Below are 72089 nucleotides of genomic sequence, written 5' to 3'. Positions count from 1 at the left end.
TAGAATCCAATGCATAAACAATTAACAACTTTGCATTTATCAGTAATAATATGTATCTGGATTAAATATAAGGTCACATAGAGAACAATTATTTTATTATTTTCTTAACTTTCGCAAATATCCAGCTAAGGAAGCTCTCGAATTGACACAACTTTCCAGCGCTGTGTATTATTCCGTACATTTCTTGTCATGTATTTTATTGCTATATGAGTGTTGAAATGTGTTTTATCAGCGGATATATATCTAAACAAGTAATGGCTGTTTAATACTAAACTCCTCATTTATTTGCTGGTACTTAACAGCATTATTGTTGTTCTGCTGTTAAACTACTAATTGCTGTACTAATACCACTCTATTGCTTTGATACTAAACAACTCATTAGTAATCTGATACTTAACACCTTTTTGTTATGTATCTTCTCAACACGTGTTTATGCTTTGCTCATCAACAACTCGTTTCTTGTTGGCTTTTTAACATCTCGTTGTTGTTATGCGGCTAAAAACTTCGATATTGTTCTGAAAACACCTTTTGGATGTTGTGCAACTAAAAACCGGGTTGATGTTATTCTTCATCGTTGTTTTTGTGCTACAAAACACTTCTTGTCGTTGTGCTACTGAACACCTCACTGTTGTTGTGATTTTAACCACCCCGTTGTTGTGCGTCTGAACATCTATTTGTGGTTGGGCTACTAAAAAAGTCGTTGCCCAGTGGGCATCAAACGTTTTACGAACGTTGCTGAAACGTAATATTTAGGTCACAACCTCGGCAATCATTACCGAACGTTGCCATAACGTTGCATACAAAACATTACCCGGACGTTTCATCATAACGTTGCAATGACGTTTCAGAAACGTTTCATTCTGGTAACCACTTCCGAACGTTTCTGCAACGTTGCACGCGAAACGTCGATCGAACGTTTGAGAAGGATGTTGCAACAACGTTGCTTCTAGATAATTGTGCACTCTTTAGCAGTTTGCTCTGCAGTTTTCTTCTTTGAATTCAGTATCGCCGCTATTTTTTCCCTTGAATTCAGTATCGCCGCAAGGTGGAATGTATACTTTATTTTTTTTCCTAATAATTATTTTGCTTGTAGGATAACATAAACATTTATTTACTATTGATATGTGAACTTTTAACGACAGAATATTAAAATGAAAAGAAAAATTGCCTATTTTGTGTTATTGTAACATATTTTTATCAATATATTACAATTTAACACATATAAAAATCGTATAATCTCGCTTCAAACTTAATGATGCTCAAGATGAACTTTAATCAAAATCGCTGGATAAAATAAATTGTTTAGGTTTAAGTTAACAATATTTGCTGAAAATTGCAATTGTCGCGTAGGTGTAGTGGATGAGGTGTCCGCCTTGTGATCGGGAGTTTGTGGGTTCCATTCCCACTCGGGAAGCAATTCATTATATTCATTGACACCAAGTACTCAGTTAATAATTGAAAGAGCGGTTGGCAGTAAATTGTGATAGATAAACAAATGTGTTTTTGTAAAACATAATTGATAGTAAATATATTATTTAAATTAATTAAAAATACTGCATTTTAAATGCAACCTAAACACAATGTTGCAGCAACGTTGGGAAAAAACGTCAAACAAACTTTCATATACACCATTGTAACAAGCAAACTGCAACGTTTGAATGCAACCTAAATACAACGTTGAAGCAACGTTGGGTGCCCACTGGGTGTTGATGGGCTACTTAATACCACGTTATTGATGGACTTATTAAAACCTCTTTGTTTTTCTCCTACTGAACACCTCGTTATCTTTGGGCTACTAAACAACTCGCTGTTGTTATATTTTGTATCACTTCGGTGCTGTTCTGCAACTAAACATCCCGTTGTAGTTATGCAAGTAGATACCCCGTTGATGTTTTGCAAATAAACTCTTTATTGCTCCTGTGCTTCTTAACATTTTGATGGTGTTATGCTACTAACAAATATTTGTTTTTCGTCAACAACACACCACATTATTATTTTTCTACTAGTACACCACGTTGTTGTTCTGCTTGCTTAGTGATCATCATACCGGACACAGTTGGTTTCTTCCGGTTTCCCTAACTGAACAGGATCGCATAAAAAGACAGTATTTTTGTTTAAATTAAATAGCTTATCAGTTATGATTCAAGGATCGTTCCGACTTATGTGCTCAAGCTCTATAAACTTTAATTGAGTAAGAGATAAGCCGTAGGGATGCACACGTAACGCAGACATCGGGCGCTGAATTATCTCATAAATCACACATACAAACACATCGAGATGTACAGACAAATTATTTCGCATTAAGCACATGCGTTTCCAATGAGAATTAGATTTAACAAAGCTACGAATCTTCTTACTCGAACGTTTGAAAGCGCAAAAGAGCTTTTGTTGTTAAATAAGGTGAAACTTATCGATTATTGCGACATTCGTTTATATTTGACAGTTAAACAACAAGTTCCTAAGACCTAAAATAACTAATTCGGTGTTGATTGTTTTGAGTTTTGATTAGTCGTGAACGATATTATTCGCTGAAGGTTACACAGTTATGTGTCCTCTCCTGATATAATGATTCTCGAAGTTAATTCTCAGGGAATATTTGCCATCAAGACAGAAGCAGGAATGATGCTGGGAGTCTTAATTAGCCTTTCCAGGAAGAGGGTGATTTGTGACAATCTGTGTCCTGCATAACTCACGAAAACCTGGACGAGGTCAATTTACTGTCAGTGGCAACACTCGAGGATGTGTTGTTGACAACATACTGAAAATTACATGGCAATTAATGTATCCCAGATTGAACAAGCCTTTCGAAAAATCCACGAATAATCTTGAAAAAACGAAGGTGACCGTTATAATATTAAAAATGGAACATAACATCTAAACCATTATTATACGAAATAATGATATGGTAAAATAAATGGCAAAACGTTGTTGGAACTGAGTGATTATTTTTAAATATTTTTCCAAAATTCTAGCGCAATTCAAAATAGGTATAATCCACACCATTGAGTTGAGTTGAGTAATCATCTTCAATTCGACCTCCGTAACGTCCCGCTGCTCCATTTTGTAACTAGTGATCGTTATCATTCTATTAAGATAATCATGGGAAGCATATCAGAGTCACTGTGTGGAAATTTAATTATTGCTGTAGATTTATCAGAAAACCTCTATGTGTTTCGTTCATCAACGATTAAATCAAAGTCTTATGGAAAAAAAGGATCATAAACCCTTGAGAAAATACGCGACAGGTTATGTAATAAACATGCATTATGTTTTCTGTTTTTTTTTTGTATCATGTAATATTACATTCAGTTTATAATCTCAATTACGAACTCATGCCCCCAATGCACTGTTTATGGATGCATGCCCTACTCTTAAAGATAAATAAGCTCCAGGAAATAAAAACAGACAAAAATCTCGTTCTAAAACTTTCTTTCATGATATTTAGGTACGTGGCCATTTTCATTAACAATTAACTCCACTTTTAAGGAAAAATACAGCCGGACATTACGATAAAGGCATTTTGGCCAAGCCTTAGGCACCAGAGATGTTCGTTCGGTCGACTAACCGTCAGCTGTCTGGGATTGTTATTAAAGTAAACAACTGAATTCAATTACATTTTGGAACAAATGTATTTTGTTTACAACTAAAGTGAGCAATTGCAATACAGTTTTGTTGCAATTATTCAAAGAACATGCCACAATTATATTTTCACTGAAGTCTGTCTGTCTTCGTTGTGCGTGTAATTATAGTCAATGATATAGTTCAATATTTTTTTCATTTCATTTAGACATCAATGTGCTATAGCAATTATTAGCAATTTGTATTTGGGTTCATGTTTTCCCACGACCGTAGGAGACAAAAATTTCATAGATTCCCGGACCAACATCACTCTTGTTCGCCTGATGGGTGATTCACAATCACCCGACTGTGCTTTTACCGAGAATGACGTAAGTCATACCAGTGACGACTTTTGTGACGTCTTACAAATCAAGAACTGGACGCAAATAACAGACGTGAACAATTTCCGTATCTAAAACTACTACAAAACATCAAAACGGTATGTTCCTTATGAAAATCGTGTCGTCAATAATTAATGTTCTTTTTGTAGTTTGATTTATTAATTTGTAGTACAACTTATATTGTAATATGAATGTGTGCACAGAAAGTGTATGTGAAAAACGAGTTCGACCTCTTTAAATAAAACAAAATAATATTCATGGTGGTTGATTTATTTAAAAAAGACATCTGAGTAAAACGTTAAAATGTTCCGTTTAACAAATCTAATTGCAAACATATTTGCATCCCAAGTGTATTATAATAAAGCATTATGACTAAATGTCAAGTCTAAATTAGTTTCATCTATGTTAACATGCTTATATGATGGTGATCATAGCGTTGCTATTCGCTCACTAGGCAATCAACATAACAAGGTTGTTCATTTCATGTAGTAATTCTTATGTGCACTGTTATGGCCATAGTGTAATTTCCTATATATACTGTAACAAAATTACATTCAAGTTGTATGATAAACTTTTATTTGCAAGATTTTTTCGCCTTCACGCCACACAATGGTAATGCGGAAACTTCGATAAAGGATGGCAAAACGATACCAGAGAAATACAAGTCATTCTCGAGATGTAAATTTCTTACATTATTTTTAATTCATAATACTTAATATTATATTTTGAGACATTGTACATGGCGTAGTTGATAAATGGTATTTCAAGGAATAATGGAAGATATTTTCAAAAAGAAAATGAGAAAATCCCATCGGGAAAAAGCATACACTGGATGATCAGTAAACATTTCAACAAAATACACATACTTAGAATTATTGCAATACAAAGTTTGCTGTTCCAGCATGTAGAGTAGTAACTGTGTCTCAAATACTGAAATTTTGATAGTACTAAATGAAATAGTGTATTTTATGTGCTTAAAATACTGAAATTTGTATTCAATGAAATATGAACGAAGATAGAGCATGTTTTAATAAGTGTTTAAATGTCTGTCTGTCTGTCTGTCTGTCTGTCCGTCCGTCCGTCCGTCCGTCTGTCTGTCTGTCTGCAGCCATACTCACACATCCGCGAAAGCAATCATAATCACTAATCAACAAGAGCAACCATAATCACACACCCGTGAATTAACCATGATTACACATCCACGAGAGAAGCCTTAGGCACACAAGCGCAAGAGCATTTAAAATCACACATCCGCGAGTGCAACCATAATCACACATCTGCGAGAGCAGCCATAATCACACATCCACGAGAGCAACTACACTAACACATCCTCGAAAGCAACCATAATATTACATCCGTGAGAGAAACCATAATAAAACATCCAAGAAGGCAACACAAATCACGCATTCACGAGAGCTTCCATAATCACACATCCGCGAGAGCAACCATAATAACACATCCGCGAGTGCAACCATGATCATACATCCGCGAGAGCAGCCATAATAACAAATAAACAAAAGCAAGCCAACCATAATCAAACATCTGCGAGAGCAACCATAATAACACGTCCGCGCCTTTTTTATTCCGCATAGACCACATTAGGAGGTTTTATCGCGAAAGTTAAGCACAGGTGTAAACAACGACATATAAAAAGAATTTTGAAACACAAGCTCGCGTCTAAACTTAAGTTATATGAGCTGGAGTATGTTTAAAATGTGTATTGCGAGGTGTTAATATACAGACAAATACAAAATCTTTAACGGCAGTTACGTATGAGAAAGCTGCTCATTGATACAATTTTAACTCTTGCTGCGTTGAGATAAGATTCGGTACATTAGATTATAAGCAATTGTTAATTGCAAACAATAGATAGCACGTGATAAAACTTCGCGCTATGTATATTTAAAAAATAATATAACTCTCCTTTGTGAAAGAAGCGTGTACGTTCCATTTCTGTATAAGCCCCTCTTTTAGTTTTCTTTGAGTTTTTGCAGTTGTGTTATATAAGTAATATTGAGAAATACTTATTTTTTTATAACGTACAATTGGTGTTGATTTGAAAGTATATGGCGCTTTCTAAAACATGCATGTATTTTATTCTTATTGTTTTTGTTAGGTGTTAATAGACTTCGTTCTTTATTAGGTTGTGCAGATACTTAATCAGCCGTCCGAAATGTTTAAAGGATGCTTCAAAGTATAAGTTCATTACACAAACAAGCTTGTTGCCTTTGTTAAGGTAACGTAGGTTTGTATAAACTATAAAATCAGATTAGGCAATAAAGTTTGAAGGATTCTTATAAATTCGAGTTAACCGAAATAAATCATAACATGTACAACTTTTAAACTTTTTTAAAGTTCACACTTCATCTTAACGTCATCTGCACTACGTATGAATTGTTCTGCTACTGAACACCTTGTTGATGTTGTGCTATTAAACACTTCGATGTTATTCTGCAACTAAACACCTCGCTGTTGTTGTGCTACTAAACATGTCATTGTTGTTTTTCTACTTAACACCTCTGATTTTAAACTCTTCTTTTTAGTACAAGTTTGAAGAAATTAATTCACAACGACGACGTTTCATTGAACAGGCGTCAACTCGACAGATGGTTGCTTATTGGCCTTATAAGAAATAGGCTACACAAATGGCTATCAGGGCTGCGCAGTGATTAGCACACGACTGTCTTACAACATCCACGCGGAATCAAGGTTACTCCCAGTGCAAGCGAGCTTGCTTGGTGGTCACCATACTGGACATGTGGCTATTCCTCGGGGTACTTCGACTTCCTAACACAGCACTAGATTACAAAAATTGACAATATTTGAGCATAAAAGAAATACATGTAGCTTTAATTCAACATTCGTTCCAACTTTCGTTTATATAGTAACTTAATTAGGTAAAAGTGCTGAGAAACACTTATTGCAGCCTACTGCGCGGAATATCTCATACAAACCGCACGCGACTAGGAGTCTATGGAAATTTTTTCCAATTAAGCACATTGGCTTGATCTCAGAATTTCTTGTTACAATATACCGTCTTACTTTGAACTCGAACATTTGAAAGCGCGTTAGAGTATCTGTTGTAAAAGAGGTAATATATAATCAGTTGTATCACGTCATTCGTTTAATTGAAACATGTGTTTTGCGGAACTCGTTTATTTACGTTTGGATTAGATAGTTTAACAGCAGGTTCTTGGATCTTAAGTTGTTATTTCGGTTATGTTGTATTGATATTCTTGGCTGTGTACGTGTCTTGCTATATTAATCGCTAGAGCTTACAGTGTTGTGATTACTGTCCAAATATTTCTCGAAGATAATTTGCACTAAATATTTTCCAGCAATACAGAGGCAGGATTTAGGCTAAGAGTCTTAATGAGCCTTTCTGGGCAAAAGATGGCTTGTTGTAAGATCGTCCTTGTATTTACTCATGAAAAAAACATGACGAGATTAATCAACTGTAAAGCACGCGAGTCTGTGTTTTTGACAACGTAGCAAAGTACCATGACAATGCACGTATACCAGATTGAGAAGCCTTTTTAAAAGTCCTCTGTCATGCTTGACGAAACAAAACTGACCAATTTAATATCACTTTCGAAATCATTTAACATATTAATCGTTAATACAGCAATAAACAATGATTGGCAAATATAATGGTACAGCGTTGTTTGTACCGAATGATATGTGTTGCGACTCCAATAACGTCCCGATTGTCCGTTTAATAACTATTAATTGTTATCTTTTTATTTTGATTATCACAGAAAGCGTATCGGACTCACTGTGTGGAAATCTACATATTGCTGCAGATTAATTAAAACGCTTTAATGTGTTCCATTCCTCAACGATTTAACATGTGTCTTAATAAAAAATAATAAACTCTTTAGAAAATAGGCGACTGTTAATGGCATATTATGTTTTCTGTTTTATTGTAATTACATAAAATAACATTCAGTTTGCCTTGCCATATGTATCTTAAATTCTCGATTACAACCTAATACTGCAAATTCATCGTCTAAGAAAGCAGATGCTAATCGTTCAATTCCAAGAAATTGCAACAGAAAAAAACACAAAGGCCGTCGTATAAATATCCACATATTATTAAATAGGTAAGTGATCGAATATCTAAAATAATAAACAAAGGTAAAACACGCACACTTACAAATCATTTATGTATCCCCGCTCAAATCTGCAGTCACATTAATGTAGAGTCGTTTTGTCAAATAGACGTCAAAGTTCATTTCAAATACATATCTGTCCATATGTAATTATTCTCAACTTTAAAGATCAATTAAAATATGTGTATAAGTTCAAAAAGAATCAAAACATTTAGAAGTTATTCTGGCTTGTTAATGCTTTCAATTTAGCCAACAGTATATTTTTATTTTTTTCATTTCAATACTTATTCATTTTATTAAGACACTGTAATGTAACCGCGCCATTATGAGTACATGTATATCATTTTTGGTCTTATCACACAAAGGCAAGCTTAACGTGCAGTGCTTATTTGATAATTATTAAAATGCATCGAATGACACAATTCAATTCAATTCAATTCAATTCAATGTTTTATTTAAGTCTCATCCATTTCATGAACATCATAATTACATAGCATTAAAACACACATAAAAACATGAAAAGGGCCATTCTATATAAGAATTAAATGAGACTATGAAGAGTTAAATATTGCGTATTTTCCACATACTTGTTCTCTATATACATATTTACGTTAAAAAGTTAGATTAAAAGTTAGGTTGCCATTGCTAATCTATAATTAAAAACTGATTTAAGATAAATTGACGTAAAATACTGACACTAAGAAAAGAGGCACTAACGCATTTAATATAAAATGGTTTAAGATATCAATAATCACCTCTGACCAGGTCGGACATTAAATAATTAGCAATGGTTACCAACGCTTAGATTCAAACTAACAGACACTATTAACAAAGACCATATTTACATAGCTTACAATTTAAAACCATATCAGTTAAAAATTATAACTATGACAACCACACTGAACAGTGACTCCAGAATGATGGAGACATACTTAGCAGAACAGAAATCCAGTTCATACTTCTTCCCCAGGAATCAGTAACCCTACCTAGTTTCCCATAACAATCTGTGTGACTTAATACAGGATTGTGTCTCCTCAGTCTGGGTGCACACCATTTAAGGAAGTTATTTTGCACTACCTAGCATGTTGCAATTATGGATATAACAATGAAAATTATAAAACACATGATTCTGCAAAATAGCTGTTCTATGACAACACATATAGCAGTGAGATTATTAATGTACAACATATATACTCATTTAACTTCAACAGTGTGACAATGGTTTGCATGCGTTAAAAGCTAAAGGTTTACACAAATGGAATTTTGAACTTAATATAAAATTGTATAATATAATTAAGAAAATGACATTGTTTCGTTTTATTAGTTTTGGAACGGCTATTATTTGTCATATTTACATTAATATTTTGCCAACTGTGATGTTGAATGCGTTGATAACTTGATGTTTGATTGTAAACTAGTTCTTGCGTGTAAGTGCTGCAAACTAAGTTAACTATGATAATGTTTTTGCTATTGCTTGTGGAGAAAACCGCTTATGCAGAGTGATTCTTCAGGGTAAGAGGCACTGATCATCATTATCTTCGTACTGTTATAATACCCATATAGATTCTGCATAATAAAACACTTTTACACACGTTAAGATGTAAAAGAAAATAGTGACCGGTGAGTATACTTTTAAATTTCCTCAATCGTATGTTACGAACCAAGACTACTAATTCAGATATAGGACAACGTTTTGTGAGGTACACTAATTTTAGGAACCAGTAGAAAAACAAAACGCCCGTGTAATAGAAAGAAATTCGAAATGAAAAGTGTGAAGGATTTTGCATCGATTTACTGGGGGAGGAGGCTAATATGCTCCAACTCCGATGCAATATTTCAATAGCGCCTGACATGTAATTGGGCAGTCTGAGACCCCCACCGCGGAAATGATCACTTAGCGACTTGTTATTAAATATTGATTATTAAAGTACACTGTTTGTCTCTTATTTATCTCATCCATTCATAGTATCAATGTTTGTATTAGCCTGATCAAACATTACACAATTGGCCAGCAGATAAAGGGCTAGTCCTTTAGAGAATCATTCAAAGCAGACGTGATGGTATCGATGTCACAAAAACGATTATTGATCACAGGTGTCCGTAAACCAACATGAACGAAATCTTCGGCCGTTCAAGTTCCGTTCGCCGATGTCCAAAATCATATGGATCGCATAATATTGTTTCATTTTTTGATTATATATATATATCAAACTTGCATCTATCAATACCGTTCTGCAGAATATTTAGTAGAACAACAAATATAGAACTACGGTACGGTTGAATCTTGACCAATATAATCGTTCCAGAATAAGCCAATATGATCAGATGTTGGCGCTCATTATGGTCAATAGCATATCGTTAATCGATTGGAACAAGTTTCTACAATGTAATTGCTGGAAATTATGCAATTAATTTGGACTTAAAGCAATTGCGACAAGGACATGTTTATTAGGTAATATAGGCCACTGGCCCAAAATACAGCATAAACAGGAAACATGAGACAGCCAATAAACACCATATACTGGACATGGATTCGCTTTAAAAGGTACCAATGGCCGACACATGGTGCTAAAATCCTGTATCGCTGAAAAGGAATGTATGTATATACAGAAGCTTGTAAATTTATTTTGCATTTTCTACAGAAACAACAACGCTCTATTACTCATTTCATTATGAATTAATTTCAACACAAGGTTTGTACAATGATAAATTAGTTGGACAGCAAAGAGCAATCCTGTAATTGTGCTGAAGAATGCCTTACAATTGAATGTTGCAACAATGTAAGTCATAGTTGTACTGAAAAAATAAGCAAATTGCAGATGCCATTTTTGTTTAAAGCATTAAAAAACATACAGGGTGAGTATTAATAAATTAATACATCTAATATAATGGGTTAAGCCTATATAAGCTGGTATATACGATCGTATAACTAAATTCAACACATATAAAACGTTAATGAATCAAAACATACGATTCAAGTTCAGGAAAAATAGAACAATAACATACACGACAGAAAAGATATAGTCTATTGCAAATAGTTGTTTGATATACAGCAGAATACTCCTTCATTTATATAATACATGGATGGCAAAATCTCCAGTAATCTGTTCAATAGTATTCATACGAAACGAAGACAAAATGTTGGTTCTGCAACACATACGCGCGAACATGTAAGTATTGGCCTTAACTTGCTAAATAACACTGAAGTAAACACTATGTTATTGAATAATCTATTTTTCTCGGTAAGTGTTCTATGTTGGTTTAAAAAGAGGAGAATACCATATTGATATTGAAATGTTTTGTTATCGCTAAAGGGCTTTTACCATAATATTATTCCACTGAATTAGATTGTTCTGGTTACATATAATTTCACCTAAGAATAAGATTGCTGACTCTGGCAGTGCTTCCATTAAACTGTACAATCAATCTACAACAATTGCAATAACCACTTACTAACGTTACATTCTAGAATGCAAAGCATATGCAATGAACAGTTGTGTATTCTGCATATCAACCTTAAATAGATTCCTTTGAGTAAAGAGGTAATTGGAATCGAGCGTCGAGTCTCGCCATGCATTTGATTCCAGTCGTATTAAATACAGCAACACACCTGAAGACTATGCTTGATAACTTGTCACGCTCACTACCCACTAGTTCATAAAAAATGAGAAGTTTCTTTATTACTTTCATATAACAAAACGTGTTCTTTCTTGACCTAATGGGGCGACTACATGTACCACACACTGTTGTGTTCAAAGAATAAATGTCTGTGTAGTTAATACATTTGATATACGTTTTTCGCCTACCCTTAAAAGCAACCGTGAAACATTGTTGTTATTGTTATTTGCATCACGTAAAACATGTTTATATATATATAAGTTACACACATTTCATCCACCTAAATACTCTGCTCTTTAATCAGCCGCCAAAAGCAAAGCGATTGTGATCAAATTATCGCCAGGAAGGGTCACAATGCTGCTGGGAAGTATTGCGCTTTAAGTTCATGGTCCAAGTCCAAGTCCACAATTGTCTTGCATAAACATTATACAATGTTACAGCACAATAAATAATAGTGACATGGAGAAGTAAAATGTCAACAGAACATACATCACATAACTAACTATAATGACAAACGTGAAGCATTATACATAAAGTATTCGTAAATGAAAAGTGAGGTTGATCCATACTAGTGAAAAAAGTATATAAATTGTATCTTTATATTAAATCAGTGTCTGTTCTCAATTTCTCGGCATTATATATAAATTTAGCAAAATTGGTTTGGTTTATTTATTCGCATAATCAGCAATACATGCTTTTGGCAAAATAAATCATGGTATAAGTACATATACACAGCGAGATGAAGTTCGGCTAAACAGAGAATTATTGTATGCAATATTGATTATTGTTATTCCACAAGTAAAGGAAAGTAAATTATAACATAAAATAATGTCGATAGATGATATAAATAAAGCCAAAAAGGCTAAAGAAACAGTAAAATGTAGCAAACAAAGAAAAACAACATTGTGACGGAATTTTTAGCAACTAGGAAGCAACAGAAGAATCAATGACTCCTTTTCGTTTTAACATTGCAAAGTAGATAAATTTTGATACGTTACGGATACGTTTTATAGACTTTGTTGACATATTTTTTTTACAAATAATTCAATGTGTTATGTTGTATTTTGACCTAAGATCTCGATTAATTGGACATAAACATAGAAATTGAAATTCAGATTCAATTATACCAGTAGTACACATTTTACACTTACGATCATTGGCGTTAATATTATTAAATCTTCCTCTTTCTATTTCTAAGTGATGCGAACACAATCGGAATCTACTCAATGCAATTCTATGTTTTTCATTATCTACACAATTCAAGTAGGTTTCAAAACAAAATTCTTTTTTATATATGTTATAGTATTTAAGCTTATTTTGAGACTGTATACATTCAAACCAAGTTTCAATGTTTACATCACGGAATCTTTGTTTTAGTATACAAATGTAATCGATTTCAGGATTCTGATCTGCAACCATAAATTACTGAAACCAAGTGAATCAAGTGTAGTTTTAAAAGCATTTGTCAAACACAGTTTGCTATCAATATTCATGCAATATAAAGAAGTGAAACTCCAGCTGCTGGAGCAGTATTGAATTCTTATTATAAACAATTAGTTGGTCCTTTATTGAAGGCAAGTGACCGATTGCCCAAACAGTACAAAACAGCACAAAACAGCACAATACAAAACAACATAAACACATATAAGAATAAAGCTGGGGTCACCGCCTTGGAACGGTCAATGCAAGGCATTGGGGGTTTAAACCGGTTATAGAGCGCTCAACCTCACACTTGGCCCAGCAATATTCATGATACATTTACGTGTAAATAAAATTTAATCTCATAGCATTGTAACTCAAATTAAACAATAATAAAAGGGAATTAAAACGCATTCAATTTAATTACCATTTAATTACTCAATAGTAGGGAAGATACCAGAGCTGCAGAGTTACAACTTTTTGAGGAACGATGAAATAAAACTACGAACAAGTATCAACTACATTCCTTCTGTATAGAAAAAGATTTTAGAATATAGCGTCATGAAGTTAATATTTCATCGCGCACAAACAGGAAGAAGCAGCAATAATGGGTGTAAAAGATCCATATTGCATAGCTTGGTTGTTTATGTGACTGCAAAAAATAAATCAAACAAGAAACGCCTATTAGAGAGAAAATATAATTAAAATTGAACGTTTTAAACTCAATGACCTATGCATGTAGATTATAAAATTAAAGTATGTGATATGAAGCATTATAAAAGCGATGACGTCACAAAAATCAATGTATCCAGGAACAGAGAGAGTATCATATGACGTATTTGACAAGCGAAGACACGATGACGTGAACAAAATCCAGGGGCAGTACTGTAGCATTAAAATAAAAATATTACAGGGGTGGTACTGTAAAATTGAATAACCAATGAAACCAGCTGAGATGATTAAATATTTAAGAATCAAACGTATAAAACGGTAATACCATTAATGATTCCAAATTTTAAGAGAAGAAAGATATAGTGAATCGAAAACTAACAAGCACGTGTTTTTAAGTACGTTAACATCATATCCTTTTGATACAAATGAGTTTATCTTATTGAAAACTTTAATATTAACATTTCCTTTAAGATATTTTAATTTGCGAACACGCTTCAAAACATCTCCAAAAAATGATGGGTATGAAAGTCCATTAGTTAAATGCCGTTTTAAAGAAACATTATATTTAGAAATTAAATCACCATACTTTGAGTGGCATTTAGCGAATTTATTTCTAAGGTTATGATAAGAAAACCTTGCGATTACGATCATTACAATCTTTAATACATGAACATACTCTGGCATATCGTACCAACTGCGAAATGTAAATACCATATGATGGGCCTATAGGGATGTTGCCACCTAGGAACGGAAAATTCACAATTTCAAAGTTAAAGTCGTCCCGTTTGTCGTAGTTTTGAGTTTAGTTTTGATCATATTATTATTAATAGTAAGATGTAAGTCTAAATACGCAGCGTCTGTATTGAATTTACACGATTTACACGATGTACACGATTTATTTAAGACTAGTTCATTCGGGTAGATTTTGTGAATATAATGTTCAAAGAATAAGTTATCTACATTAAGTATGTCATCAATGTACCTGATAGTAAGGTTAAAACATTGAATTAAATCTAGTTGTTTAGTTTTAGATAATTCTAACATAAAATCGCTTTCATAACAATATAAAGAAAAAATCAGCTATAAGTGGCGCACAATTAGTACCCATAGGAACGCCGATAATTTGTTTAAATATTTTACCATTAAATTCAACGAACAAGTTATCCAGAAGAAAAGTAAGTGCTGCACAAAAGTCAAGACAAGTCCAAATGATGTAATTATCTAATATCTGATTAGTAAAAAAAGCTGTTTTAGTGTTTATGAACACTTCTCTCTAGCAAAAGTTTTTTCAAGCAAAGAAACAAGTTTGGATTTTATTAAAGCAACGTCAGTTATTAATGTATTAAATACTTTATTTAACAAATTATTATGTGATTTTTTGATTTTACACCAATAATTAAGGGCTCGTTCTTTACATATGACTGATAATGGGAAGCGACCAAGTTCACCAAGTACAGCCGCGTTTGATGTTTGTTGACGAACCCCATGTATTTGTTTACAGAATTTGAAATGCAATTTATCAACCTCAGGAATATCGTAAATACCCCAGACTTCGCAGCCATACGTTATATAAATGTCAACAAATTGTGTATGTGATGTGTGAGTACTTCTCGAACTGTGTATGATTAATCTAAGAGGAATAACCAACACATGAATGTTTGTCTTATAACGGCATAATATAAATTATTGCAAACTGTAAAAAACATTCGACCTCACAAGATAAAGATTTGTTAACAAGACTACTACTACTTATTATAATAATAATGATGATAATGAATAAAGATGATGATGATGATGATGATGATGATGATGATGATGATGATGATGATGATGATGATGATGATGATGATGATGATGATGATCACCTTTGAAATAAATAAAAACTCGTTAGTTGTAGTATGTTTTAAAGGTAAATTAAGATTAATTGCTATCGATGAAACAAAACACGAAATAATGTACGGTTATTGAAAACGTTTACACAAGAGACATTTACACATTGAATTGTCCAATATTACTTTAATTTGCGTTGAAATCGAAAAAAAGTATGATCAGTTGTATTATATGATAATATGAATGTGTATGATGTACACTTAGAGTTGATTTTAATAACATACAGCTTCTCTAATATTCAGGCGTTTTATTACTATTGTACTATGGTAGGTTGTGCAGTGACTTTACCAGCCGTGCATAAGGTTAAATGGATGCTTACATGTATATTGTTCATTAAACACATGAGATAGTTGTATTGGTTAAGTAAACGCAGGTTTTAAATACATTGGGAAAATATCTTAAAGGATTTATAAACATAAATTAGAGTTTACCAAAATAAATTTATCATACCACCGCATTGATATCTGCCTGATATAACGTTGCCTGAAATAGATTAATAGGTTGGGGACGTGGATGGAGAATGGTTATCTCGCAAGTCGGAGGATCCTAATTCCAGATAACCATTCTCCATCCAGGTCACCAATCTCTTATTTTATTTATCATGTCACAAATGTTCTTAGTATTTTATGCATTTTTTTCACCGGTTATTCACATTGTAAAAGAGTATAACTGGATAGTTTCGCTGGAATAATGACGTCATTTCGTCCAAAAAATAAAGTCATTTCACAGTAAAACAGAGCGACTGACGGATATTCGAGGTCACGTGGTCATCAAGCCTAATATCTTTTGGGTTATTAGGTTACCTGGTATCAGGCTGATTTAAAGGCATGTGACAGGATAAAAAAATAACATCATGTTCAACAGGAAGCTCTTATATCAGTCATGCGTGGAGGATGGTCAAATTACTCGGAGTCAACTATAAAGTAATCATTTTTTTAGTAAAATCGAATCAGATTCTACAAAACAAACAATTTGATACCAAGATATAAAATATTTTAAGCACAAAATGCAACACAAACAGCAAAAAACATTATTTACAAATATTAAGCGCGCGTGCTCATGACGTCATTATTAACACGTCAAACGACAAAAGTCATATTCTTTCCAGCTAAAACTGCAGATTTTTGGCGATTATGTCATTATTTCTTTAAAATCGGGGACATAAAGGTATGATAAGCATTATAGGCCTCGCCGTTATATTATTTTAAGCCCTGCCTGATATATTACAAACAGATCAGGCAGTAACGTTATTCTCTTTATATCACATAAAAATGTCTCATTAAAAAGCCGGATATTATTTCCTTGTTTTTGAGGTTAATTGTCAAATATTGTAACGGTTATTAAAGAGTAATAAGTTCGTTTGAGAATCATTGCATTTCACTCTTTGTCATCTGAACTACGCGCGCACTATTTTGTAAAGTTAAGTTTCAATAAATGCGTTCATCTAAAATAATTCGATTTAAACAGAAGTTAGTTTACATCAGTTTAATTGTTACTTTCAAGTTGTGTCCGCATAACATTTAAAACTGTTCATACAGCAATCGGGGTGTGTCAATGAGCCTGTGGATTAAATAGCGCTGAAATAATAAGGTTTGCACTACAACCAAATTATGTTTCCTGTAACTCAAGTCAAGTCAAGTCAAGTAATATTTATTTATAAAGTCGGGTATTTCAAACATGATAACACAAGCTCTGAAGAGCTTTTAAAGCCGACTTACACACTACATGGCATGGTAACAAACATAGAACATAAAATTCAAAAGCTATATAATATCATTAAGAAAAAATCACAGCTTAAACGATGTTGTAAAATTTTAAGACTACAAGTAAAACATTAATACTAAGAACTCTATGACTTTTTAAACAATATACGGCTAAAATTAACATTAATAGTCTTTATAACATAGGGGACCTGATTAATTTACATAGCTTGCATGTACACAAATATGTTAAACACATGAGAAGCAAAACATATGGGTAAACATAAGGTAGCAAAACAGGGAGCATAAGCACTTAAGTTTACAACCAAAGGCAAAGAGTGGAGATCATGCAGGGAAACATATCTTAGAGGAGACAATAGCAAACACAAGGACGTGGGATTTGATTTAAACCCTTTCAGTGTCACAGGTTACAAATTGTATAATTTAAAATATATTTAGTCATTTATGCAAGATGGACAAGAGCAGACTGATTCCAGTACCCAAGCATGGATTTAAAAGAGTTGAATGATGAAATTTGTCTAAAATGATTTGGTAAATTATTCCAGAGTTTTGCAACTGTGTATCCGAAAGAGTTTATACCATACCTGGTTGTTCTTGGCTTAGGCAGCCTAACTGTATTTGAATACCTAAAATTATAAGAACGTTCTTAAATAATCAGTGGTATAATTAAATTTAAATTAAATCATTTATATAGTATTGTTCTTATTCAACTTGTTGGTTGCTTTCGCTTTGATTGACTTTAACTATTTAACTAATTAATATATGAGGCATTTTTAAACAATTTGTTAATAAATAGACGAAACTTTGTATGGATTTGGTAATAGCCCTTTAAGCACACGTTTTCTGAAAAAATAAAAGACATACGATCACGAACATATTCACGTTATAGTTATGTATCCCTTGGGCACAGTAGGATAAAAAGGATGAATAAAATATGAGCAAAGAGTATTTGCGTCGACAGTTAATGCATCCTTCAATACTACTCTTTGTATCACAGGAACAATCAAATATTAATTTATTTAAATCGATATGGTCACACATGTTTCATAATTCATGAAAACAAATACAACGCAGCAATGGTGCGTGCATACGGTGGGTGAATAAAATCAAAGTACTGGCAGTACTGGTGTGACGATGCTTTTGAAGAGGATGGATATAAAACATCAATTTAAGTTTATCTATATCACCACAATTGTGTATGTTGATACGAACATTTGGGTACGATAAAAAATTTGGGTACGAAAATTTAGGGAACGAACAAAAAATTGGTACGAAAAAAAATTGCGTACGAAACATTTTTGGTACGAAAAAAAAGTTAGGGGTACGGGGAAGTAGTACCCGTGGGTAACTTGACCCATTGAGCGAAACTGGGAGGCGGATCACATTCTTGTTCATTAAGTATGGCAATACATTCATGATGATTCTCGAAAGTAGGTATGAGCACATAGCCGGACCATGTGAGCTCAATCGTATGAGCCCACGAACATATGGATAAGTTAACTAATAGCGAAATGACCTTATACATGTATATGCTGAAATCTAACAATCGAACGAAATATCAAACATGGTATGTACACTTAGGTGGTTGTGTAATTTCTGTTAGAATATCGTATTCAATATGTAAATTTTAAATGATTGTGCCCGCACTTGAGTTCGTTGCCTTGTTTGAGTCTATACGCGCCTAGGCTGCACCCAGTGTGTGTATTCGTGTTTTTCCAAGGTAATGAGTTACCTCCGCGCTGAGACTGCATAATGTTGGGACCCGGAGTGTGTCCAGCACTCCTACCTAATAAGATTAGATTGACGACAGTTGGGACGAATTTTGAATGATAGCTGCAATTTCCAGCTTTTTGTTTTGTACTGAAATACTTTTTAATTTTTCCTATGGTCAAATGCTGCGGGGGATGAAAAAAACAACTGTCAGGAATGGTGACCACAAAACATACAAAATATAACATTGCGCCGGGAGCGGGAATCGAACAGGTGTCGTAAAGGTGAAAAAGCGAACGTCCTTACCACTGCGCTAGCGGGACGGACAATTACGCAACGATATGTTGTTTTATCTATATATATCATAGTAGTGCAGCGTTTACAATTTGCAGGTTCGAAATCGTTCGCATTCTTTAGTTTTGTGATCACGTAAAAAGTTAATTTTACATGTTTTTATTCGCAATTTATTTACTAAATCGAGAACATATATCAAACAAAATAGAGAAAATATATAGTTGTTTCATTGGTCTATAAAAATAAAATGGATGTAAAATTACTAATTTGAAATTAACGTTCTGATACACTTATTGAATCAGTTTCCTCAGCATATGCTGTTCTATTAATATTTACCTTTATCAACACGAACGACAACTCTGCTAGGAGAATGTTATCAATGAAAATCAACGAGCAATCTCCTACGCAGTGGCGAATGCCAAGGGAAGTAACTGAAAAATCGAGTTATCTCAATCGGACTGGCTCGGTCTTTTACAAAGGTCGCAATTGTGAAGATTTTTTTTACTGGTTATCAAACCTTGGACGCTGCTGTTCCAGCATCTACAAAAAACCAAACAAATCAAACAATGTTCAGCATCGAACATTATTAATACAAACAAATCAACTTCATGATTTGATATGACTCGCACAATCTAATTATGTTGAAATAACCACGGGTTGTTGATTGGTAGAATTGATGCCAAATGGATTATCTAGTGCACTGCTGTCAATGAGGGTTTTGCTCCTATTGTACATTTATGTTATTATTAAAGTAAAATAAAACACTTTTCACGTTAAATCAACACATCAAACACTAGGTTTTAATGCATCTTGCAATGTTCGGAAGTCTGCATTCAAAGTCCGTTTCGCAAAAGACGGCGTTTCAAATTGTGTGCGTTTACTCTTCTCATTCTTGATGAGAATGCTCGCTTCATTATATCTTTTTAACAACTAAGTGTTAAGAGTCAATATCGTCGAAAGGAAATACGCTTACCAACTCTCAAAATGGTCAATAATCGTATGGAGCACGCAATATAGAAAGTAGTACTCGAAATAGACAGAGACCACTTGATTAAACTTAAGATAATTTTACTAGTTAATTGGATCGTATTTTAGAATCAATATTTAACTAATTGTTTGTCATGCCAATTCTGCTGCAATCATTTCCCATTTTGTGAACATGCCATTGATTTACGACGTCTGGGTCTTTTAGGGCGTTTGATAGCCGCACCGAAAGTAATTGACACTCTAAAGGTAGAAACATGTTACACCATTCAATCATTAGTTTTCCGCAATCTAGCCGGCAGCATTCGAAACCTGATCTGCCACAAATGTTTGAGCGCGCCATTATTCGTCATCTGATATTATCGACATGTTTCATAGAAGCCCAATTACATGACATTTCATTTATCACAAATTGCATTATTGGTGAACATTGGTTAATTTATTGATACATGCATGAAATAATTGCAATGAAAATAAAAGTATAAAAAAAAACTCCTTTAAACTGACAATATTTGATCGGTATATTTAGACGGATATCAGTTTGTATCATAGATAATTGTACTTAATTACATAAGCGCCTTAAATCAATTGGTATTTTATTATTGCATGACATATACATGCTATATATTATTAAAAGCAAACAGTAAACACTAATATTATCATAGTATTCCTGTATAACACCACTAATCATCACTTACATGTATGTCAGTGTAGACTTAACATAATGGTTGCCAGAAATTTGATTTCATATCGCATGTTGGCCGACAATAAATCACATGAAAACATTAGATTTCGGAGAAAACAATAGCCTCTCTGGCAAGACGAACGCCATGATACAAAAACATTTTGACTCTGCACGCGAGAAAGACAATTTACCCAACTGTGAACGTCGGATTGAAATAATAGAAATACTGAATCTCCAGAAACATCATATGGACCACATTTTTGTTACCATAAGTTAGTCTTATCGTTGAGGCACAAGATCAATTGTGTATATAAAACACACGATTATACAAGGAAGACACTAATGTTCATTACCATGATTAATTTTGTGGTCACCGTATGGAAAGTTCCATGCAAATCTTGGGGGTTTATGATGAGTAAACCAGGATACAAAATTAGGTTGCATACTTTCAGAGCAGTACATTCAACTTATTGTCTGGTTGATAATTAAGTGAAACATTAAAAGGTTATGATATTACACACTAATAGTTATACATTAGGTGAAAATTCTATTAGAGATATAACTGATCGTCTAAGGCTCCTTACCAGTGAAGCATTCAAAGGCAAATAGGTATCGCATTATGAAATACACGTGTGCCATATTAGCGCTCAGGCGATACACATACCTCCGATGTCTACTATTGATTATACAGGGATTCAACACACTTAAACTGTAATGACCTTAATCATGACACCCTGAAGCGTCAGTATGTCTTGCTGTGAGGCGCCGTATGTCCCCCCCCCCCTGAGTTGGCTGATCTTGTGGTGGCGTCAATTTGATATCGGCTTTGTCCTTGTCGTTCCCTTCTCCTGAGCACCAAGTCTGCTCCCTGCTCCGCCTCATGCTGTGCATGAATAATGTTGCCATCACTGCACGTTTTCGGTTCACCGTCCCGGAATGGGTAGTCGCAAGCACTATGAAGCTCTTTCGCATGCGCTTGCCATTCCTTCTTCTCTGAGCTTGCTGGCCACTTGATCCGCACTTTTATTTTGTCGTTTGCTGTTACTTTGTACTGATTGCCTCCAAGTTCAAGCTCTCCTCCGAGCCTTCTATCGTGACATTCCCTGAACTTGCGCTGTAAATGTCATCCTCGTAAGGAGCTTTGAGGTTCTTAACACGGTGGGGTGTAACCTGGTCCCGCCCCTCCTACGTCTTATGAGGTTTCCCTTGGCAAAATATAATCAAATAATCACCTCTACAGTTTTAAATACAAATCGTTACACAACATATTTTTTTCGAAGGTTGGAAAGTGTTGCGTTAGAAAAATTGACACAACCGTATTGCGTTAGATTTCTAATATATCATCACAACCGTATTACCAGTTTGTTGATCACTGGTTATTCCCATCTTCCACAGGCTCGTCATCTATGGCGCACCATTTGTTGCAAACAAGAGTTCGTTTTGCATAATATACGACCCGTTTAATGATTATTGTTATGCAAATTGGTTTGTACATAACGAAACACCTTATTCGTACGTATTACTTATGTTTAAACGTACAGTTGTGCGAGGTTTATTTTTATTCAAATCGTGAATTCTTATGCAGTTGAATGTTCTGATATTAAGAACGCAATGAAAGCTTTTTTGAATAGGATAACAAATACTGTGCGCAATTAGAACAATCATTTATCACATATCGCATCATGACATTTTGCTGGCATGCAACTCGCTTGCTTTATTATAATAGTATGCGATGAATTCATGTCAGAAACTTTGCGCTGGGGAAACATACATACATATCATTCATTCGATTTGACTTTTGTACATACACAAACGTTACACAATGAATTTATCAAAATAAAGGCAAATAGTTAAAACACAATACGAGGCATTCGACTAAATTAAATTATATTGAAATGATGTACGTGTATTGAATTTCTGAACCTTTTTAAAATGCTTGTTTGTTATGTCTATGTTAACACGAAGATGTTATTATCATATTACAGCAGTGCGATTCATTTATAGACCAAACTAAATATTTGTGTGGCGTTTTGGCGCACCCGAGTATTGCACTACATCATCTCAAGTTGCACTGTTTTTATGCATCATGTTACATAACTTGTAATTATCTTTTTATTACAATGATATTGATATTTAGCTATACATTAATTATTCAAGTGCATATTATTGACAACATATCGGCACATTGCAATATGTTATTATATTTATTTGTAATGAAATAATTTTTCAATTAACGATACAATATTGTACGTAAGATTGTCAATTCAATGCGTTTTTCTGAAAATAATGGTTAGGGTCGCGCTCGTAAACCACCAATGGCCGTATACAGATAATTACTACACATAATTCATACCTGAATGTTGTATCTAACAATTTTCTAATCATGACGGTCGACGGGATTACAAGTGGCAAAGCTATAAGTGATAACGGTAATAATAAACACTAAGCAGTCGAATATTCAAACGTATCACCACTCTAACGATGAAATTGGAAAATGCCGTTTTCAATACCACCGAGAGCGGTTTAGGTATTGAAGACAGCAGCGTGCTCTGACATTGCTAACAAAAAGAGATTATTGTAACGAGATGTTATGGTGCGATGTTCAATTGTGTTGTGATGCTTGTCTAAATGTGCGAAAGTGGACTTTGTGAAACATCAACCAGTACGGGTGATCTTTCAATTGCTATGGGTGTATTGATCAATAACGTCTAATACACCAATTGACTTGAAATATCGGTACGCGGACGTCAGTGAGTGTGAACTATGATGCTATAGACAGCGGATGGTTTACTGGTCTACAGGTCATTTAAGGACCACATAAAATGACGACCACCAATGCAATAATAATTGTTTTGACAGTGCTGCGCATGAACTGCTGTTTTGGAGGAACTGAAATAAACATAGGTAATTAACAATATATAATTAACATTGAACATAATATGTAAACGTAGTCGATATTCATATGTATTGTACAATAGTTTCATTATGACTGGAATTCGTACATACAGTATTTATCATTAAAAATAATAATAATTTGTTTTGAAAAGATACGTGTTATCCGATAATTTCTTTATAGTGTTATACTGGGATTGACATAGTCGCATGCTATTTGTATGTACCATTTCAACACATCCATTGAGACATATTTTGTCATTGAAGCGAGGACTAATGTGTTACGTTATACATTTTGAATTTGCAATTGACGGTCAAAATGTTTGGACTGGTAATATCAGTTTAATACATTAAAATCGTATAACTTTTTTTTCGTAATATACTGAACCTTATCATTCGTGTATAGTGCATACATAATAGCAAACGCATTAAAAGACAGCGACATTCTGTAAGAAATGTTTAGCGGACTGAACTGTACAGACGTCCAAAGGGTCAAGTAATATCCTAATAAATGGCAACAATTTTCGCCGGGAAACATAAATAAATAATCATGACCGCAAACAATTAGCTAAAAATAGTGGTATTTTTCTAAATTATGATACGGCTCGAATTAAACAGGGATGAAGTGATTCAAGTACTTGACCGTGAGTTTTTGTTAAAGCATACTCATTATTCATGAAAATTGTCTGAAATACGAGTTGAGTATTTATGACATTATATTTTTCGATCAATTTGTTTATAAAAATGCGACTATATGCAAGATTTCCTAGTGCGCATATGGAAGTATTATGTAAGGGAAGCATTTAGTTACTGAAACATACAGCGGTTCATGGTCGCAGCTAGATGAAGTATGGGATGCTTCATAAAAAGACATTTTATTTATTATTTATCAAATTATTCTATAAACATTCTATATGTGATGTATTTCTTCTGATGAAGGTGTTATTGCAATCGCTTACATTATAAACTTTGTAGCAGATTCCAGTTTCATATACATTAATAAACGCCACAGTTTGGTGCTTACGCTACATAAAATTCGACAAACAATTACACCCCTTGCGTAAATTACTTCAGATAACAATCCAGTTATATTTGTATCTGGTCTTTTGCAACTCCATTTATGCCGTTTTGTATTGTTTGATCTGTTTGATTATATCGTTTAACTGGAGTTTTACTCTGTGTTGAATAAGAGAAATATAATCCTTGCAAAACTCGGAATCATAATTATTTGGTTAGATGTTTTTTATGTTGTTACACCATATGATTCATTAATATCGTATAAGCAATTAGATATTTATGGCGTAAACAATATTTAAATAAATAAAATTACAACATATGTCAGTCATTTAAATTTACATCAAATGTAGAGTTGCATTAAATGTTCTGTATAAAGAAGTATTTTAAAGAAGTCAATATGTTTAAGAAAATATTGTTAAGCTTTTATTATCTCTACGTTTTATGGGATTATATTATCTCTAATTCATACGCAAACGTTAACGTACTTAATACTTATACGTTTATTGCATTTATGTCCATATTTGCAAAATATCGTTGAAGTTATTGGAACCTTGAATGGTTCATAGTTTAAAGACCTTAAATGATTTATGATTAATGCTTTACGCAGTGTTAAATGTGCCTATGACGCTTGTAAACGACATACATGAATCATTTTGATATTTCTTTTAATATAATAAACGCACTGTTTTTACGTTGGTTGCCTTAGTATGTATACGAAAGCGTTATCCGTTACTCGGGGTGTTTTCAGCAATAAGGTTACGCATGCGCAATTAATTTCCTTCTATATTACATATAAAATAGTTGATGTTCGATATCAATTTTTACCATAACCAAGCGTTTCAACACTATATCATCATACATCATTGGAAAGATAAATGCATTATCGTTTGCAAAAAATGCATGCCATCAAATTCTATGTGATGTAACTCAAAATATTTATCTTAGAATAGGCACACCAGTTTTGACACATGTGGAGGCGATCATTTTTACTCAAATAGTATGACCTACTTTCAAAGCCGGGAACCATCAACAGAAAAAGTAGAGCACAAAAATGGCTTTTTTTTCTTATTGCTTACAAATATACCTTCAAATTAATACCAAAAACAACCATGTGCATTCTATTTTACAAATCCTAGTCAGCATTCACTGAACAATGTGTGCTATATATCAAATTGACTGCATGTAACCCTGTAAACAGGAGTTCCGGTTTGGGGTTATGTGACCATAAATATAGACAATCCCAAAATCGATAAATTGACCGCCGCCATATTGGCTATCACGTGACCAGCTGATCCTGACGGTACTGAAGAATTTGGCAGATTACAGTGTAATCAGTGTTCCAATAAACAGTACTTTATGACTTCGCACAGTAGGATTGAAAACAATTGAAACAAGAAATCAAGTGTCATATGTATCACATCGTTAATCAATATAAGTTAAATAAGAAATATACACGATAGATTTATAAAATGTGTGTCTCTGCAACAATATTAGTGACAACACGTAATGTTTAAGGCCGAGTTTGCTTTTTAAGCATACCTTTCAGTAATTGCCTTTGTATAAAATTTAATTAATTCTTTACGGAATAAAATTATTCAATGAAAATTATAAAGGTTATAGAAATATCTAAAGTCCGTGGTAAACGTTGTGATTTGAGCGTAAATAGTGCCGGATATATTAATGAACGTAACTTTGAAAGATTTCATGACGAAGGTAGACGATTTTATTAAAAAGTAGATATCTGTCTTTGTTTAAGCCTGTATTATTTCTTATTTAATGCCGTACTTCTATAGTTCCGGAGGTACTCAATAAGAAACTTTGTAAGATTCAAGACCGAGGCCGACTTTTTTATTGAATAGCACATATCTGTGTTTGTCTAAACATTTTCCATTTCGTTATTAATATTTTCATTGCGTCATTTTAAAGGTAATATAGAAATCTATAGCCGAAATGAAGTTTTCTGATTTATATAAATTTGGTCCAGAAATATTGATTAGCGAACCTCTGTAAGATTTCAGGTAGAGGCAAACTTTTTAAATTAAAAGTATGTATCTGGTTGAGTTAAAAACTAAAGTGCTTTTTAGCAATTTCATTTTTAAAATCGCTCTCAAGCTAATACAAAAATCACAAGCCGGATATGAATTGTGTGATTCTAAATGAACAAGTACCGGAGCTATTCATTTGCAAAACTGTGTTAGATGTCAGGACATGGCATACTTTTGTGATTGAAAAGGACATATCAGCTTTTGCCTATAACATTCTTATATCATTATTGAAATAACGTTTAAAATGTAATATCAAAGTTTATAGTCTGAAATAAAGTGTTTGGGCTGTTCTCAATAAATAAACTTGAATAGTTCCAAGTGTGTTCTCTAGATTTCCTAAACGTATGTTTTTGTTTTCGTTATTAAGTCTAAATTTACTATTAAAAAATAAAAACACGAAAGAAAAATAAGTGATTTTTTTCTTCGTTTATTATGGATGATTAATTTTAGCAAGATAGGTCTTGAAAAAAAATCAGCGATAAAGGAGCGAACGAATCCGCTCAATGGGAGGCGATGTGTGGATTTAAAGCGTTTATGGATATGCCCGTGACACCACATGTCTGCACATGTGTAGATACCGTAATTAATATAACATATCACGTGTCACCTTCAATTAACATGTTTAATGACAATCAAGAGCTTATTCTCGCCAGGGACCAATACAAATAGGTCCCTGTTCATGCTCAGTTGTATTACCCTTGCAGATTAACCTTATTTCTTCTACTTACGTAATAACTGATATTAAAAAAACACGAACTATTATGTTATAATCAGATCGATAACAGAAACTTTTTAAATCTTCAAATATATTCGATAAAATCGTTTCGCCTTCGTGTTTTATTCAGGGACCTATACAAACATAATTATATGTCCCTGTTGTTTTCTTCAGTACCGTTTTGGAGGCGCGCGCGAGTATTCAGGGGCGGTAATCTGGGAGTTATCAATTTCTGGGATTGTCTATACAACAACAACATGTCCAATGCCTATATTGTAATCGTCATTTGTTTGATTGGCAGTATTGGCAGTATAAAATGGCACAATTCGTTCTTAAGGCATAATTTATAGCCAAATCGACAATTATGTCTGCGGAAGTAACAACAACGTTGACTAACACTAAAAATTATACCCTGTGGCTGAAACAATTCTTCCAACGCCGTGATTTGTGGTCTACTTTATCATTCATTTTACGAGAATTTGTTGGGATTATTGGAAAAATATGTTAAATTCGGATGGAGATATGATCCACTTATCTTCAACATGTGTTCAATATGTCCTTATTCTGTATTGAACATATAAATTAAGAAATATGTTTAGTCCTAAAGAATGACGACCGTAAATATCAAATACATTCAAAAACTAAACATATGTAAATCGTCTAAATTTTGCAAAATGTTTACCTAACATAAAACCGAAAAAAGTTACTGTTCGCGTTGCATTTAAAAGTAAGTCAATAGAGTATGTTGAAACAATAATCAAATATCCGTTTCCAGCATGTCATTGTTTTATTATTCGAGAGCGACAAAAGTTGAACTATTAAATATTGGTCTAGCAAATACATTTAGAGTTATTGTATACATTAGTCTATTGAGTCGTATGAGAGTCGAGTTAGTTTACCTTACTGATATTACAAACACGACAATAGCATATACAATTACAGTAAAACACCAACAATGTATTTTGTAACGTACACGTTTATAGCTAACAATAGTTTTTTACCTATAAACATGAAAACAATGTATAAATTGCATTACAGTTAAACGATTATGCCATCCAAGCGAATTATTGCCGGCACCAGACTTCACCATTATCCGGATTTTTTTTTACTTATTTGACTAAGCGATACTTACTTCAGATTTTTTAGAAAAAAAATATCAACGCCTTTTTTACTATTTCTTTTTCATACATACGACCAGGATATGATGGTCATTCTAATTCTGAAACTGATGTTATTGTATGGTCATTTGTTTACCATGAATTGATATACTAGCGGAAGTTAATAGGAGCTTGATTATTCCTTATGCGTTACATGGAGATTTACCGTGTCTTTAGTGGTGCATGTAAGAGATACTTAACATATTTAAAGGAAGATAAACAGTTTTAACTATTTACAAATATATGTAGCCATGCGCCTCGCACAGACATGACAACGGCTTGATGACACAAAATAAAACACATTTTTGTGAGCCATCTTTCCAGATATATTTTATATGTTGTTCTTATATGATTATGCACAAAATGTATAACATGAACATCACTCGTTGACGCACGGAAAAAGGTCACATGTGTTGTAAAAGAAGCAAATGAGAAGCGAAACAAATACAATCTTTACGAAATATATTTAAGCAATTCGTCCATGTAAACAATAAGTAATCCCTGCTAATAATTCTGATTTACATATAAAAAGTAAAATGAATAAAGTGTGCCATTTTATATATCATTAAATGTTCGTCGTTCGCCCGCTCCTGTCCAATAATGTATTTGTTTATTAATGTAAAACAGTATTTAATGAATAGTTGTGTGCACCATTCTTATCTTGTGCTGACAAGTACATGTATACAAAGTTAATAATTTGATACAAATTGAGTTACAATTTATGTGTTCAGTTGATTTGGCATGGTATATTCATGTCAAAAGTGCAATTAGCATGTACGGGTGTTTGTGCCCGAATTAACGTGTAGTTTGTATTAAGCGCTGTTTGAGCATATATTAATTTTCAGTCACGGTGATTCATAAATATTGTGGTGTCTATCGGCTAAATTTGACGAGTATGAAACTAAACAAGTGCTTTTATTCAATTAGTTGCTAAGAACATAAAGCGGAACAATTGATTGTTTGTGTTTAACACTATGAATTAGCTATTGTATTATTGTCATACAGACGACAATAACCGTTCAATTTTTAATGATTTAATGATTTGTTTTGATTATATATTGATAGTTTCGATCGGTAACTTGCATCAAATAAAGTTATTAACAATACATGTGTTTTGCATAGTATTTTCTGGCCAACCCATGTAACTAATTCAATTAATGCTTAATAAATATACTGCAAAAAGAACTTCATCTTCACAGTGGTTTCATGCAAGCATAATTATTTATAGTACCGATGATTTATGAGAAGTTTCAATTCACATGCGAATGTTTTATACAATTTGTGTACTGAATTAAATCTCGAGGAATTTGCGAATACATAATTATTTCATATAATAGTAAAATCAATTGCCATCTTTACTTCTTCCATTTTTTATATATTGTAACGTATCTCTCTTATCCTATATATATTGCATGCATTGTTAATTTAATAAATAACCTGAGTTTGTTCGCTTCTGTTAGCAAATTCAACCAGAGGATTATTTTTTTTAATAAGAAGAAATAAGTCACAAACAACATTCGTCCGTGGCACTATATTAAACAGTTATATTATACAACTCGTTGATGCATTACAATAAAGTAGAATCAATAATGTCGACTCAAATCATGAGACAGAACACGCAGTGGCTTGAATAAAATATACAGTTAAAAGTCATCTTCTGGATACGAATTTTCTCATCAACATCGGGTCATACATTTCAGTAAATTTTGCATTTAAACATGTTAGGTGTGCGCATAATATTGTGCATTTATGTCAATGCTATTATGATCTTTTAAAGTGTACATTATATTTTCCGTATGTAAAAAAAAACATTTTACACAACTAGTTATTATTGACGACATAAAGTTTGAACTAGTTTTCGAACTTTTACCTATTGTTTGATACAGTCATAAGGATATTCTGTTGTGTTTTTTTTAAATATACTTTCAAAAGTATATCTCAAAAAGCTTGTATTTTATTTTTATTTTTTTATGTCATAAGAGACTGATAGTTGTAAATGTTTAATTGCGGATATATCTGAGTTGGCATTGGCTAGAGATGTTGGAAAATGCCAACAAACAATCATATCGGCTTGGGATTTTTTCTAAATGAAAATCATTAGGAAACATACAAAAACCTATCATGGATATTTCCATGTTCAGTAATAGCCATGATTAAGAGCTTTGGTAATTACTGAACTGTACAACTTGCGTGAAGAGTAATCGATTGAGCAATGCCTGTATCGCAAACCCTAGCTTCAACGATTGTTGAAACGCTGGCATACATTTAATATAATATTTACTTGAGTTTCTTGAGTGGAGTGTTCAGCGTAGAGATAGCGCTTTGTCGCTGGGTAGCAGCTCCATTCGGAGACGGACACAACTGATTATCGCCTGATACTCAACTCTCACTTCTGGAACCATGACATTTACCTAACCACACCCTGGTAATCGTTTCTGTTTGTGGGGGGATCTAAGTGAGGGAGAAAGGCACGTTTAGTACGACCATCTGCACGTTCTTGGAGAGAGATAGACGCCGTAAAGATTTATTCAAGCCACCTTAAACGAAACGAAGAGACCAAGAATACAAAATACCAAGCCGGATCGGTCCGGAATTATAACGACCGCGAAGTCTCCATTTGGATGAACCAAATTAGCTACTGAAGCTAACCGAACGTTCAAGATGGTAACTAATGGAACAACTTAAATAAAAATGCCTTGCCTGCCTGAGGTTTGCATCCGGGGCATCGGAAAAAATAACAAAAACCAAATCACTGCAACATAAAAGTATTTTACTTGCACTGCGAAATTAAAACGCTATTTATGTAACGCATATGGTTTACAAACGATCGAAGAAAAAAGTTTTTAACATGTTTTATTGTACACATTTGATAGAGTATTATAAATAAAAGAACAGATACTTTGATCATTTTTTCTTTGTTATAGTGTTATAACGCGTGCTTGAATATATTGTATTCGTACTTTTTAAACCATGAGCTGTTTGTGAAAATTGCCATTTTGCCAAAATGTGAACAAGTGCTTGATTGCCGTGAGTGCTCTTTTGTCAATACAATAGGCTGTTTTGTAACTACAGTCAATGACCTGTTTCTGTTAAATCTGATCTATTATTAAACACGCCACGAGACAAACGGCCAATTAAAAAAAAATGACTGTTTATGGTATACATTTTTTCTAGATTTTGAAACAATGCGGTAATATCGTATTTGAACATAAATCAAATAATGAAAGTATGTCTTAAACATACCGCATGTCGATTAACTTAGTGAAGAATTAAGTGTTATTTTTATTACAGAAATATACAAAGAAGTTTCTTTATATTCTTAAAGATAATAGATGTTCAGTAGTTCTTTATTTCTATAAATCTACCACTTGATGGCTAAGCTTTGCAATTCATAATTCATAATTAATATAAGCATACCTTAAAATGGAGGACATTGCCTACTGTGTTTTGTATACACTTCGAATAAAGGGTCGACAGCAATATAATGATTGTTTCAGATGTACTGTCTACTATGATACCATGTATTGGATTAGTTATGTTTACTTATTAAACAGAAACCTGGCGTGATCATACAGTTACACAACGGTATCAAATGATATATAAGTACTAGTTTGTCACCCTTATAACTAAATTGCGATAAATGTTATTTTGAACACCACGTTGGGTTTATTCTCCTAAAGTCATAACATATAGAGCCTTATCTATCACTACATATCAAGCAAATTTAAATTAATGTCGGCCCAAGAACAGAATGCGGATAATTTAAATTTTACTCTGCGGAAATTCTCTTGGGTCCAAAAATCACACCTCTTTACAATGTTGTTAAAATTAGAATTTTATACAATTCATTAGAATTTCATTTTTAAATAGTTGTTAAAATTGATCAGGGCAATAGAAAAACAACTTAAAATTAAGTTAAGAGCATCAGAATAAGAACTTTGAAATTAAGTTAAAACAATTATAAATCAACACTCCTGGTGGTTGTTGGTTTTACACTTGATTGTAATTTCAAACGTTTACAGTGTTTGTACCTGTTTGCATCAGTAAAGGTTTTTTCCCAAAACAATGTCCTCTCGTGAATGTTGGTTTAAATACAAACGCCTGTGTTTGTTAGGAGGATACAATACAAATCTGACTGAAAACCATCCTATTGCGCTGATAAAATTATACGTTGAGACTTCAAGGATGCTAGTTTTGTAAGATGAGTTGGCATAATTACAGGAATCAGCTTAGCACCAAAAGATGTTTTGAGGTGTTACTGTTTTTTGTGTTTCTATAACATCTGATAAAAATAGTTAGAAAGTTGTCGGGTTCGAGTTTTTCTAGACGTTTGTTTTAAACGATTCAATTAATAGTTTTACAAAAAATTGCTTGGAGAGTGTGCACATATTTCATTCGCGGCATGCGAATGTTTAATATGTTTGATTAGAATAATTTTCAAATGCCCAACGTCGCTCAAAAGTATACAATTGCAACGTTTGATATATTAAACACAATGGTCATTCCGTATTTATTAAAATGTCAATATAACAGTTAAATACCCAAATCTGATTTTATGCAATGGTATACTACATTATAGAATACAAAAACATTGATCCTTTCATTTCGCAAAGCGTTATTGCATACCGGTCTTTTCCTCCATCTCAATTGGGTCGGCGTTCTTTCTGCGTTTTTCTGCAACCCAGGGAATGCATGATAGGATCGTCAAAGATGCCGAGTGGTCGTCGTAAGAACATATGAAGACTGCGCCTATATGCTTAGAATTATTTGTCGGCGTCTTAACGGCCACTTGTTTAAATTTATACAAAGGAAACGCACAGGCTTTGCTTTCTAAATGCTTTCTGGCTATAGCTATGAATGTACATACGGAAAACATTGAATGAAAAGCAACTCAGCGCAAACGCCAAGGTCGCTACAGTGTCATAGAAGGCATGACTAAAGCGTAGTTTGGATATTGTGACACCTCCGATAGGCGATTTCAAATCGGCTGACCATAACCTTTGTGAAACGACTAATACCAACTTGGTTGTATAGCGATGCCGTTGTAGAGATATCGAACACATTTGACCCAGAGAGATTCTTCTTTTATCTTACCCTTTTACGAGTATAACTTTTTATTGTGAGTGGTTGGTATTCACTGATCCATTCAACTATTTTTTTATTTACACATGGCGCTAAAATAATTCAATGTTCAGACACGAGTCAGATTACGAAGGCAATATTCTCTGGTGACCAAGTTATGCGCAGGATAGTAAACATCCTCGTAATAGTCAGACTTAAACAGCTTTCTTTGTCAGAGAAATTCCGAGTAAGGGAAGCATTATGATCAGCTATCAGAAGTTGTATAACGGCTGAATCTCACTGACAATTTGTCGACCTAGATCCTGTGAAAATGAAAATTACAGTGAAATCGTACCGCCGGGAAGCATCAATTAGGGCCCAAACAACAGGCTTCTACCAACTGCATAAACTACAGACCTTAATTTGAAGCCTTGATCCATACTGCAAACACCACCAGCAGCAAAGAGGCCGATGATTCCCAGATAGTCATCCTTACAGATGAATTGTCAGGCCCTAAGCAGCCTTAAAGATGAATCGCCTAGCCGCAGTACTACAAATCATTATGTGCTTAAGCATAGTATTTAGGTGGACCCCGCCCCCCCCCCCCCACACGCGCACTCAATGTGAACTACATACAACATGGCTGAGCTGGAAACGGATGAAGGCAAAGATGAGGACAGAGTCAGTCTTGAACAAATGAGCACCATCATCAAGTGTATTTTCAGAAAAAAAACTGACACATAACAACTTGTTTCACCTGTCCAGACCAGAAACCTGCCGCCTACCAACATTTCCAAACCACCACGTGCACAAGGGATTCCACCTAGTACCGTCTAAAAAGTGCGAATCTACATAGCAGAAAAACGGCTTAACGCACGCAATTTTGGCAACAAATGGGCAGTTTTATAAATGCATGCACTAAAGACGCTGCATTGTGGTTGAAAATTTGCACGGCAAATGTCAAGGTCATATTAGAGGCGTATAGACAAGCAAATTACGTAGTGTGGAAGCCGCCGATGGTCGCCACGTTAACGTTTAGAATCTTAATACAAAGCTAGCGACGCAGCTAGGGACTTTGTGGGAATACTACCTTTGTACGAAGTAAACTAAAAGAAGATCCCCGGCGTGCTTGTTGACGGTATATGGATGTCTTGGAGACAAATCCACTGGCGTTCATGCCTCGGCTGGCTGTGTTTTCCAATAACTGACTGTTTTGCTTGTGGAATGGACGCAAATCCAGTATTGTGGGGGTATTTCAAAATGACACTTATTGAAAGCAGTTCTTATTAATTATTCAACAAACCCTGCTTTAAGCGCAATATTTAATGCGTATCGATGATTTAAATATAGTAAACATTGTATTTGACTGTTGTATTGGTAGAAACATAACGTAGACAGCGGGTTTGTTTGTATTGTATATATATATTCTCTTACTGGTACTTGTTTAATTTGTCAATTGTCCTAAAATGTAGATATCTTACGCCTTTGAAAGAAATAGCTGTTTATTTTATACATCAACTGTAAGCCACCGAGTGTGGGTGTTTTACAAAAGCTGACAGTTATGGATATAAATATAAAGTGAAACCAGGAAAGAAATATATAAGACAGTCTCGTTAAAACGACATTTTAAAAGAAATTGTGTAAGAAACCAAGAGGTTTACGAAATAAACAAACATAAATCATAATCAAATTGTGAGTAGTACTTTATCCCACTTTTGCATGATTATAAATTACACGAGAATACGATTAAGGTTGCAACAAACACATATGTTTATTTGATATGTGATTACCAGTTTGAAAACGTCAGTTTAGGTAAGTGTGTCTTCATTTAATGCTTGCGACAAGACACACAAAGTTCGAATATCAGTATGTGTTAATACATACAGCATAATGTGTATTTGAACGATAAGTTCGTGTCGATAACGTAAACAAATGTTTGAAATAATTACCTGTTCATATATTTGCTTATAGTTAAACTGTTATGCACAAGCCCGCACTTTATGAAATGGGTTATTTGCATTCAAATCTTCAAGTTGCACACATTAATGTAATCATTATAATTTGCATATGCTATTAAATTATGCCAACTCGCTTATTTTGATCTTACTCGACCATATTAGTGAAATGTGTAAAATCTTTATTGGGTCGACTTCAAGATAGTGTTGCCCAAATGCTGCTGTGCGCTGGACAATGCTGGACGATGCTGGACGATCGTGTGTGGTGTGTTGTCTCAGCAGTCCCGCATTTTAAATGGTTAAAACATCAGTTTGGCTAACACAATTGGGCTATTATAAGTACACAAACGTGTTGCAATGGCATCATTTTAGCTAGATACGCAGTGTTGGTAAATATTTGTGTGGCTTGTAGTTATACAAATATTGTTAGGTGTCAGATTACATATTTTCTTTCTGCTAAAGTGTTTGAAGGTATCTACCATTAATGTGATTATATAATAATAGTTTATAACGGGTTTTCAGCAATATTCTTGCAAAATGCTACATAATACATTGACAACTGTGACTGTCTCCGATTTCACGTCGAAAAAAAATTCGTTAAATTAAGATGACATTTTATAAACCTTTTGATTATCCAACTTATGAATCGAACATTAAGGAAAAATGTGCGCGTCTTGTTTTATTTAAAGCGTAAGTGTTTGCAGCTATTAATGTAACTGAATAAAAGGTTTAAGTTGTGTTTCATGCTATTATATTCAGTTAATACAGCTACTATTAGATATTAAAGGGTTTATTTGTTCATGAAACAAAGTACGTTATAATACTCTGTTATATATTTTCCCTAGCAAAATAATGCATTCAATATTACAAGTAACATAAACTCGATTGTGTACTTATTCGAGTTGAATAATTTTCACTGTAGATACATAATTAGTAGTTGAATTTTGAACTACGTATTATGTATATAAGGTGACAATTATTATAACAGATAGACCCATATAACAGTCAAACAGTAACCTTAAGCGAATGTCGTTCTTGAATCGCATAAGAATGCTTTAAGAACACGTGTTATATCAGTTTAATGTAAATTAAGCAGTGTGTTTATTACAAAGAAACGTTCCAAATGCACAACGCCGCATCTTTTATAAATTTGTATAAACATGAATAAGCTATTAAATAATTTGTTAAACTTGTCAAAATTGAAACATTCAGTGTAAGATCGCATACTTTGTCCATGAGTGTTTATATTACACGTTTTTTTATCTAGAGGCTGACACCAAATGAAATAATACAACGATCTTACACTGTATCAACAAATAAATAAAAATAGTGTATGCTTTTTGCAATAAATCTTAAGCAAATGTACGAACTTTCGTGAGTGACATAAGATGCTGTGTACTGTTCATATGCTCACAACCAATGAAAAGAATGCTTCAGTTTACGCATATTTGTATTTAATTGTATTATTTTTGGATTTTATCAATTGCTTTCTATTTGTTAGCATATCGGATTTTACACTGAGCATGATGTCAATAACATAAAACAAAACGAACAAAGCAATAGTGGCAAACAATGGCATCAGGTCGGAGTTGAATCATAAAACCTCATCATATCATTTGAGCTATCTAGAGTGAAATGATCGGGACATCATTCAACAGTATTCCCCACATTCGGAATAGCATGAGCTAACATTATTCCATTTACAGGAATTCAATTAAGTATGAAGTAAAAAAGTACGACAAATGCCAATCAATGAAAATAATTGTCTAAGCCAGGTGATTGATGCAGATTGTGATGACATGTAAGGTAACAACACCGTACTGATTTCATTAAAACGATTACCGATTAAAACTTGTTGACGGTTATTAGATTGCATTGTATAGTTTATTTTCCGTAAATGTCTTTGAAAATAAGAAGAAATGTACAAATGTTCGAATTATATATGTAACAGTTTGTTCAAAATACTACTTCGATCAATTGATATACAATAAAAAGATTCGCGTATGTTGTTGGTCAGGATGACATCTCCATGAAAATATTTGCTAATATTACGCTTCACAAACAATATGCCTGCAAATTAGTTAAAGATTTCTAGCAGTCTTGAAGTTCCTACACATTATTTCTTTGAAATCGTTCGTTATCAGCTCATTTGCGTTATTTTTGTTTAGCATGCTATGCCAGATCCCAGAGCGGACATTGCATACATTTATGCGTTTACTACTAACATACGATGTTAAATATGTCTGCATTAGTCTGCATAAATTTTCAGCAGATATACAAAAAGATAATAATCATCTTAACCGTTTTTAAAGTGCGTTGCGTTACTGAGGCTTTGTACGACTTCGTTCTTCAATTTTTAATTTGAAATAAATTCCAATGATATATTGTGGAATTCGGCTAATTTACAGTGGCAGCTCTATATGTTGCTTGGAAAATCATTTGACAACGTAACTACATGTTTTGACCACACGCAAAAGAAATATTCTCGCTTAAAACAACTCCATCGAAAATACACAAGGGTCGATGTAATACTCAGAACTTTCATTCCATCGCATTGTGTAATAACAGTATCAAATTTAGTCCTAGCTATTTATTTTTATCAGTATTTGGCTCCCAGCAATAATAAAAGCACGTATCCCGTACGTATTGAAATACGCACAGACGGTTTCTGGTAACGTGAATATGTAACCAAATCGTTTGTAATAATGCGACATGAAAGTAATTTTCATTTAAATCAGTCGTTTGAGTCATGTTACTTTAGCTTAATAGGTTTGAATGATTAGTTATCTGAACGTCACAGCTATTTGATGGATTGTTGATTGTCTGACTTTATGTTTTCCATTATCTTACACAAAATGTTAGCAGATACCACTTTGAAATAAATTATAATCGTTCTCAAACAGTGCTATTGAAACAGTAATTAGAGATAAGAATATTTTATAAGCCGAATATGGCTCCGCAATCAAATGAAACTTGACTCCTGCGAGATTGTCCAACTGCAAAAATCTCTATCACAACAGTTTAAAGATTCATACAGATAACCAACGGTACAGTGTCAGTCTCCTTAGTTTGCATTCACACGTACATGATGTCATTAGGTAAGGCAATACAAATCGGACGTTGTTAATGGATTTCAATTAATCTATTAATGTATTTATTAAATTGAATACGTGCAAAAGATAAGCGTTCTCTGTGCATTATTTTAAAGCTTTTGTGTCTTTTTTAATGTCGTAATTATAGTCACTTTAATCATATTTAAATTCAAGAATATAGAGTATTACATGAACGAATACCACATACTTTCTAATGCTTTACCTGAATGTAAACATACCGTTTAGAACTTCATTTTAAAAACATCTCAAGTTATTGAAATAAATTTGTAAACACCTTTTGTGCATAAAAGACAGTTTTTTTTACATTTTGTTCCGATAGCATAAGATTTAAGAAAAAATAATTTAATACGTCCTGAAATCGGTGCCAAAAATTTCACGTTGCATGCAGCATAAACGTGTACATGAATGCGTTTTACATCGATTTTTTGGCCAATTACACAGGCTTATTAAATAAATTAAATATGATGTACACGGGTATTTCATAATGCCATAAGCATCATTTAAACTGTCTTACAAGCACTAGTTAAAATTCTCAATAAAAATTGTTTTAAAAAGTTATTTGAAGAAAAGCACCACATATCGGTGTGTTACCATCCATTAACGTTCAATTCTGAACCACACAAAGTCACGTAATCATGCACCCTGCTACTATGTCCACACCTTTTTTCTTACTCTGGGATCAGATTTCATTTGTTCAACTTGATTAGGTTTGTACTACATATAATTTGATATTAATAAACTATTTCATCCATCATATGTATAAATTCCATCTGATAGTTACACCAGATAAACGTTAACAACAGATGAGTAAATTCAAGAAGCCCTTACAAGACATGAATTTCGGAAGACACACACATTATGATATCAAATGTTTTCTTGTTTTAATGTTTTGCAACGACATTAGGTTTAGGTTTCTTTGTTACAAATGAGAGGAAAAATAAAACCTCTCACACTTTTCATATTTTGAATAAAAGACTGTTAACACACTTGATACAGTAATTTTAATGTTAATAATGTTTTTAGGAACTGTATTCAGATATCTGCTTCACAATCTGCACCACAAATGGGTGGTGCGGTGGTCGAGTAGTAACACTCTGGTCTACCATTCCAGAGGTCCCCCGTTCAATTTCCGACCCGGTCACTGGAAATTTCAGAAATGCAATTGTTTCCCACCCACCTAGAGATGTACTGGTATGAAACCCAGGTAATTCTCGCGTGTATCGGTGCTATACACTGGGCACGTAAAAGAACCAAGGGATCTATTCGCAACGAGCTAGGGTATCGCACCCGGATTCCTTGTATTTCAATATTGTCTCTTCTGCTTGCTGTCTCTTCAGCAAAACCAAGGGACCCCATTGGAAATAAGTGCTTGCACTTTCATGGGTTATCCTTGACTGCAAGGTCAAAAGAAATACATACATACAATCTTATATAGCGGTTTTTAGCGGAGGGGGGGGGGGGGTTAAGAAAACAAATTTGTGATGTGCTTTTCGATGAGTGTTTCTTTTGTAAGACCAGCCATTCACAATACGATTTCGTTTTATTTGTGCAGCCGTTCTGCAAGAATGGAAAGATCTTATTACGTCGGTCCTAGCTTCCAAGTACTTGGGGCATGTGGAAGCCAACATAAAAATATTCGATATCGGGGTGACCAAATCAGAGTATACCAAAATCAAGAAAGGTTAGCTATCTGAGTTACTTACTTATTCATTTATAAATGAAATACATATTCTACATGTAACACTATTGTGACAATCCGTACAAACTTTAACGATATAATAAGTTGTTTTCGCGTTATTAAAACTGTTATGATAATACACGAATAAATATTAAGCATTATTATCAGATTATTTTTCCAGATATTTATATTTCATTAAATTTCGATTGCTTGTTTTGCGTTTTATTGCGTACGAACAAAATTACTCTGATTTATTATGCAAGTCTGAAAGTTAAATAGAAATGTACAAACCATCATATTGTAATGTTTTAATTATCATTATTATCTAAACAAGCTGCAAGCACGCGCATCCTCGTATATTACAGCTATCGACATTTTGAAAGACCACAATATCCATGTAATTATTGGACCATTTGACGAACAAATTTCTCTGGCAACGGAAGCATTGAACATAAGCTACGTAACAACAACGGAAATGATATCGGAATACACCTACTCGTCTTTCCAAATGCTTCCTCCTCTGGATGATTTCTGTCAAGCCATCCTAGATCTCGTCAAGAAATACAAATGGCAAGATGTCAGTATCTTTTTCGACGACAACAAAGGTACAATATATTCTTTTACAGTTGGTTAATCTAATTGTCAAACACTTAAAGCCGTGAACTGTCACATTATATAAATATTACATGGCTGACAGGGTGACAGTAAATTTGTCAACTTGAGGAAATACTGTCACCCTGTCAGACATGTAATATTTATTTTATTATAACGAACAAACTTTTCAAACATGAACAATTTATAAGAACCATGAACAATTTTAAGATTCAATAATTGTAGTTAATTTCAGCAATGAATAACTATTTATATTTTGATAACAAAAATAAAAGTGATGCAGCACAATACCAAATGTCACTGGTCTCTTGAAATGATTCTAACGGTCTTTGCCATAATGCTTCGAGTTTAGGGTTCAGTTTAGATAGGTACTTCTCAAAGTATCGGACTGGACAAAACGTACTGCCAGGCTGCTCGTAGATCTTTCCTTCTCCTGTGGTATCACTAGGCGTATCGTCAATCCTAAAAAGATAAATTCATTTAATTGAAAACATTGGTCTGACATTTAAAATTGCCTGAACACGAAAATATATATTTTTGCTTAAAGATTATGCGGTTTCACCCAGGTGGTTTCACCACTAAAATTCCATGTAATTCATGTTTTTTTTCCCTCTGTCAAACAAATTAACAGCCATCTTTTATAGTTATAATTCTTTGCTGTAACTGCCAGCTTTTAGTAAAATTACAACCATTTGAAAGGTTGGCATAATATATATTTTTTAATTGAACCTACCCGTGATTTTTTGTTGATTCTGCGATGACCTGGTGTATAAACTTTCTCCCGGTTGAATCGTCATCGACCCTAAATTCTCTTGACCTCTCCTCAGAAGGAAGTGCATTAAGTTAAACCACATCCTGTTTTGAAAACCACATTGAGTGTTTATATGTTAATATTAAACGGTACACTGTTGCCACTTAATTTTTCCAGATCGCTGTCGGATATTACAGGTTTGTGGTCGACACTCCCATGTCCACTTTGCTTAAGCTGCTTAACTTTTGACTTGTAGGCTTCATTACTTGATGAAAATTGCTGGTCTTTCAAATTAATGTTATACGTGCTTAAGAGATGCTTGGATATTCCCTACTTCAGACTGTCCAAAGTTTTCTTCTTTAGTTCCTCGCCGTTTTTCTGACGTACAGGTGCATAGATAAAGCGTAACCGAATAACTGGTTGGCAAGTTCCGCTGGATTTTCCACGAGATCACTAAGATCCATGTAATTTGAACGAAGATATTTGTCTTACAAGTTCATACCATGTTTAACTACACGTTTAGTGTTTTTAGAGTCCTTGTCACGATCCAATGCCTTCAAAACTTCCTCGCTTATCGTTGAAAAACGTTTACTTGCCATTTTGTCGTATGTTTACAGCGTACTGCGGCATGCGCGAATGGGACAGTATAACTTTCGAACAGTCCGCACGTGGTTGCTAAGGCAGCGGGATACAGTATTTTTTGTACAGTAAATTTTTTCCCGCTGGTGGCACGTGATTGCTATGGCAGCGGGATACAGTATATTTTGGACAGTAAATTTATTCCCGCTGGGTCTGACAGTATTTCTATGTCACGATGGCCTATGGGAGTTTAGCATTGTCAATAAAAGTGAGGTATAATAATACCGAATATCGACCGCTTATGCAGCGACCAACTGCAAAGCGTGCTTAAGCGAATATACCGGTACATAGTTACCGACGATGACAAAGACAGCATGCATCATAGCCGAACTCCATTGAGTTTATTAATCAATTATCAAGCGTAATAAATCTGAATTTGTCTGTATTACACAATCGCGATTGCATATACCTGAATTGAGTTGTAATGATTGGTTTCATTATTGTTTTCCCCGCATCCGTTATTGCGTCTAGGATTTAATCTACTTATACACTAGGGCAGCTCAAATCCGCGTACATTACGCCTTTATTCGCTTAATGTCTCAAGCAATTCAATTTGTTATTGTGATGCGGCATCAAAGGTCTTCGTTTATTACTGAAATAACAACAGCGCACTGTAAATTAATGTAATTACGAAACCAGTTGCGAATGCTATCTGCAATACGTGCGATCAATGAGCGTCCGATATTGCGAGTTTTTTTCTATACAATCTCAGCAATCCTCTTTTAACGCTGAGAGGCTTTTAACCGGGGTTATTTTTAATATATACATAAATCAACAATTAATCTGAATAATTCACCAAATCGGACATTATTAAATTCCCTGAAGTGGGAAACAGTTGATAGGGGGGCTTTGAAGCAATGCATTTCAAAAATTATATGTTTAAGTATTCATTATTTATTTAGTTTTCTGTACAATTCAAAGGGTGGTGTTAATATGTTTCATACTTCATTTAGGTAGAAAACGTATATATGTATTTTTAATTAGATGATTGTTATACGCCGTTGGTCGTCTTTTCTTCAATCAGACATGCATTGAAGATCGTTCTAACTAATGTAAACAATATTCAAAAATTTTCCGGCGTATTAAGAAATATAATGGTATAATGAACTCTTTAATATTTACTACAATATCATTCAAGAAATCTGAAGTCATAAAAATTCAAACGCCTTTTGGTTTCCATTTTACCTATCAGGAATGTAAATGGTTGCTTCACAGTTTGTTTGTTTCAAGGCATACTGAAATGATAATTCATGACTCGATTAAGTCTAACGTACGTACACGCAGTAACAAACTTCATGTCACATTAGCGTATGACTTATGTTAATATATAAAAATACATTTATCTATATTTCTCGTTGAAGCCATCGAACTCTGAGAGTTGTTTCGTAAACAAATAGATGGTTCGTACCAAACGAAGCGCCATGAACGTGTGTTTTAGTATTATAACCCATTTTTAACTTTCATGGCGCATCGTATGGGAAGAACCATTTGTTTACGCAATAACTCTCAGAGGCATTTCATTTCATAACATGAAAGCATCAATATCAACTTTTTACGTTGATGGATTGTATGCTTAATTTTTGGGGTAGTACATACATTCTTACAGAAAATATGTAAAATATCTTTTAAATAAAGTTTTTTTTAATCATTAAGGCCTATTAAACAGACACCTTAATATAATGAAAAATGTTTGGGCCGGTATATGTGTGTAGCCATTATACGGTGGGTATATATATTGCGTTTTACCTGTAGTCATTACACTCACAGTATACTAGTGCTTAGAATTTATTTGAAAATGAATATTTTTAAAGGCCCAAAGCCATATATATTTTTCCAAGCTAATTACTCAAACAAGTCCTATACATAAGGCTGCAGGTATACTTTACATCAATTAACAACACTCGTTTAAAGCGAACTCATATATCATAGTAAAGAAGAAATATATGTACTAATTAACTAAATTAAGACATACACATAGTCAATTATGTAAGGACATTATACTGTTCGGGTATCAGTCAATCATGTACAAGAGCCAGTTTTTACAACTTTTTAGATATTCTATCTATTGTTGTCTTTGTTACAGGTATCGCAGCTGTTGAGAAACTACTGACCAATCATGAACTTATTGTTAAGTCTTGGCGCCTTGATCCCATAACAACAGACGAGCAGGTGCGAGATCACCTGGTACATATGAGACGAGTATTCATGCAGCGTTCGATTGTGTTCTGCAGGAAGTCAAACATCCAGAAACTCGTTGAAATGGTATATAGGTAGTAACCGGAAAAATATGGGATTAATTTGGGTGGCGTCTAAAGGTTATTGCATCTCATACTGATGTCATCTGGTTTTGTTTAAGCGAGAAAATGCTACATAAAAAGTAGAGAATTTATATTAAACACTGCTACTTAATTGTGTTACATTTTAATTTACTATTTATTCAAATTAATTCATAGAAAGAAATGGATGAACAAGAGCTCAATATTAAAATAATAGTGAATATTATTTATTTTCATAATAGTTTTGTATAAACATTTACAGGCACGTTCGTTAGCCATGTTGTCGACGCCATACGAATGGTTCTTCTATGACCCGGTAAGATTTAAAACGCGTCTTATATTGTCAATATATTATGAATATAATCGGCAATGCATTATACTAGTGATACTATATCGCATATTCATTGGTGAAAATGTTTGGTTAACAAAGTGAACTATAATTCATAACTTCCATGGCAACGTCGGATCTATTTATTACCCATATTCTGGATCAACCTTATTTTCCGGCCATTATAAATAACAATATTCACAAATATCATAATAGTTATAACATTACTGCATATTTTCTTCGGTCAAGTATATACGATATACACGATTTAATGTGTGTAGACGTTTGTCAGTTGGCCTTCTCGTTCTGCGTTCTAGTTTGAACTAAATTTAACCGTTTTAAAATCCGGCGAATGAAACATCTTCATTTTCACTTCTACATCGATATTTAAAGTTTTATATAAGATTTACACAACGTACATTATAGAATTGGCTAAAATGCAAGATGAGGTAAACGAATTCCATTTATTTCAAAGTAGAGTGTTCATTTAATGAATCCGATGTTTTAATTTTGTTACAGGGAGATCAGCTAGTTGACATTTTCCAGTCATATCACGACATCCACGTGAACTTCACGCTCTTCAGTCTTCTTCCTTTTAACTCCACCGTTCAAACCCAGTGGCATGATGCGAGCAAATTCAATCAATCGCTGGCGGAGGACTGCATGCTAATCATTAAAAATGTGATGGGCGAAGCGTTTGATAATGATTCCATAGAGGCAATACGAACTGAACTCAAACAAAGAATATCTTTAGTACGTACTGATATTGTCAACATTACTGATCTTTTATCTGATATACCGTATTTGATTTATGCCAAACCAAAATCAGTATTTACTTTATTTTTTTACTTTTTTTATCGCATTTATTAATTGCATATTCAATCATTCATTTTATTAACAATCTCGTGAGAAATAACATACAATACACGGAGTGGATGTCTTAAATTGATAATTTGCGATATTTTCTTCAATATCGCAGTATACTGTTTCAGGTGAGCGTACAGGGATTGACCGGATATGTACAGTTTGATAAGAATGGAAAGAGAACCAACTACAGTATTATTATTACAGAATTGTCTGCGTTTTCTGGAGATCTGTCTGTGTATGCGTGCTATGGGGTAATATCATTAGTCATAGGGTTCATTAACTTCAATCATGACTCAAATCGTTATAAGCAAAATTCCTTATTATGAGTGTATAACATTATCTAAAATAAATATAGTTATTCCGTAAGCGATCTCAGAAACAATTTAAAGAACATCAAAATTACGTAATATATAATTATTTTATAGAATTTTTAAGTAGTGCCACCATATATCGGACAGCATTCTTTTAATAGATTTTTTGATATAAGTGATGTGCTATAACTCCGAACGTATTCATTTCAGCTTGGCGTTTGGTTGGCGAGTCCACCATCTGTGTTTACTGAACGACTCCAGATACGCAGCCGTGTGGGCATAGGTAACAGAACGTCACCGTTTCCTCTTGTCGGCCGAACTGCTAAGGTCGTTACCATCCTTGTAAGTTTCCAACAATTCCAACTTTTACATGTGAGATATTAAAGGGGCAGTCAGCCAGATTGACGAAAAAAGAAAAGTTCTAAAATACCGTATTTTTTACAATCATTAGTTTATGTTGATTACAATATCCCGACAGGAATATTACATACTTGAACAATTTTGTTAACTTTTAATATTTTCAGTTTATTCGTTAATACAATTTTACTGAGTATGTTTACCATGTAACTATAAATCATAGTCAATACCACGCATGCGCAATTTGCATTCCTGGTTATTCCAAGTGACGATGCTGATCAATCTACTTGCGTTATTTATAGTTAACTGGTAGACATACTCAGTAAAATTTTATTACCGAATATACTGAAAATATAAAAATTAACGAAAATTTTCAAGTTATGTAATTTACCAATCGTGATATTTTAATAAATATTAACTAATAATTGTAAAGAAATACGGTATTTTAGAACTTTTCCTTTTTCGTCAATCTGGTTGGCTGTCCCTTTAAGGCTATTCAGGAACAATTTTCAAAAACTGTTCTGCGGTGTTTTACGAATTCGATCACATTTTATTAGGAAACCAAAACACATGTAACACAATTATAACATTTTCATAAATTATGAACATTTGTTTGAAACCTTCAAATAATACAAATGATCAGATTGAATGTGTTAAAATGCTTTCTTAATTATTCTTAGGAACTAGTTTAATCAATGAAAGGGATTATTGACATATTGAAGACCAATGTAGAATAATTGAATTAAAATATGCAATTGTCACTATATCACAAGAGACACACATCTTGAAAAACAGTTACCATGAAATTAAATCACGTTGGAGAAAATTCTGCAGCTTTTATATTGATTTAACACGTCATGATACATTCATGTACTTAAAACAACAAAAAACATCCAAATAATAACACAAATTGACAGGCGTAGTCTCGCGGTAGCCCGGATTATACGTTCAACATCACAAATAATGCGAATTATTTGATATCCAGTGTTTCCATAGAGAACACACATATAAAAACAATTAATACTATTGATTTGTAATTGTCACTATTGTTTTTGCTTCCACATACTTATATCTTTTTACAACAGATTGAACATAATTATCTGATTCGTTATGAAACATTGTATATTTTCGTGGCCCATGTATAAGAGTATGATAGTTTATCATTTGTTAAACCTGAATGGCAAATTTGTTATTCGCCTGTAAAACAGGAAAAACCCTTCTGCATGCGGAAACGTGACTACAAAGTCCGTACAGGGAATGACCAGTACGAGGGGTTTGCAGTGGATCTTATCAAAGAGGTGGCGAACATGCTTCACTTTCAGTACGATATATATCTCGTCCACGACGGGAAGTTCGGATCTAAAACGGCAGATGGACATTGGAATGGGATGATGGGAGAACTTCTGTCAGGGGTAAATTTCCGATGTTAAATATAAACAATTGTATATATTACTTCAACATACTTTTTTAAATATATTACTGTGAAGGGAAGACTGACAGTTATGAACAATGACAAGCAAAATAAATTATCATTTAACCAAAATGCATACAATATAATAAAATGGTAAAATAGCACAACTGAATATAAAAAGTGATAAAATATATATTCGTTTATTAATAATCCATAACTGAACTCCGGGAAATTATTATTCATTCATTAATTGTACAACGTTTTATCCATAAATAAGCAAAATGGTAGAATATCGACAATGGCATTTAAGTATTTCAAAAGGCCGCGTGGTGTAGGAGTAGCTCGTTATCTTTTGCTTCTAGGGTACGGAGTTTGAACCCAAAGTTATGCACACTTTGACTCTGAAATTGTTTCATTGTTATTATAATTATTGTATAATCTGTAAGAAAATTCTTTTAATGACATTTGTAAAAAATCACAAGAATATGACAAGTGCCTTTTTTTCTATATTGATTGTATAATCTTACCATAATAATTTAATACTGAAGTGTTAAACATTTGTTATCCGACTTATACTAATTGTGCATTATAAGCATATACGTAAGTGGGACAGATTTTTTGAAATCTTGTCTAAGAAAAAGAAAGTGCCTAATTACGTTCAAAGCACTATCTTACGCAAACACAATTTTTTTCCATTGCCCATTACAACAGTGAAAGTTTTATATAAAAGGCTTTGAACTGTAAAGCACTTAATGTACTGTAATTCCGAAAACCTTATATCAACATCTAGATGTATTAGTTGTTTAAAGCTTTTTTAATTACTTTTTGGAGAGTGTTATTATCTACCAAAACCAGGAAAACTGTTAATTCCAGAATGCAACCATGTCAGTGGCGCCACTTAGCATCAACTCAGAGCGTGAAGAAGCCGTGGATTTCACAAAACCATTTATGACAAGATACATAAGCGTGCTTATGAAAGTACCACGATCAACGACCTCGTACTTCGAGTTTTTAAACCCTCTTCATCCCGTTGTGTGGTTCTGTACCATAGGTGCCTTTGTGTTTGTCAGTATAGTTTTGTATATCTTGGAGCGAATTGGAAACGTCAACCGGGCCGAATACCCTTCTATCAGCTTCAAAGAATGTTTCTGGTTTGTCTTTGGGTCCCTTTTGCAGGGTAGTACTGATGCCTCTCCGTCAACCCTTTCTGGACGTATATTAACGTCCTCGTGGTGGTTCTTTGCTTTAATTCTTATTTCATCGTATACGGCCAATTTAGCTGCCTTTCTCACTGTGAAGAAAATTAATACTCCCATTAAGACAGTGACCGACTTAGCATCTCAAACAAGGATCAAGTATGGTACTGTAAAAAGCAGCGGAATAAGCGGCTTCTTCAAAAACACTGACATTGAACATTTCTCTAAGATGTGGGCCCAAATGTCAGAAATCGAGCCATCTTCAATGGTGGAAACGACCGAGGAAGGCTTCAAGAAAGTCAAGGAAGGGAATTACGCGTTCTTTTGGGATACCACCGTCAATAAATACAAAACTATCGAAGATTGCGATTTCATGGAAGTCGGGCCACCGTTCGACCCAAAAGGCTTTGGGATTGGTGTTCCACCCGGGGCAACATACAGAGAAGAGCTTTCAATGGCGATACTAAAGCTAAGTGACACTGGAAGACTGCATGAGATGGAAAACGAGTGAGTAAGACATCGTAATTAGGATACATTTAATTTTAAATATTCTATATGACATTTCACTTGGTTAAAAATAAAATAATAGCTAATATTTAGAAGTCAGAAATATTTATTGACCATGTTTCTACTCACTTTGACTAGTGATGTGGGGAATGTAGTAGATAATATCCCAAAACATGTGTTCATATCATAATGTAACATTAATTCAGTTGGCAGGTGCCGTAAGCCTTTTCAGTAAGATTTTTCGGCGTTTTCAATAATATCTTAGTCACATCACGACGTTCCCAGCTCTAAGTGCACATGCTTCAATCAGATTATTTAACCACCGATCTCCGAACAAGTTATGTGGCCGGGCTGGAATTCGAATCCGCGATCCTTTGACCTATAGTGAAGCGCTCTTACGGGCTCGAATGAGGCTGTTAGTAGTAGATCAATTTTGTGTGTGAAGGAAACCTGTTTAAGATCGTGTATGCAATGTTCCGCTCAACTTAAATTAAAAAAACGAGTATAAGCATGACTTTTCTTATTTCAGGTGGTGGGGCCGCAGGAACTGCCCCGATTATGCCAAGCCATCGACGGACGATACTTCAGAATTGCAGATTGAGAATGTGGCCGGCGTCTTCTTCATACTTGTTGGAGGAGTCGCCATTGCAGCTGTCGTGTGCCTTGGGGAGTATATTGCTAAACGAATATCAAAGAGTGTCAAAAAGGTAAATACAAAATTCAACGCCATTCGGCAGTCTATAATAATGATATATCACTGCGGGGAACATATGTGGACTTAATTGTTTAGTGATGGTACCAAATCGCCCGTAATGGACCAACTTGCAACAATCCATAAAACAATTTTCTATTCACATGAGACAACCGCAAGTGGTCAAACATTAATAATGCAATACGGCAGTTATTAAGTTATCATGAGATTGTGGATATAGCTTAATACGTCCATTATCTAATTGGAAACTTCATTTATCGCAACAAAATCCCCAATTATTAATTGGTTGATATGGATTACAATAGCCCCACGAACAATGTTTATAAAGTAATTCCGTTTAATTATTTTTACTTATAACATAAACTCCATATTGCAGAGGGCACTTGTTCGCGGTTCTTTGGTCGCCATGGATATACTCCAGACTATTGGTAGAAATATGAGTCAGCAAGAACCAAAAGAGTGATATTGAACTGTTTCCACACACCGATTGTGTTCAAAGAGCCGTTTGACCTTCATTATAATTCTTTTGTAAATTATCTATTTATTTCTGTGCATCTTGTACATTGAATGACCAAAATGTTATTTGGTGATTGTTGCCAGATCTTTATATACGTTGACAAAACAAGTGTTAGCTAAAGTTATACCGTTAACATGTTATTGTTTGCGTTTTAGGAGCGAAAAGATCGGGTTAGCGATAAAGAGCGAGAAAGTTTCCTTTAGATGGACCTGCATGATTTGCTTACCGTTCTCAACGTGCATGCTGCTGGATCTCTTCCAAGCCTTTAACAATTACATAAGAGTGGTAGATATTTAACCTCTTTGTTGCCTTGCTTTATGTGGGATGGCGGAACATTCTCTGTATAATAACGTACTATGGAATCGTTCACAATGCTTCGCTTTTTAATTATAATGTGGTCGATTATGCAAAAACTCAACATTCATTATATGTAAATAACATGTTTTTTAGTTTGTTGTAATATAGTGTCGTATTTTCCTATGTCGCTCTTTCTACGTCCCGTTTGCATTTTAAAAGCGTTTAAAACACGTTAATATGTAATTAATGTGATTACAACTATAAACCAAGGCTTTATTTATTGTTGTGTTTTCTACCTCTTTATAAATGGCGTAGTCTTTCTAGCATGTAACCTGGCTGCATGAATGGCACAGACATTGAAACAAACCCTTTCTGCACCATGCTATTAATGTTTTATATAAGTGATACATGTTTTTGTCTTTTTTTTTGCCTTTAACTTCAAAATGAACGTTGGCGTGTATGTATATTGTTTAGTGTTACTCTTATCATTTGATAGAGGCACAAATATTCTAAACATTTATGGGCATTCGTGTTCTCTTAGTTTTTCTAATTGCATTATAATACCATAAAAATGTGTACTGGTTGTTCCGAAAAATTTAGTTCAAATATAAATGTCATTTTTATATCCATTATATTCTTGAAATAAAATCATGTACCTTTATTTAACTTTTGTTTTGGTTGCCAAATTATTTTGGATTGACGTCTGATATATGTCAATAAGCCAATCGTTTGGTGGTATGATTCGTATAAATAAGAAAAGAATATGGTATTACATGTATAGTTTAAAGGAGAACTATATTTTACCATGTCCTAGTTCGGGACTTGTGTTTTTGGGCGCTAATAGGTAGTTTCATAGCACTCATGTAAGAATATGGATACCATCATCTATTGATTGTCCTTGGTGCTCTATATAAAACTGCGTTATTTTCTAAACATACTGTGAATGCATATTGAATGCATAGTCCGATATGGCGTCTCGCAATAACAAAGTCGAAGATCTGCTCTATGAGTGTCATGCTATAACACTCATTTTTAATATGCGTAATGCTTAAAGCACTTAACATAAAAGCAAATTGTGACGATAACATTAGCAAAAAGCCTTGTTTGTGTGATCACAAATATATGTACATATATTATATCTATTTGATTCATTTGTTGTTTTATTCCAATTAAAAAAATAAACTCTACATTTGTGACATACATAATGTAGCACCAATAACAATCAGGTATATATCATTTTTTAATTATTTTTATTTAACACATTATATCAAATCACTGATAGCATAAATGTATTGCCATAACAATATGTAACGCGCATGATTGCTAAGAAAAGAAAACGCTAACTTCAAAGACATTTTAACAATTCTTCCAGAAATATAGATAACCAAATTGAAATAAGTTCTTGAAGGTAACGTTCAGTCTTCGTTCCACAAACAAAAATCTTCAGCTATCAGTGCGAATTACCCCTTCCGTAAAAGCATGCATTCTAAGACAGAACTCAATCACAAATGGCAAAGACATAGAATGGTACTTAGAGTCAATTATATTGCGAGGCAAATACGAATTCTTTTGACCTCATTAAGTCAATACAATACATTTATATGAATGATATCTATTTTTAAGCTGTATTGGTTGTGGTTTATATAAACAAAACATTTGGAAAACGATCTCTAAATTGACCTTCATGAAAAAGCATGATGAACGCTTTAATTCACCTAAATTCACGATATTTTACAGACAGCACACACACAAAATTAATGAGGTAGAGCGCTATCACATTAATAAAAGAACGACATACATGTATATGCATGGGTAAATTGCAAAGTACCTTTTTCGATGGCGCACGAATCTTGTTTCAGTTTCAGTTTAAAACGATGACGTCATTTCGCTTCTTACGAATGCAATCAACGTCGCTCGTATTCGAACAAGCTTAGAAAGTAAGTGTGCCACGTGTATATAATAAGCAATACAATCATTTATATTTACTGATATAGTTTGGATTAATTCATTGGACTATGAAAAGTAGTTTATGTTTTCGGATTATCAGAATGCAGCAATACAGTCAAAATGCAAGACGTTTTAATTGCTGGAGAAAATTTAATATCTTTTTGGGTTGGTATGTCTTCAAAATAGCAATTACTTTCGTATTATGTATTCGTTGTGGACCACACGATACGAGATTAATTGATGTCATAATAAATAAGCATCAGAAGCCACACTTTAATTTACTTATCCACAACGACTACCCAAACATCATTCCTTAAGTAAAATGTTAATTCTAACTCTTTCTGGTCAATTATAGTTGTTATATGTGTTTTCAAGGGATGCACGAGGTAAACCTGTTAACTTGTTAACCTACCGAAACGGCAAGTTAACCGGTTAAATTTTCGGAAAATGTTAACCTGAATACCGCCCATTTGCTCTAGGTAACTAGTTAAAGCAACATACCGCACAATCGACAGTAATAAATAACATGTCAACAAACAAAGTAATAAATCAGTACCTGTGTGATAACAAACAGAGGGTACGTTTTGATAATTGGCACTATCGTTTTGTTTAACTCGCGACAATTAGACAAACTAGAAAATTGTGGGAAGAAGGGCAGACATTGGACGGCTTATTTTGATGTTTTGTTTACCAAAATCCAACACTGATTGATCGCAAAAATAAAGTGCTTATAAGTCACATTTTTATCAAGAATTACATTCGCAGTTCAAATCTTTTTGAGTTTACGTCGTATTTGTTTGATAAAAAATAATAATATTATGAGTAGTAATTAACGATACCCATGACGCCACCACTACTGTCTAAGGAAAGTTGTTTTGAAGAAAGCAAATTAGTCAACTTATTTCTTTAATAAACATCAATTACAAATTTAATTAACAAATCATTTAATTAAGAATGTGTGCGATGCTTAAAAGTTGCGCGATACGGTACGTAAACAAACATGCGCGTGAATTGTCAATCTGAGGCCAACCCGTTGAAATGGTGTCGTGAAAATAAGCAACGTTTTCCATCAATTGTGCATGTGGCCTGAAAAAATTTGTCCGTGCCATTGACATCCGTGCCATTGGAGCGAGTGAACTCGAAAACAGGTCGTCTTGTTACCGAGACTTGCAACCGCATCAGCGACACGCTTAGCCTAGTGGACAAGTCATTTTCTTGAACAAACGAACACTGCTGTTTTGTGCATGTTATGAATATACATGTAAGTTTGCTGATTTGTGTGTGAACTGTAAGATAGTGTTGCAATAGTTCAAAAAGTATTTTAAACATTTTATATAAAATTAATTTTAGTTCTAACAATTAAAACAGAATGAACAAAGAAAACGAACATGCCATTGTAAATTGTGTGTATATGTATATATTATGAATGAATAAAAACATTTAAACAGGAAAAAAAAAAAAAAAAAAAAAAAAAAACAAAGAAAGCACAGCATGTTGGTAAGCGATACGACGCGAACGTAATAAAAGCGACCCAACCTAAAATAAAGAAATAAATCTTGAAAATGAAAATTGTGTATTTCTAATAACATTGACCTCATGCTTTTACGCAGGAAAAAAAAGTACAAAACATAGCATACATTTACAAATTTTTAAAATAAATGCTAAAAAACATTTTATTAAGAAACTGATGTGTAATCAGCGGAAGCGATCTCAAACTAATTCCGTTTCTATAGAGAGTACATATACGAGCGGTTTGACGTTTTACGTATACTTAAACATTTTTACTACTAAAGGTTTTTTGGTTAACCGGTTGTGGCAAAAAGGTTAAAGGGTTAACCCTTTCCACTCAGAAGCAAAGTGAAAATTGCTATGTGCAAACAGCATAAAACCAGAACAGCCTGCGAGTAACTCGCAGTCTGCTTAGGTTTTATGCTGTTTGCTGCTCATCAGTATCTAAAGGTTGGCTAAGAAGCCTTTCAAACTTGAATATATTACGAAATTACTTAAATTTAATTTGATTTTCTAAAGGATTTCAAATGCGTAAAGTGTGTTTCTGAGTGATAAACATTTAGACTGAAAGACATAAACAATTTGTTAATAAAACTATGTCGATATCAGGGAATATAGAGTATCGACAGTTGGGCTCGACTCCGTAGATAGTGGGCTGATACCAGTGGTGTTCTAGTCACCGGAGTACATTCTCTTAAGCGCACTATTCAGTAGAGATATTTGGCTCTCACAACCATTGAAGCGATGCAGCGTTTTCTGTAGTGCATCTAGCCGCCAGATGAACGATACCGGGAAAAGCTATATATATAATAAAATATCTTTAAAACTTTATTAATAAATTCTAAAAGAAACGTGGTAATGTGAAAGAAATCTTTTCGATACTTCCAATTTACAACAATCTTAGCTAAGCCATGGTTTGTGAGATTACACTTGAAAAGCGTAGCCTTTACAGAACCTAACAATTTTTTTATCACAAAGTTGAGTACTATTCCAATCGTATAACAATAAATGACGTGTTTCATAAGATTTAAACATACAGAAAACAGATTCGGGGAACAATTATACCATTTATTATCTTAAATTAACAGCAATCACATGAAATCATATTGCATCTCAGAAACATCGAATTATTCTTTTTTTTTTCAAATACATAGCTATAATATTTCACGTAAAACACAAACAGAACAACATAAATTATACAATACTAAATTAATAGCTAACTACTGAACGTCACACTTAAAAACTCCACCATTAGACAACTTGACAGTTATTAGAAAGCATATGTAAACTTGCCTATTTGCCCGCGAGCAGTGTTATGCGATTACAATGCAAAAAAAAGTACGCATGATAATACGAACGTACTTGTTGAGGTCAATCTTTCGTTTATATGTCTAGACATCCGTGCCTCTCGATGTTTCCAACAATCGCAAAGTGGACCAAACATGGTCCTTTCATTGTATTACGGTAACTGAATTAATTTCGTAATAGTTCCGGTAATTTGATCTATCTAATTCGTTTACGCACGATTTGCATTGTTCAATTCTCTCATTACCCATGAAGATTTGCATATGGTAATCCTGGTGCAGTGTATCAGTTGTTACTGGTATACGAAAGTCCTTCAGCTATGTTCCGTATTAACTGTGGGAGTAATGGTACTTACGAGACTCGCGTTACAGCAAACTATGAATGTATCAGTATTCATTATGCCACGACAAATCTGTATTTGTATACAAATCACACATTTCACAGTTTTAATAAATGAATGTGGAGAACGAACAAATATTGTGTTTATGAAAACTAATTTAAACTGTTAAATGAATTACAACAGACATGACCGGAGAATGATTTCTGTATCGTCGTCCCTTATCCCCCGAACGACCAGATTGGTCAAGGCATTGATGATGATGATGATGATGATGATGATGATGATGATGATGATGATGATGATGATGATGATGATGATGATGATGATGATGATGATGATGATGATGATGATGACAAAATAGTACAAGGAAGATAAACGCTCGTTGAGCAAAGTGATATATTTCACATCATATCTCAATTCATTTTTTGTGTATGAATAACATTTTGCTACTAAATTACCCAAACATTTGTGGCTAGTTTGAGCGAAAAATGCCCCCTTAGGACATTTGTTGCGACAAAGTAAGCTTTACGGTGAACAAGCAATTTAAAACTTGATCTGAAAAACAAGTTCCTGGAAATCAAGATTTTTTTACAATCAATCACAAGGTCACGGCGAAATCGTCCCTGTACACACCATATTTATTGTCTGCAAATAAGACCATGGCCTTATAAGTTGTCTGTAAAACATGGTACATGTCTTTTTTACCATTTTGTTTTTGCAAAGATTAGTGTTTGCGAGCCGCTTATTTTAACAATTTTAAAGAAGATTATGCGTTTATTTCATTTAATATTTTATGAGGTGCACGCATGCAGTCGTACGCTTAATGACAATAGTGAACGCTTTTGATTTCTTTCATGAATAACCAATAGACAAAACATAATCTATAAATGTATTACTTTAGGTGTTTAAAGTCTGTTCCGCAGGTTTTTAAAAGATAGTTTACAATTTGTTGAATGTGAACTATATTATTTTGTACATGTACATGTACCTAATCCAACTGTAGTCTAATAATAAGACGTTTTACATATGCTGATCGCGAAACGTCTTAACTCAAACTCGAACATAACTAATCTATTTAATTTTTTTAAATAACAATAAAGCGAGTTATAACGAAAATTCTTTATATTTGAAATGAGCAAAAATTTCATCAAATTGTTACCAATCATACCAATCGCAGGAAAAAATCTCATTATCGATATAAATCAATATTGTTGGTTTTGTTTTCAAATAATATTTCGATTAAAGGCAAGTGAAATGTATAATTTTACAGGCAAATATATTAGTACGTAGCCAAATAACACAGATATGACATGTAATTGCGGTGAAACTAAATGCTTATTCCACTTGTGTAATGGTAATGAAAAGTACGGTTAATATAATGGGCATGAAATAATAAGTTATGGTTGTGTAAATATTTACCACCTAAAATAATACATATTTTATGTGATTTGGGGGCTTTTTGTATTTGTGCATCAGTTGTTATTTTTTATAAAACGCATATTAAGTTAAATAATATATAATATACCTTAATCGATAGTAATACAAGTTGCCGGTAATTCCCTATTGTTCATCACCTATACTAAACGAAATTAGTTGTTATATCAGGGGAATTGTTTGCTAGTATACACATGTTTGTTCATGGAATTGTAGGACAATAACAAGTGAAACCAAATCGTATACAACACAAAACTAGCTCAATAATGGTGACATAAGTTTCCGAAATACAACAAAAACAACACAACAGCAAAACCTACACATGTACATATATACTTAATTAATACTAATTGTGACTAGATCTAAACTGAAGGCCTTTCTAGTAATACATAAAATATTGATTTATTTTATAGATGCAATTAAATTGGTGCTCGACGTTTAATGATATTTTCGCTGTGAACCCCACATTCAACCAATCCTGCAATACACATCAACTCTCAATATGGCGACCGCTATTCGATGTATGCTTAAACGTGTGCAAATGTTGGAACAAATACTATTCTTAACAAAGTGCAATAAGACCTCTTGTTTATTCTATAAAAACATACATAATACATACTTAAAGGGGCCTTTTCACATATTTTGGCAGATATTGCAGGATGTCATTTATTGCTTTTTATTGATAAATGTCAACATTGGATCTAAAAGCTCCAGTTAAAAAAACAATAATAAAATTAAAGAAAGACAAGAAAGTAACCCTCAACTGGGCTCGAACCACTGACCCCTGGAGTAAAGTCTAACACTTAGACTACTCCGACATCCGCGCTCATACAAAGATTCACGTATTTTATACATTTATTAGCGATTCCTCGTAATGTCACAAAAATAACGACAAAAACAGAACTTTCCAAATTATTCAATCGTTTCGCGTTGCATCGCTTTATAATTTTCAGGTTTTCAAATCGTCAAAAGAGGCATATAATTGATATTTTATATGGTAAATGTTCAGTATTACTGTTTCCTCACGAATATCATAACTACAACTAAAATATGCGATTCTGAAACAATTAATTATAATTTTATCAATTTACCAAACCGTGAAAAGGCCCCTTGAATGCGAATTGTGTTTGTCATTATAGTAGTGGTTGTCGCAATACATTAAATCGCTTGCTGACAAACTATCACATTATTAAACAAGGACAATCCAAATATGAGATGACGAATGCAATATTTGATTGATACGGTATACCTATTACGACTGACATATACTTCGCAAATTATGCTTATACAATGAACATAGACGTAAGAGATATGTCTACTTTATGTCACAGGACCAATCCATAAGACAACAAAAAATCTTCCACACATTTTTTGTTTGTTTTACAATATGTCTGCATAACTGTACGTTTACTTTAAATTTACAAAACTGAGAAATTGTGATGGCAAGAAAACATTAAACCTGGTAAATTGGTACTTCAGTGCAATCTTTATATAATACATGGAGCAACTAGCAAACGAACGTTAATATATGCTATTCCCACACGCAAAACAGTGTAAGTTTTCAAAATATACACATACTTTTGAAAAAAAATGTTGTTGATAGAATACATTCAACTCTAGCTGTGGTCACTGATATAAATTCCGATAACTTGCAACAAATATCAGGCCGCCCTCTGTACTCGCAAAGTAGAAACCTAAATAATTGTATAACATGTTTGTACGATTAGAACATGAGAACGATTGAAATATTTAATACGTTTAAAGGTATGTAACTCATGCTACATTTAATCGCCTGAGCATTGGGCTTCGTGTAGTCCGGGAGCAAAGGCTATAATAACTAACTGACGCTCTGTTAACTTTTTTCAGATGACACGTATACATTTTAAAGTGACCTCCGTAAATGTTCGATAGTTTAAAGACGCATTCAGACAACAACGGTTGTGGTTGTTAGTTTAACTTTACACATATATGATAATCTTTAGGTTGCTAAACAGTCTTTTTCGTTCAATGGTGATTATTGTATCCTGTCGATTTTAATAAAAGGGTTTACTGAATTTGTAACTAATCGACGTGTAATTTAATAGATGTAATAAGATATTATAATGGTGTTAGAAAGGACATATGTTGATAAGTTTAAAACGCTGTCCAGCACAAATGGAGGGATCTCATGACGAATGTTCTTGCGTCCAAGTACTTGAGGTCAGTGATAGCAACAGATTCGATAATGCGGCGACCTATTCAGAATATTGCATCATCAACAATAATTATAAGTCGGTGTAACCTATTAATTGTCATCTCTAAAAAAAATATAAATCTATGTTCTTTATGACAATATACTTATCGTTGAGAAATACATTTTGCAATAAGTTTTACTTGTTGGAATAATTTAAGATGCACATTTTTGCATATTTCTCATAAAGATTGTTTCTTGACATAAACAACTTTTAAAATTCTTTATTGTTAAACATTATTAAGAAATATTGTTTTGAAGTGTTAAATAAAGATTTATATAATTCAAACGTCAGGAAGAAGGATTATATGTTTGTATGTGGACTTAATATGTTATTGTAAAATTGCGCCAGGTTTAAGCGGAAAAAATGCGAACTTTATGCTGGATATAATGCATAATGAAATCAGAAAAGTGTGCGTATTTTAACAATCACTCATTATGCTGCTGACTTATTTTTTCGGAATCATAATTACGTTTTCTAATATGTTGTATCAAATAGAAATGAATAGTGACAAAACGTGTGTTCTGCTACAGGAAATAAAAATAACCCAACACATTGCAAGAATTACTTCTCAAATCGGAAGTTGAATAAACAGTTTACTGTTATAAAGTACACAACTGGACAATTAATGAGTTTCAATTAGAACATTAAAGGAAAACAATTCATTAATTGTGTTCTCAATGGGCTGAAAGAGCTTAATTTAATGAAATATATAGGTACAAGTGATGTTCGGCAAAGAGCGCGAAAAAAGAACAGTGTGAACATTGAGCAACATAAAATAATTGCAATTTGACCAAACATACAACATTAACTTGCACCGGAAAAACAGGCTGAAAATGTCAACAGTTTGTATGAGATAGTAAGAATTAATTTGCAGAACTCTAACAGCATGTATCGGATGAAAACATCGACCTATGTCTTGTAACTAAAAGTTGGTTGCGGGCTGATGATGATGATGTCTTTGTTCGGGGTGAATTATCGCAGGATGGTCTTTCTGATGCTCCCATTCCTGATGGAAAAGGCTGGGTATTAACCAGCAGTACAGAGGCAATCTTCGTGTTTTTAAATCGTCAATGCAAACAATACTTCTCTTTTAAGTGTGCAGAGTGGAAAATTCCTACCAATAACTTCATTCTCTGTATTGTTGGAATATACAGACAGCCATTTTTGGAAAAGCATCCAGTTACAGAGGCTATATTCTTTAACGATTTTCTGAGTTTCTAAGAACAACCTCACAAAGTTCTTAACCGGCAGTTATCGCGGGTGATTTAAACGTACATGTTGACTAAGAATCTGAATATTACACTAAACGGTTCTTTCATTGCCTTGACACATTTGGACTGAAAGAGAATGTCAAACCCCAACACACTTGAATGGCCATACATAAGACTTGATAATAATGAGGATGGAAAATGCCTTTTAAAGGTCACCAACACTGTATGTAGTTACTTTGTGTCTGACCATTGTTTTGTTTTTGCTTCATATATTAAATGTAAACTACCATTTTAAACTGCCAAAAGTTCCATGGCTAAATAAGTAATTGGACATGTTAAAATAGTATAGACAATCAATTGAAATAATATATTTAAATGATAAAATTATAGTCACAAAGTAAACTTGCAAACGTGTTAGAAATAACTACTGCCGAGCTGTTTAAATAACAAAACGTGATTACTATCAGCACAAACTACACGATGCAGACGGTTAAATAAAAACTGTTACGGTGTAACTTTTCAAGTGATTGGCCGTAAGGACAACACAATTCCGCTTCACTGTGATGGATATGCAATCTGCAAATGATTTCCAGAGTTACTTTTCGGAAAAAAATATCAAAGTTTAGAGATCAACAAGGTGGTATTAACATTAACTGTGATAAATCTTCTTAAAATTAAGAGAAAACATTTAATGGTGTGCAATTGATAAAATTTAGTCAAATCTCGCAAAGAGAAGTTGAAAACTGATTAAAAGGATCAACAGCCTGTGCATTAGACATCATGCCGACAGTACAGCTAAAAGACAACTTGTTATTTTTGAGCCCAGCTTTAACAGAAATCATAATTCGATCACTTGTGGCAACAAATTTCAAAACGAATGGAAACGTGCGGTCATTAAACAATTAATAAAGAAACCGGCATTGTCCAAAATACGAAAGTTTGAAATACCAAACGATCGACCGGTCTCAAATCTAACATATTTATAAAAAATTATCGAAACTGTTGCATTCAAGCATATCATAGATCATATTGGAAGGAAAAAATTCTGCCACCTATATCAAATTGCTAATCGCAATACCAAATTATTGAGGCAGCTATGCTTAAAACGCATCATGGCCTTCTGAATGCGATTGATCAACACCAAGTAACATTAGTTTTCATGATTGATCTAAGTAACGCCTTTCAATCCTACTGCTTATGGAATAAAAGGAACTCATCTTAATTGCATAGCATCTAATCTGACTGAAAGATACATGCTAGTTTAAGTAAATAACTCTTCTTCAAAGTCTTAACCCATTAAGAACGGTGTTCAACTGGGCTCTTGTAACGGTCCAGTGATATTTACCGTGGACATCGCTGCGCTGAACAACATTGGTCAGACATATCCAGCAGGTCTGTATAGTTACGCTGACGATCACAAACTTACACACACAATTCAACCTGAAAATCCTCAAAATGATGAATCAGTATTACAGCATGTCGGTAATTGTTTACGTGACGTCATTGACGGGATTACTCGGTTCAAATTCATAATGAACAATTAAAAAACAGCGTTTATCATTTACGGTTCCAAACAGCAATTGTCAAAATAAATGATTCCGGAATAAATATTTGGGCTTTAATATTAAATGTGTATATCATCTTTGAGACCTTGGTGTACAAATGTTTGATCACAACATCAAAATGTCAAATCGCTGGTTCGCAATTGAAAAATCATAGCATCTATCGTAGGCACTTCTCACAAAAATCTGCAGAGGTTGTTCAGTGCATGGCATGATTCATTCGCATCTAGACGTTTGCAAGGGACTGCTATCTGGAATCACAAAATATCAGATTATCAGATTGCAGCGAACTCAAAATCGAGCAGCCAGAATCGTCGCCGAAGTTTTTCACGATTAACCAAGCTACGAGATTCTCGGGTAACTGTACTGACCCCATATGCATAAACATATAATGTTCAAATTACTCGTGCGTATGTTTAGAGGTAAATGAGGAACTGCTCCAATTTACATCAGAGAGCTATTCACAACTGGATCTATAGACTTAGATCATTTGATGATAATAAATGCAACATCCCAAGAACTAGGACAAAGATTGCTAAGCGATGGCAGTTATTTTACACAAGTGGTAGAATGCTCGTCCAAAAGCATATTTATTTAAGTGGCAGTTGTACAAGTGTGGATAAAAGATGCAAACAAACACACAAAAAAACGACAATCTATTTGAATACATTGGAGAGATCACTCGTTCACTGATAGCTTCATGACACGAACACTAAAACATTATGTTCAGTAAATGAATTACACGATTTATCATGTTTTCGTTTATGGTCAATATGTTAAATGTTAGCGTTTTATAATAGTATTAAGCGCTGGACTAAATATAATTTAAAAATATTAAAAAGGTACAATGAAGATATGGAATGCATATTTTTGTCCTAATTAATTCGGTTAATTGTATATTTATGACGACACGTGCACGTTTATGTGATCCATTAATGGGTTTGAGTGATGTTCGACTTGCTATCAAACCATTACCAAATGATGTGCGTTTACCTTTCCTGTGTTAGATCCCAGCTTTGATCATTAAACAGTAAAATATGTTGTTTGCTGTATTTCCTATATTGTATAATAATAAGTTTCATGAGTTGAGATGAAATAAAACAAAAACACGTTTAATGAAATGTGTTCTTCTAAGCATAAAAATATTCAAAACAGCTTCGGACATTTTTTGCTATCATTTCTACGTTCGTCTGCTTTGTAAAGCGTAATACATTATATTTGTTTATAAAATTATTACAACTTATATATAGAATAGCGCTTAATTTAAGTTCTATTTTAACTATTTCGAAAAAGATTTATCCGGTTGTTTTTTTTTCCGCGTTATACCCGGCTGCATGTATCACACGGACATTAAAACGAAGCCTTTTTGCGTTTTGCTATATTTTATTTTTATAAGGGATATTAGTCTTTTTTGTATTTACCGTAAGATTAAAGCATTCGTCTATCTATCCTTTTTTGAGTGTAACAAATTTATGTTGAATATATAAATATACAAATTGAAATTGATCATTTATGGACCTTTTCTTGTCTTTCGTGCTCTTTTTTAATTGACTTGTTCATTATATTTAGACCTTTGTAATAACTGGGAATACAAACATAAATATTTACAATGAAATGTTCTGGTATGTGACTTCTTTTTTGGTGGTGACATGTAAATAGTTTGCAGTGGAGTATTGGAGCGCTGATATAGGAATCTTAATCGTGTTATGTTGTTGTTACTAAATGTAATCCTGCTATCACGGACTTAAAAATAAATTCGCAGTCTTCTTGGAACTATAGTGAGTAAAACATAGTAGCCTATGAAGCCATAATTTATGTGGCTTATATTGTGAAATAAATATGTTTATTTTAAAAGCATATTTCCATTGACGTCTTCAAAAACAAATGACACAAACAGATAATAGTAATTCATGTCAGTTTTAAGGTAGGGAAAATGACAAATCAATTGACCAATTGACCTGAATAAGTCCGTAACATGCTTTTGTTCCAATTATATTTCTCATTTCGTTTTATTACCCCGACCCTCAATTTGTCCTGTAATTTTAATACGAAATATACACCAAAACGCTTTAAGTTGAACTTGCCTTATATTGCATGATAAATGCAATTCAAGTCACGAACTTTATTTATTTATTTAGTTAATTTTTAGTTTGCTGCCGCAAACAACACGATATAATGCGTGAAAGCTTTGCATAGTTTTGAAAGGCATTACATTTATCTCAGTACGCGATATGCTGAGCGAAGATCTCTGTAGCACCACAGCGATGCGGGAATTGCATAACATTGGAACACAGCTTTAATCCATTGAATTAGGTTTACGAGGAGAAAATTTGAAAGATGTAGTATTTTTCCAATAACCATAAACGGAACGATATTTGTATGCGTGCATTGGTTATAAGAGCTATTAGTTTGGTTGCAATGTATACCATTTCATTATGTGTAATATCTACAACTTTTTTTATCCAAAATAAAAAAAAATCCTTTGCAATCCAGTCTCCTACATTGGGTCTATTACCAAAAGACGAGTTCATGATTTTCAAATTTTCAGTTACATTCTAGAAAACCAAGCTGATTTAAGCTATTCACCGCTCTGTAAAGGAACATACAGTGACTTTTATATAATATACTAAACAATACTGGTATCCCCTGAAATGTGCAACACATTTTTATCACATGCCATACCCTGTGTCCCATGTAATATAACCATTACGAATATTTTTTTTTATCACATGCTTTAACCTGTTTCCAATGTAATGTAACCATTACGAATATTTTTATCTTACACATGTGTAATATACTTTTTAAGCGTTTTCATCGGCTTAGATGTCGTTCGATTGACCAATCGCATTGTGTTATTTTGCTGAAATGACGTTGCAACCTCCAATGACGTCATGAAATGTAAACAACATTCGGGATTCATATGTTTGCGTAAATATTTAATAAATATGCTCATTTAAAAGCATGTGATAAAAAGATCTGACACTCGTTGTCATATCATACCATATTTAATTAAACTCGTCCAGGAAATTCGTTAGTAAGCTCGCCAAAGGCTCGCCTACTCACAAAATTCCTGAACTCGTTTAATAAAATATGGTATGATATGACAACTCGTGCCAGATCCTATATATCTTACACATATGTTATATACTTTTTAAGCGTTTTCATTGCCTTAGTTTTCGTTCGATTGACCAATTGCATTTTGTTATGTTGCTAAAATGACGATGCAACGTCAAATGACGTCACGAAATGTAAACAACATTCGGGATTTATCATTATGTTTGCGTAAATATTTATTTAATTTGCTAATTTAAAAGCATATGATAAAAAAGATCTGAAACTCGTTGTCATATCATACCATATTTTATTAAACTCGTCCAGGAAATTCGTTAGTAAGCTCTCCAAAAGGCTCGCTTACTAACAAAATTCCTGAACGCGTTTAATAAAATATGGTATGATATGACAACTCGTGTCAGATCCTTTTTGTATATGCCTGTAACTATTATTTTACGCTTGCAATATCTGTAGTTGCAAACACTAAGAATTTCGTTCCGAAAATGTTAATCCGATTACCATAAACGGAACGATATTTATCCTTATCTTTACATTAAAGGGGCCTTTTCACAGATTTTGGCATTTTTTAACTTATTCATTAAATGCTTTATATTGATAAATGTAAACATTGGATCGTAAAAGCTTCAGTAAAAAATCAAGAATAAAATTAAAAAAGGAAAAGAACATTGCCCGGAGCAGGTTTCGAACCAGTGACCCCTGGAGTCCTGCCAGAGTCCTGAAGTAAAAATGCTTTATCCTACTGAGCTATTCCGCCGAGTTCACACGTATTTTATACCTTATATAAGCAATCTTCGTAGTTTCACAAAATTTAACGACAAAAACAGAACTCTCCAAATTATTCAATCGTTTCGCGTTGCAACGCTTTATAATTTTTAGGTTTTAAAATCGTCAAAAGATGCATATACTGGCTATATTAGACCATGGTAAATGTTCAGTATTACTGTTTCCTCACAAATATCATAACTAAAACGAAAATTTGCGAATCTGAAACAACTTTTTTCAATTTTGTCAATTTACCAAAGCGTGAAAAGATCCCTTTAATAAATAAACGAATTTACACGCTATCTGGACGAAATTACGTTAAAACCATTGCAATGATTTGCGAAAAAAGTTAATACATTCCAGGTTTTCTGTGCAGATTTAATCAACCAACATATATGCACATTCGGTATCAAATACAAGTAAATGTATAGGTATTGGTGTAGTGTAAAAAATAGCTTAGTCCTTATGAGTGTCATTTCGGTAAAGAGCATTTGACTTCATGCACTATTAGCAGTTTTGATAATATATGTTGAACTTAACTAACATCGTTCGTACTTCAGAAAAACAAATGTTGACACTAAAGCTTATTTTCGTAGTTACATAAAATAGGTAATATATAATTATCTAATATGTGAGCTACAAATGGCCATTGTTTTTGCAAAGAACACTCGTAAAACAAATCATACACATGAAAGCCAATTTTAAGCCCCCAAGAGTGTTGTCCTTTAAAATAATAAGAATGAGCATCGGTGGAAAACCTCCGACTCGCTCGTAATTTATTTTATTTATATTCACTGGTTTGTGATGCTTAATTAAATTGTCAAAGTTAACAGATACATTTATACATCACACGGTAAAGGATGGGCGCATATATTGTCATGGCTATTTCTATTACTTTCATCAAAAACATCAATAAGACATGTTAAATAGGTAAAACGGGTCAATAAATTAGTTTCGATCATTTGGTTTTATGACAACCTTATACATGATAAGATGATACGCAATATGTAAATTTCAGCATACATGCTAAATGAATGAATAATTCCAACTTCATATTAATAAGTATTTTATACTTATCAATTATGTGATGCCATTTCAAAGGATATTTGCCTATTTATAAGGTTGTTTGTAATGTTAACGTTATTTATGAACAAGTGTTATAATGTGATCACTTCGATGTTAATGTACCAATATTTATTTCTAACGTAATTATGCAAAAAACTAAATGTATTTTTAAGGGTATATATTCACGGTTATTTTACTACTACTATTATATATCTATATAATTTGTTTAAATATGAAAATGAATCAGATCAAATAATATGTTAGTTCATGCCATATTGCGTTGTAATGCATATACGTGTGGTCGATTGTTTAACACCAGGCCATCTTGAGATTCAAACAAAATTGTTAGTGGAAAAGTTGAATCAATATTTGTAAAAAACAGAATACCCAAACTTATTTACATAGATGAAATCGGTTGCACGACTGCATGAGATTAAACCCTCTGGTTCGCCGCAAGTGACTTATTAAAGAGTAACAATTAGAGAGAGAGTTGGATATTATTTTGTGAATATCATACACGAGGTTCTTGAATATATTAGTTTTACATTTTACACTATCTATGTACCATGAATAATCGTTTTTATTTATTTTCCCTTAAACTTTTGGATAACAAGTGTGTGTGTATTGTATACACATATGCGCAAAACGAATTAACACATATAAATATAAAAAAGTATAAAAATAGTACACCAAATTGTGCCACGTCATTTCGCTGGAAATATTGCTCTTACGTTTTACATAGCAACTCTTCCTACATTAGATTATCACGTAGGATCGATGGTATATGCAAGTCTTTGTGAACTAAATCCTTGGCTATTTTTTTACAGAAATACAACATGTAATTAAACTATAATGCCGTTAATTCAGGTCTTGTTTTAATTACAAAAAGCGTGGGGATAACTAGCACGCAACGCTGTTTTGTCATCGTTATTGAGTAGAATTGACCCTTTAACCGGATTTCACGAAGTAAAAGGCACTCTACTATAAATAAAACTATTAAGACCTTGTTTCCTCTTAATTTTCATAAAATGTTCTTCCATATATGAATAATGATACGAACATAGCGTGCAATTGGATATTTTTATTGAATAAGAACGAACAATGCTGATGTCTGAACATACACAAACGTACATATGACATAAAGAGCTGCTATTTAAGACGGTAGAGCCAACACGTATCATTATATTTAACTATAGTATAACTACATAATAGTATTTAAGTATGTGCTTCGAAAGTAAGAGAACTAACTAAAGTACAAAATACATTACATTTCGAAGTGTTAAAATGCCATGTTAATTTGAAACACTCATTTCATTTAATATTTAAAGATATTTTAAGTATTGGATTGATCGCTGGCTTTTTCACAAGTAAGAATACCATACCAACGCATGAAATATGAAAAAAAAGAAATATTAGATTTCATAATTTTGTAATGCATTACGATTTTTATTTATTAACAAATTGGGTATGAGATTATCATTAATACGAAAGTAGTAATTTCTATTGAAAATCCATTAGTGCTTAGCATTGATAGATCGCATTAAAGTACACAGCATTTCTGTTTTAGACATGTTCTTTGTGTGCGTTCATTGTTATTGTTATGTTTTATGGATTGTTGTTGATTTTTCGGATAAATGTAGTACACGAAAATCTTCTCAATCGACGATTGAATGATGGAAGGAAATAAGTTTGTGGCATTCGTCGCAGTGTTGCATGTTTTTGCGCATATGATCAAATATTAACATGCTTTAGAAACAACAAATAGTACGCATACATATATGGTGCAATTACATTGCACTCACAATCTATGACACCAGACCGCTGAAAAACCGTTGCCATGTCGATTAGCAATGATGATCGATACACAGTTCCGCGTTATTATGTTTCTAAAATACCAGGGAAACATAACATCACACATAGTCGAAATCCTTATTCACCAAGGAACTGTGGGGATACGTCGTTAAAATATCTTAAAAAGCACATTTATGTGCAATTTTTAACATTAATTTCAAATACATATGTGAAAAATGTACACCAATCTACCGCATACTGATAAACTTTTTACGATAAGGTTTGTGTTTTCCATACATACATGTTGGTTCGTCAAAAGACGTTAAGGGGTGTTCAGATGTGTATACAAGACAGTTCCGTTACACATTCAACTTTTACCTCGGCTTGGCTAAGCATATATCAGTAAAATCTGTGCGTAAGGCAGGTCATGTTATGTCGGTCACCATGTGGTGTAGCATTCATTTAAAAATTGAATCACGTATTCTGCATTTAATCGTTGTTCGCACTTAAAAAAAAGCATTAAGATTATTTGAATGATTGCCGACGGCGCCCTTGGCAAGTCGACTTTTATGGAAATAAGCTTTTTTAGACCTTTCATACGCACAACCAACTTGATTTGTATAATTGCAACACATAGGATACATATGCTGTAAGTTCAGCACACTTGATTTAAAGAAAGACTTCTGTCGATCATGCTTGTTTACGATGAAACGGGCTCATACCAACCATGTACACCCTTTCATAAAATCGGTATTGTTCCCCAAGCAAAAAATGCATAGCAATAGTTTTAAGAGACGTGTTTAAATATTTTTTTGAACTTATTTTGTAATATATTGATATACATTTCAGAATATTTCTTATGTTTGTGATTTTGAATTGTGAGTCATAATTGTAAACTCTTAACACAACTTATATTTTCAGTTAACTTTATCCCAAATTGCTTCATGGCTATGTGCACTTGATTGGCCAACAAACACTTTATACAGTGATGAAATAGGACAATGAAATGTGTTCGACGCTACAAGAACTGCTTAAGCTAGTGGTCATTAAGAAATATTATCTAGCAAATCGCTTCGGGATGCAATGGTAATTATATTAGGTCTGTAGGAAAGTGTTTTATCCGATGTCTTGCACCAGTGATAGCAAACGCTAAACTACATATTTGAATACAGTTATACAATTGAAAGTCCTAATTGTTACAAAACAGCTATTACACCTTACATCGAGTTTATAATATTATTCTTGAATTCGATTTAAAGTATCTTGTTAAAATTAACTACACATATCTTTTTCTTAGTGCTATTGTGAACGTTTTAGAAAAAGGTCAATACACTTCGCAGTTGCATTATTGCGTTTTAATTGATACCAAACAAATAAGAGTTGTATAATATGAGTTCAATCTATCAATTTTTCGATAAAACAATCGATATGCGACAAGTAAAAAATGGCTATTAAAGAGAGGGGCAAAATGAATTGATATCTGTATTCACATTACAACCAAGCTATGTAATATTGATCTTTTGCACTCAATATGGCTGCTTCTCCCTGTATTTGCACGATGATCATCTGAAATATAAGTTATAAGATGCTATATTTAAACATTTTTGTAAAAATATGGAATGTAGTTGACACTTGTTCGTAATTTCATTTCATCGTTCCTCAAAAAGTTTTAACTCTGTTGCTCTGGTGTCCTTCCTACCATCTAGTAATTAAATGGTAACTAAATTGAATGCGTTTTAATTCCCGTTTATTATTCTTAATTTGAGTTGCACTGTTATAAGGCTAAATTAATTTACACTTATGAATATTGCTGGTCAAATTTTGAGGTTGAGTGTCTCTTAAACCGGTTTATACCCCCAGTGCTTTGCATTGACCGTTCGAATGCGGTGATCTAAGCTTTATTCTTCTATTTGTGCTTGTTGTTTTGTATGGTGCTGTTTCGTACTGTTTTGGCAATCGGTCACTTGTCTTAAATAAAGGACCACGAAATTGTTTATAATACGAATGCAATACTGCTGCAGCAGCATGAGTTTTACTTTTTTATTTTGACAATAGTAAAAATAAAAAATAATCTTGTTCATGACACATAATAATTAAAGACAAACGATAAATGTGGGTTTTTAAACATCCAAAATATCTGTCTTGTATTTATATACGTTCGAGTATATAAAAGCGGTAACTAATATGTCTCGGTTTGAAGTCTATTTCATCTTCTTAAATTTGACTATTTCATAGAAAAAAAAGATTATTCGGGTCTCTGAATATACGAGTATTTGTGATTTCATCAACGTTTACAAAGAAATTAAAATGCAATGAATCTTTGAGCAATAAGTCGTTCTAGCATAATGGTCACTTGTTAGCGACGTATCAAACCACTGT

At 33.4% G+C, this 72089-nt stretch overlaps 1 protein-coding gene across 2 annotated transcripts; it reads left to right on the top strand.

The window, feature by feature from the left end:
* The first annotated feature begins 23464 nt into the window (after nucleotides 1-23464).
* LOC127879002 (glutamate receptor 4-like) lies at nucleotides 23465-52065 on the top strand. Of its 2 annotated transcripts, none has more exons than XM_052425585.1 (12): nucleotides 23465-23968; nucleotides 40572-40700; nucleotides 41063-41302; nucleotides 44783-44961; nucleotides 45238-45291; nucleotides 45823-46056; nucleotides 46296-46421; nucleotides 46692-46823; nucleotides 48047-48250; nucleotides 49123-49952; nucleotides 50482-50659; nucleotides 51337-52065. In XM_052425585.1, exons 1-12 carry the CDS (start codon nucleotides 23887-23889, stop codon nucleotides 51382-51384), a joined length of 2436 nt encoding a protein of 811 aa, XP_052281545.1. In that variant the 5' UTR covers nucleotides 23465-23886; the 3' UTR covers nucleotides 51385-52065. The 2 variants fall into 2 exon arrangements, with proteins under 2 accessions (XP_052281545.1, XP_052281544.1); XM_052425584.1 differs by having other exon boundaries at nucleotides 51041-52065.
* Nucleotides 52066-72089: the final 20024 nt, after the last annotated feature.

The sequence above is a fragment of the Dreissena polymorpha genome, chromosome 4 (genome assembly GCF_020536995.1).
Source record: "Dreissena polymorpha isolate Duluth1 chromosome 4, UMN_Dpol_1.0, whole genome shotgun sequence".
Lineage (NCBI taxonomy): Eukaryota > Metazoa > Mollusca > Bivalvia > Myida > Dreissenidae > Dreissena > Dreissena polymorpha.
The sequence above is the reverse complement of the archived record's forward strand: the minus strand, read 5'-3'. Positions and strand labels throughout refer to the sequence as shown.

Bases quoted from the DNA above. Each gene is read 5' to 3' on its own strand.
- LOC127879002 (XM_052425584.1), top strand. From the start codon at position 23,887: ATGACGACCACCAATGCAATAATAATTGTTTTGACAGTGCTGCGCATG. The intron at 23,969-40,571 runs GTAATTAACAAT...TTATTTGTGCAG, and splicing joins AGGAACTGAAATAAACATAG to CCGTTCTGCAAGAATGGAAA. The intron at 50,660-51,040 runs GTAAATACAAAA...TCCATATTGCAG, and splicing joins TATCAAAGAGTGTCAAAAAG to AGGGCACTTGTTCGCGGTTC.